This window comes from Chiroxiphia lanceolata, chromosome 3 (assembly GCF_009829145.1).
Source record: "Chiroxiphia lanceolata isolate bChiLan1 chromosome 3, bChiLan1.pri, whole genome shotgun sequence".
Classification (NCBI taxonomy): domain Eukaryota; kingdom Metazoa; phylum Chordata; class Aves; order Passeriformes; family Pipridae; genus Chiroxiphia; species Chiroxiphia lanceolata.
The window spans coordinates 2945696-3017784 of NC_045639.1; the positions used below are offsets into that span (position 1 = coordinate 2945696).

Sequence of the window (72089 nt, forward strand, 5' to 3'; positions counted from 1 at the left end):
GTCCTTCCTCTCCCCCAGCTCTTCCATTACTAAATCAGCAGTTTATCATCCCTTCTCCCAAGGCCACCGCTGAGTGGCCACCTTACAGCACGTTAGCAGTCAGCAAAAAAATTGGGAAGTCAGCCAGTGGCCATCCACGCTGCACGTGGGACTCGGAGCAGGACCAGCCAGACACCCATCCACATCCCAGCCAGGTCATCCAGCAATCAAGCAAATGCTTTTCCTGAGCCTCTTTGTGGGTACATAACCAGATAAATGCAAGAAGAACAAAATCTGCTCTCTCCACAGTGATGACACCCCATGGACATTGGCAGTCCCTTTTATACGTAAAGATCTGCATAACTGCTCCTGAGGTTGGGGGGGGGGGGGGTGAGATGGAAAGCAGAGAACAAACAACTCTACCCAGTGAACTCCCAAAGAGCCTGCCCAACTCCAGTGTCACACACACTTTTATTTTGGCACCTGTGTCTCCCCATCAGCAAGACCTTCGTTTAACAGGAAAAACATGCCTTTTTTTCCCCCCCCTTCTCCTTTGGTTCTGAGTGTGGCCTCTTGACGTTCAAAAGCCAAAGAGATCCCAGAATCCACTTCCTCTGAGCAAGAACACAGACTGAAGTTTAGCCTCAGGTTCTGCCTCTGCCAGCACTGCACTCTGATATTAGGAAATATCAGAGATTACAGAGAAACCGAGAGCAGCACTTCCGTGGGAAGACTGAAAAATATGAATGGCTCTTTGCAGAACGGCCCTTCCTTTCTGCAGACTTGCATTTCTAAGTTGAATTTGTCACATATTTTTCCAGCTTGTCACTGCAAGCAAGGAATTTACTGCAGCAAGAAATTCACTGGGTTTTCCCAAATATTCCCCAAACAGTCATTGCTTCTCTCCCAGAGCATCACTGGTGTGGCACAGGGCACAGCTTCCAGGCTGGCACATGGCACTTTGCGCTGGATTGCGCCAGACGCAGTGGCAGAAAAAAAATCACTGGAAACTTTGGAGTTGGAAATGGAAATTTGCAGTAATATGTGATAATGAGGAAGACAGCTCTTGTCTCTGCTGCAGAAGCCTGACCTTTTAACAGAGCAAATGTCAGGCAGAGATACACAAATGTGTTTAGACCAATATCAGTTGCTTCTCTGTGTGTGGGGGGGGTGCTCACGCAGGCACATGTACAGCAAGGTATTTGCTGCCATCGTACATGGAGAAGGAGCACAGTGCTGCAGGTCACCCTTGGAGGGAGCATCCCTGGAAGTTGTGCCATTAGGTGTGAGGGGGCAGATCCTCACAACAGAACGTGGGTCCTGCATATCCCAGATTCGGTGTATCCGCACCTCACACCGCCAGCTCGCACAGAGCAGGTGCTGATCTGTTTTCCCCACTGTTTTCCTTCTCAGCTTGCTACACCTGAAACAATTCTGGTTCCCAGAGGTGCAAGAAAGGACTGAGATGGCAAATGGGTCCATGAGAGACGAGTCAAGCTGTGGACCAGAGCCAAAAGCCAGAAGGGCATCTGGCTTGGGTAGGGGTATAAATCCATTGTTTGGGATTCAAAGCCTAGCTTGTGGCCATCGCGTGCACACCTGGAACACCCAGGAGTCTGCACACACTCTTCTCAAATGGTACTTTTGTTCCCCTGTCAATTAAGGAAGAGCTACCACTATTCTGGAAAAAAACAAAATAAAGACCTGCCTCTTACTCTTCCCACCCTAAGATGGGGACATCTGACACAGTAACAACACAGAGCAGACCTATGTGATCCCAGGTATCCATCCACCTCTCCCCCTCAGTCCCAGGAAGTTTAATGGGACACATTTCTAAAATCCCACATGCTGCCCCAAAGTGAGCCCTTAAATTAAAATCAAGTTAAATGCATCCACTCCCTTTCCTGAGCTGAGCTGCACCTACAAAAAGGAGACCAACACAGCTGGCCCCTTGGCACGGAGTCACCAGGCCAGTACATTCAACCAGTACAACCAAGAACCTGCTGGCACAGACTGGAGGACACCAGACACCTTCTGGCACTGGGTTTCTCTAATCTCCCGTGTAGGAGGGTGCACACAGAGCCAGAACCCTGCAGTTCCTTTTGAGCAATGCCACAGCAAGGCAAGAAGATTAGTACCTGAATCCAAACACTGGGAAATGTGGGACCCCCAGTGTGCAAAAACCCGCGTGTCTACCCTGGAGTTCCCACTGCTGCATTTCTTGTGCTGTTTAGGAGAGCCAATATAGCACAGGTATACACATATCTGTTCATTAGCTCTGCTTCAGCCTCACAGCAGAGGTGTTATCCTTAGAAAAGCCACACCAGAGATCTGCAGGAGGGACCCCAGTATCCCCAGGTATCAGGGATGGCACGTGGATAACACACCAAGGAGCCCAGGTGGTCCACCAGGGCACACAGGAAGCAGCAGCTCGTGGCTGCGAGGGAAAAGTCCAAGGAGACAGCAAAGTATAGTTACAAATTGTTGTGCTTCTCGAGTTAGTAATGCTGTTGGGGGATAGGAGAAGGTAATAAGCAGAATTTTCTAGGAAGCACGCTGAAAATAAGGTACTAAGAAAAGTCACTGAAAATGTCAGGCAAGCCAACAGGGAAAGGTCCAAGGAGCAAGCAAAAGCACAGCATATACTTTTTCATCTATTCAATCTGACCCTGGGCCCGGTGCCACAATCTTTTTAAGGTTAGTGGTGGGAAAGCTGCCTTTTGAATGTTTGCAGAGGCCTATTAACATCCTGTGCTGAGGAACCTTAAACCCCAGGTAGTATTTCAGAGGAAATGGACAGCACAAAACACAGACTGAAAATTAACCACAGCAGACCTCAGGCCTAAATAAGTTCCACTAGCCCTTTCTGAAATCACTTAAAGGCTTTCCTTCCAGTTGGACTCCTGCCCAACCACTTTAATAGGTGCAGCAGGCAGGGGGGGAAAAAAAAAGGTGGGGGGGAGAAAGAAGAGAAAAATAGAAGGGAAAAAGAAAGCGATTTGGCCCAGTAATTTAAACATTCTTTGCAAAATAATAATAAAGTAAAAAAAAAAAAACAGTTTAACAAAAATTGCAAGTGTAGCAGGATCGGGAGGGTAACTTGGTGAAATTCTCTGTGGATGGCTGCAAACCTCTAATGGAAAGTTGTGTAAGTGGCTGAGGCCAAAGTAGGCATTAATTACAATGAAAAATCAGTTTAGTGCAGGCCACAACTAAATTGGAAGCTGGTCCTCTAGGTAAAACAAAGAAAGTGAACAGAAGCTTTAGATTTGATTACATGGCAATACAAGAAAAATGTGCTGTATGTTGTCTATTATTAAAGCTGCTTTTGGGCCTTCTGTGAGCGCCTAAGGGATTTTAATAAAAAATTAGTAATAACCCTGCTGCCCTGGCTCGCTGCGGCTTTTGGCGTGTTTGTGGGTACAAGGCTAGTTCTGCAGTACAAATTAAGTCACTTTAGACAAGCAACCTTGAAAGCATTATGTGATAGCAAAGTTCAAGCACCACACTTCGACTTTAAGAGGACACAGTCCCTTACTGGAGGCCAGCTCTGGGTTTAGAAGCTGAAGTACAATTTCATCAGGAAAGAAACCCTGCAACTGCTATATTTGTCTTTGATTATTCTTGGCAACAGTAGAAATACATAGCCAGGTTCATAAACACTATATAAGTGTATAAAATACTGCAAAAGAGTGAGTTAATGGGAAAAAGCCACCATTAACAGATTTTTTTTAACAAATGCTAACTCTATAACCTTCTTTACATTGATGTAATGACACTAATAACATTGTCTTTGTTGCCAATATCATGGTCCTTGGCATGGCTGGATACAACTAAGCCAGGAAAGTTTACCTGGATTAATTTAAAAATGCCAAAAAAACCCCACTCTCACACCTTTACAGAGGTGACTTTTCCAATCCCTTTCCTAGAAATATTTATTTTAAGGTGATATTAACCATGTTCTTTATACTCCAGCACATCCATACCTCAGTGGATCCAATTCTGCTGTTAGGTCCCTTGTTACAATTTCCTTCAAACTAAAGGCAAAATTGGTTGTATGCAAAATTTTCTAACATCCAGGGAAATAAGGGCAAAAGGAAAACAATATTGCAGGGCTACAGAGACAAGGAAATATCCAGGAGCACAAGCTGTGTCTCCTTGGTGGTGAGCTGCTGCTGTTGGCTGCTCCAGTGGGTCCCCATCCCTCCAGCACTACCATGCTGGGAATGGGGGGTTATACAGCTCCTGAGTGGGTGAATATTTGGAATTTTTTATGTCACAGACATTGGTTATGTCCTAGAAGCACTGCCCAGCCTGGATAGGAGTGTAGCTGTACTCCTGTATTGCTAATGTTTGCTCTTTTACTGTGAGTTGCATCAGGTTTCTGTGATCTGTACTAAGAAGTCTCCTCCTGGGTTATTTTCTCCCCCTTCAAGCCCGTGTTCACCACTCTTCTTCCCTGCATAGCACAACATGGAGAAAGCATCCAACTATATTCTAAGGTTACCAAGCAAGAAGGAAAAGGGGAACAAAAAAATAAAAAGGACAAAAAAGAAAGTGAGAGGAAGAAACAAAAGATTTGCCACTGGTTTAATTCCACAAATTTAAAAGCCACCTCATTTCCTCATTTTTCAAATCTGATTCACAACCGAGCGTGTCAGGTTGACAATTTGGCAACTCTCATCCTAAACCCAGTGGCTCCATGAGCTGTTCCTGTGGTGAGTGATGTTAACAGGCACGTGCAGACCTGAGCTTCTACTTCCCATCAACGTGACATGGACAAGGATGTCCCTGAGTGCTGTGGCAAGGAAAAGGGGCTCCTCTCTGTGCCATGACCTAGAAGTGACCTAGAAGAGTGCTGGAAAAGAAACAACTTTGGCTTTCAGCATTTTGTCACACAGACGAGTTGGGCTTCAAAATCCCTTGATCCCAGTCACATGTGGCCACATGCAGGGATTCATGTCACCGTGTGCCACGCATTCCCAACTCAGACCGACACCTTCCCTCTTTCCAGCTGCACATTCCGTGTTTTACAGTGTCAGGCAAGGCTGTCACAAGAAAGGACTATCCCAGTTTCAATGACCAGCAGGGCTGTTTTACAGCACACAACCCACACAGAATCCAATCACTTAAAAGAAGCTGTGAGGTGAACACTGAAATTAGGGTTCTTTCTGAAAATAAAACAAAAGCAACACTGTAAACCTCTGAGCTCCTCTGGAGCAAAGGAGTGCTGGGGTTGCGTGGTTCATCCCCACTATGCACAGGGCTGCAAGTGATGTAGCTGGAGGACTAAGAAAAAAAACCCAGAAACAAACAGTCCTCAACATATAACATATATATCTATAGATACACACACATGTTTTGCAGGATATCTGAGTTTGTAACGTGTTAGTGCATCAATGCTTGCAGACATCCCTGGAAGGTACACACAAGTCCCTTCTCTTTCTCTCCAAACTTGTTTACTTTTGCTAATGAAAAGCCGCAGCCTTTCGAGGCCGCCTGGCACCACATCTGCTCAGCGAGTGCAGGAGTGGCCTCCAGAATCAAGTCCCTTTCTCCAGCATCTCTCATGCTAAGATCTGTGAAAAAACAACGTGGAGGAGGGAAAAAAAAAAAAAAAAAGAGAAGAAAGAGGAAAAAGAAGAAAAAAAAAAAAAACCAACCAAAAACTTTTGTCTGTGGATTCAAAAGAGCCCTCTTCGTGCCAGATTCATCTACATTAAATTGGTCGCGACCTTCCAGGTGTCTTTAAGGTTGAAGTGTTTGCTGGACCATTTAAAGCTCCTCTCCCGGGCTCCTGCGACCCTCCTGACATGGAGAGCCGGGCTTTTAAGAGTGTAGCCACCTTGTCAATGCTCAGAGGTCACTAATAGCCTGCCTTGGGCCTTCCAGCGGGTCGCGTTCGGCTTGCTAGCCCAGCACAAAGGAAAAAGGAGAGGAAAGATGGGGAGGGGGGATAATTATCATTCTTCCTCTCCACCCCCCCCACTCTCCAGGCTGAGAGTTATGCTCCATGTCACTGTGTTAATGCGCTTGCATCCAGGGAGACACATAATGCTCCTCTCAGCCCTGTTTATTAGTGAGATCCATTTGCGAAAGGCCCTTCTTTTGTACCACAATATGAATGTGCTTTGATGGCAAATAATTACGCTAGTCCTTTTGACATGAGGATCCACAGGCTGCCCTAGTTAAGCCAGTAATTAGCCTGTCCTCCTTTTTTTTTTTTTTTTTTTTATTATTATTGAGAAACTACAAATTATCCTCATATGAGCACTGGCCATTGCTTTTTCTCTTTTCTATTCTGCCTCTCCCTCTCTCCCTCTCCCTTGTATCTCTCGGCACTTTGGATAAGGGGAATGCAGCTGCACTAGAGCAAGATAAAGCTCCGCCATCAAGATGATGAACAATTTGGATGAAGAGGCTTCGAGATGAACACAAAAGCTGAAGAAGTGCGGCTGATGCAGCCCCGGACAGCTGAAGAATGCTGCAGTCTGCAGATGAATAGCCCTCATTTGTGAATATACAGATTTTCCATGATGAATAAAAACTGAGTGTAGGTCACAATAAATAAACTTTTTTTTTTTATCCCCCCTTCTTCTCAAATAATAATTCAGGTTCCCGGCACCAAACAGCTGTAAATTGAAGGTTGTGCTTAGTTTTCTCAACTCTCAAAGGGGATAATTAAGCTAAGCTCATATTGTTTGATATATTAGCGTAATGATGAGCTACTATATTCTGGCTTGTTTTGAGTTATTTTAGGGTTTTTTTTTTTCCATTATCTTTTTTCTTAAATTACATTTCAAATACATTTTAAATGTAGAAACGGCATTTCCGAAACACAGTTGCCCTGTGTTTGGGTCTATCTGAAATGTATTCATATAACATTTAATTAAAGATGCTACATCCCCTCTTTTTTTTGGTAAAAAAGCGTGGAGGTAAAAAATATCGACGTTATTTGACTAGTCCTGACATAATCTCACTCAACTGCCAAACCTTATCCTTATTGGCACGAGACAGTTAGATGGGGTTGTATTCTTTATCAATACAGACAGCCATTAACCTTCTGGAACTTCAGGACTGGCATTTCTTGACAACCATAAAACCGCCTCAGCTCCCACAATTTTTTCATAATTTCATTTGAAGATCAACAGAGGGCAAATACAAATTCTGATTTTACCTGTAAACCGGGATTTACACTCACAGACTGGCAGATGTCATATTTTTAGGACAGCTGACCAGATTCTGGGGCTCCAAGAACTTTAAAATACCTGTAAGTTGAACACCTGCCTTGGGAATGAGTGTGAAAGCAAAGGAAGCCCATGAAGCTGAGTGCAGGTAGAGAGCAGTGGTCCAAAACATGCTCATAAAGGTAGGATACACATTAGTAGTAGTCAGTAGGACTACTCATTAAAAGCATTGTTTATCTTGTTTTCCAAGCTAGAACCACACATGAAGCCTTTTCCCCATACTCACAATCCACAAGAACTGAATAACCTCCCCTCTAAAGATCCTAAGTTTCAGTTCTGTGCTACAGATTATATTAGAGAAGGAAATCAGGGAGCAGCACAGTGATTTGACTTTGAGCTTCAGTACTGAGTCAAAAGTTCTGCTAACCTAAGTCAGACTCTTCCTTTTACCCACATTTTAAGAATTAAATCCCACAGCACACTCTGCTTATATTCTAAGGCTATGGCCAAGCTTCATAACATGGTGAGAAGAGACAGTTCAAATATCTCAGAAAAAAAAAATAAGATTGTCCTACATCTTGGCCTGTTTCTGGAACCAACATTAGGCTACATTTGTTTTATGGTTCAACAACGCGTGTGAATTGTCCCTTTGGTCTGTGGTTTGGGATCAAAGGGAGAACAGCCCCTGTGATTTTTACAACATGCCTGGAAAGAAACTCCAGAAATCTCCCACCAAAGCCTGTTCCCATGAGGTTTCTGAGTTGCTCAGCACAGCCAAGACCCTGTGGGGTGGGTGAGCATTGGGATGCTGCGTGGCTGGGTGCCACTGCCAAATTTTTGCAGCTTTCCTGGCTCAGTGGTGATGCATCATCCTGATTTCCCAGTGAGGATTGTAAGCCCCACTGTCACTTGCTTGACCTGTTGTCACACTGCAAGGAGGCAGCCCAAACTTTGAGGATTTCAGTGGGTTCAGGATCACATTCCCCATCCTCATGACAAGCCTGGCCTGGTTTGCTCTAAAGCTTTGCCCATAATCCACTGCCCCTGTGTTCATCCCATCAAACAGCAATGAGGTATCACCACAGATGAGGCGGGACCCAACTTCGTCCTCCTGGGCACATCCACCTCCACAATACACTATTCACAAGTGTGTTAGGAAGACCAATTAATCAGAAATTGCAAGAGGGGAAGAAAACAAAAAGAAAATGGTTTTTCCCCCCACACACCTGGGAGAAAATTCCCACTGGCTGTTCACTCCAAGAAAATGCTGCAACAGTCCTGATCCAAAGGCCATTAGAGACTGTGAGTCTTCCCAGTGGCTTCAAGGGAGTTTCAACCAGGTCATCACTAAAGCCAGTGACAAATAAAACTGAGGGCTCTGCAGTGCTGTATATCAGAGGAAAGCAGGGAACCACACACCATCCCCAAGGATCCCAGCTCCCAGGGCCCTGTGGGTTTCCTCACAGTGGCACTGATGGTGGTCAAACAGCCCTGGATTATCATCTAGAGCCCATCCAGTACTTAAACCAATGATGGATTTCCACTCATGCTTGCAGTAATGGCTGAACATTTATTAACTCTTTTCTCACTCATTATCTCCCTCCTTAAAAGGGTGCTCACAGCAAAACCGGGATCAATAGTTAGGAAAACAGATTTTTTCATTTGACAGCTGCGTAAAAAACACACCTTTCATTTGTATATAGCCCTGTATAGACTCTGCTTAGCAATTGAAGGTTTTATTTATTTTTTAACAACAACAAAGTTATTATTCATATTGTTGTTAGGACCCCAAAATCCACATCAGAGGATTATTACTGTGTGTAATAAGAGAGAGGGAGAAGGTAGCTCCTGCTCTAAAGAGCTCGCAGTTTTAACATGTAAGAGACAAAGAAGTGCAGACAAACCATCCAGGAGGCAGGAGGGGTTGAGGACAATGTAAAGGTGAAAAAAAAAAAACACCAAAACCACTCTGTTCTGCTGTAATAAGTTCAGCCTCAGTTTATGCTACTATAGGATTTCAATATTTTTCAGATTATGCAATCTGATTTAATAATCAGACGTTCAATACAACTCTTGTTCTTCCTCGTCTCTGCCCGAAGAGCTGATGGAGGCAAAAGGCACTTGTGCTCTCACATTCAAAAGTTAAGACTGACCCAAGGGATCATCAATCAGTAACTCACTTTAAAATTCTCTTTAAAATGTTTTACTAGCTCACTTTACTTGGCGTTTTTATCACTATTTATATCTCTAAAGCAGTGATATAATTAGTAAAGCCATTAATGTTTCTTATGTTTAGTCTTACAAAAGCTACAAATATCTATAAATCTGGCTTACAGCAAAATAAATAATGACAATAATTCTGTCAAGCATCAATATAATTTGCTGGACAGCATTGTGTAAACCAAGCAAATATCTGAACCATTAATGAGCTTAATCTGTGCCATTTAACCACCCCTTCAGTAAATTGTTCTGCAGCCCAGAGTGTCCAGGTTAGTTACTTTGCAGAATTCCCTCCTTTCCCAGTATTGGCTTCTCCACAAAAGTGACTGTTCTGCCTTTACCCAGTTCTGTCTTACACTCTCCTACAACCTGACTCAAAATCTCTTATCAAATGCGTGGGAAAGGAGGGGTTTTTTCCCATTCTTGTAGAACTTGGAGTTTTCAGAGATGCTGATGTTCTGCATGGATCCACATTCCTTAGGAGAAAAACCAAAATGAAACAAAACAAAAAACCCACCACCAGAAAAAACTCTCCCCTTTTCTTTTTTTCCCCTGACAATAGTCACTTTTTAGTGGTGAGGATGTTCACTCAGGACAAGATAAAGTTAGTTTTAAGTCTCTGCTCTGCGTGGTTCAAACCAGGGACAGGAATCTGGGTCCCAGCATCTTCCCCTTAGGGTTAGGCTCTCTCATTCAAGCCAAAATTTATGCCTCAGGCAGGAGAGACTTTTCATCTCTAAAACATCAAACCAGGATGTTGCAGAGTCCTGCTTTTTGTCATATTTCCTGTTCCTGACACGGGGATTTTTTTGGAAACTCCTGGACAGCTCAAGCCCTCAAGACTTTGAACCATGGCATGGGCCACCCTTTATTCTGCTAACACTTGATTTTCTTTAAAATTTAGTCGTTTTCACGTATGCACAAAAAAGAAAATCCAACAGAAAGCACAGACCAAGCCTTGGCAAAACACTACAAGCTCCTGCTTCCTGCTTCTTCTCATCCAATGGAAATATTTTCCCCTTTTCCACGAGGTACAGACACGACCCAAACTTTTGGAACCCAAGTTGGGCTGATTCAGCAGCCCGGGTAAAACAATAAACACTGATCTAAACACAAAACCAGCACCCATGGTGTTACCATTATCAATAAGAAAATAAATATCTGCTCTCATGAGCCCCAAGTAAAAGCCCTTTTAAGTAAAAGTATTAGAAGAATATATCAGCTATAAGATATAACACAGGCAACTACTACCACAGGATGGGCATTTTTAACTTTCACTCTGAAATGACTGGATGATAAGAGAGTACAATATATATTTTGAATTCAGGGTGAGAAGATCTTTTTAATATAAGTGTTTTATGATGTAGTCATACATCATTTCTAACCAAAATGCTAAACAAAACACAATCCCTTTCTGAAACACAGATAATGATGGATTTTTGTTATTCTGTTTTATTCCATAAGATAATTTTTCAACCCAAACTTTTATTTTATTGATGGTATAAAGAAGGTCCCAGTACATCTTCTTTCATATCTGAGACACTTTCATGAGAATTGTGAGCTAAAACTCAAATGTCATTACACAGAAAGAATTCTTGGATATGTGATCATTTATTGGGATAGTCCCACGTGACGGGATTAAAGGAGATTAAAAGGACCAGGTATGTTTTGTGATTGCTCTGGCACTTGAAAAACCCTCTGATCTCAGAGCAGGAGTTTTGTGGGTATTATTATAATAATAACGGGGATCTTGGAAGACAGGAGGTGGATAAGCAGAAGGAAACTAAATCCAATAATGTTTGTACTGTCACAAAGCCAGGATGGTTTGGGATATGATTTAATCCTATGGAGCAGACCTACCTAACACTCCTAAGCAAGAGACAGACAAATAAATACACACAGTAAAATAGAAGCATATCTGCAAAGTGAAATCCCTCACTCTTCCCCAGGCAAAATATTGTTTTCCCTCAACTCCAAAATTCACCAATAATTGGGCTGTGTGTGCTGAGCAAGAATCCCAACAAATCTCTGCCTCCTCCACTTTATAGCCTCAGCAAAACACGACATCCAAGGAATTGCCTGTGTTTTCTGTCTCTTTCCTTGTTTGTTTTCATGTGTACTACCAAAACAGACTGTGCCAGTACCTATAAGGAACCAAAATATTTTAAGTGCTGACTACTGCAAAAATATGAAACACCTTTTTTAGTACTTGGTTCAAACAGAGGGATAAAGGGGGAAGGAAAGTGGCACTCCCACCACTCCAGTGGGGAGGATGAGTGGCTGCTCACTGCCTCATTGCCTTTGCAAATGCCTTACAGTGTCCACCACAAGATAGTTTCTCCCACAGCCTCTTGTCCCAGAGATGCCAAAGGTTGGTTTCACGTGCTATCAAGACAACCACATCCATTTTCTCAGATCAGTTTAACAGTTTAAAGTCTCTACTCCTTGTTGTCACCAGCAAATTCTGTCCTCGTGTGGGCTAAGCCAACCTCAGAGGCCACAGACCATCACATCACCTGTGTGCTCTGCTCTGCACCCCTCTGACCTCACACTTCCACCTGCTCTACCACTTGTTTGTTGAAGAAGAGAGGTTTTCTCATAAGCATAAGTCCTGCCTAGCATTCGGCATACAATTAAAAAAATAAAAGTTGAAACATTTTTTTTTTAAAAAAGACCTTTCCTGAAACAGCTGATGTTAGAATAGTGGTGTGAAGTTGTACAGATTTTATCACTTCTACGTGTTTCAAGAAAATGTGAATTGAAACCTCAATTTGTAACACATGCTGTAATCCATTCTTCTCATGAAGTCAACAGAGCAACACCGAGTTAGATGAGCTGGCCCATGGCAGACATCTGCAGCAGAGACCCAGGGCCTGCTTTTACAGCAGTTTAATAATAAATTAAAAAAACCCAGGCCTGTAGTTGTTCTTGTTTTGAGTTCTTACACTAACTACTTTGCCTATATACCTCCTGATGATTTTGGCTGTGGTGCCTAATCAGAACAATAGCTCAGAAGAAGCCAGCAGTGCTGGTTACAATTAGTTGGGACTATTTTAACTACCTGTTGGGTTATTACAGATTTAAGAAGGACTGGCTGATGAGAAGAGGGTTCTGGCAAAAAACATGTCTGCTGAGTTAGGGAGGCTTTGGAATTATTTTTTTTTTTAGATTTCCCTTTTAAGTTCAGCATCATGGTTTGCAAAGGCTGTTTTAAAAACCTAAGATACACTCCTTCCCTATTTTTCATGCCCTTTTCTGACCCTCAGCTCTCCAAGGCAGTCCATATTCCTTACTTACACACAGTGGCCAAGACAACAACATCCTGTCCCTGGCTGGCCTCGGAGCTCAGTCAGAACAGAAATAAAAACAATCTGAAGAACAAGTGCATCGCAGAATCAGTGTGATCTTCTCCTAAATCCTGCACGAAAAACCTCACAAAATCCTCAAGGGAAAGTTTGACTGTATTAACAAGAAAAAAAAATTAAAAAGATCTGTGAAAGAAGTTCCACTTAAAATAAAAAGCAGCAGAGACCAAACTCTGAGAGTCCAGGTTTTGAATGAGCTTTCATTATTCATTGACCCAGGTTTCTTCTTTATGTTATGCAGAAAGCAAAAGATTAAACTGATGCCAAAGGGAGTGGGGATGGGAGGGTGGGTGCAGTGGACAGACTGGCCCCACAGAGCTGGGGAGGGGGTGCTTTGACTGTGCTCAGGAAGAGGCTGCAGCACACTCAGAACTTCGCAGCACAAGGGTGCAGCAACTCAGCTAATTGGGGAAGATAAAAGGCAGGTTTTTATGAGACAGACACCATCATTATCAGAAATGAAGGATAAAAACTTGAGCAGCTACATCTTATTTTATCGCTGGGAAGTCTCAGAAGGAAAAAAGAATTATCAAAGTTTTTGATAGTTCCATTTAACCACAAGAAAACTATGTTAATGCAACCTTAAAGGTTTGACTGAAACCTATGAAATCAAGGCAACTCACAGTTCAGGCCTCAGCTTCCTCCCTAACCCACCTGTAGTGCCTGGACTGTGTGAGGCACAAGCACTGACTGATTGGGGACAGCGTTACCTATATGGGCAGATTATACTGCTGACTCCTGCAACCCCAAAACCAACACCCAGCACAGCAAACACAGCCCTTAGAGCTGCACATAAAGTGGTCTTACGTTGTCTATGCTTTTCCTTTGTTTCATGTAATGAAAATACAAAGGCAATAAGCAGTTTCATCATAAACCGACACAAAAATTCCTTCTCCAAAGCATGGCCAGGCAGCAAGAAGCAGGCACCTTAATGGCCAAGTTTAAAAAGCCCTGAAAGTCTGAGTTCCTAATGAAAATACTGACAGACCCTTAACCACACAGCAGCGTGAGCAGGCGCCACCATAATAACCATTTAAGCCCTCTTTTCTGAGAAAGGCTTGGCCCAGCAGAGCAGGAGGAGTAAACAGGGCTGGTAACTTAATGACCTTTGAGCATTAGCAGATGGCCTTTTTACGAGCACAGATTAGCAGAACATGGGAGTTTTTAATGGCCACTAACAGGTGCCAAGGCTGCTTTTCCCCCCTCTCTACCTACCCACAGCCAGTAAAGCACCAATCGGTCCCGCCCCATCCTTTATTTCTCTTTACACCCCAGCATCTTGGATGACACAGCAACATATGTCCTGCACCGTCCCGACAAAGCTGTAGGTTACAAAACCAAACAAGAGCACCTCACCTTTGGGTAATGGTGTTGCTAGATGAGTTGTCACCACGATATCTCACCTGAGGTGTGGCCGGTTCAAGGAGGATGATCAAAATGGTTGCCCCTTTCTTTCTGGTTCGAGGGATCCAGGAGGAAATCCCAGCAGCAGGTTCCAAAGCTGCTTGAAAGCAGGAAGGGGTCGAACAAAGCCAAGGCAGGGGATTCCCCTCTCTTATTTTTAACACCATGATGTTCACCTGTTACAGCCTTCCTGACCCCTTCCCAGCCCACTGCTCCCACCAGGTCCCTGTTTCCCTGGCTCTGCCCCATTAAAGACACCCCAGTATCTTTATCAGCTGGGCCCACAGCAAGCGTCCAGTTCATGATTCAGCAAATAATCCCTCACCCAGACTTACCCCGGCCCAGGAGCAACTCAGAACAGCACCCAGACACATGCAAGCACCAAAATGGCTCCTCTGCCTTTATCTCTGCGGGCGGGCAGAGAAAAGCCCTCACAATTATTTTCAGGTGCTGCCTGATTCGACACAGCTCAGGGGTTACGAGCCTCTCAGAGTCCGAAGTCACAGCAAGAGGCCTGAGGCGACCACGCCCTCGCCTCAGGTGCGGGGGGTCACACACAGGTGTGCGTCAGCAGGCACCGAGTGCGAAATTAAGGAAATTTGGGGAAAAACCAGTGAGAGCACGGCTGAGGAGCAGATCATGGCACCCTTCAGCCTTTGGGCTTCCCACTCTTGGCCTCTCTTCTCTCAGTCTCCCACTATGGGCCTCCAAATCTCTCTTAGCCTCCGCTCTCTTGGCCTCCCGCTCTCAGCCTCCACTCTCCTGAGAGCTGCCATATGTCAGTATCTTATTTTTCAGTAGAAAAAAAGATAACACGGTACAAACTCCAGATTTTGTAACGTGTGGTGGCAGTGCCAATCTTACAACTGTCAGGTTGGAGTCTCTTATTAGAAGGAACATATTATGGCTGGGATTTGAGGCAAAACACCGGGGAAAGAGATTGGAAAACTCAGGAAAAAAAAAAAAATCCTTGATAGAACAATTAAAATTTGCCATGCAGAGGAGTTAATCATGTCCAGAATAGAGTTCCTGGAAAGCAGCACTGTGAGACGCTTCATGCAAAGTACTGCAAGAAAACAGATCCCAGCCAGGACAGCATGAGGCAGGGAATGCTGGAGTCTGCAGAAAATGGTGCATTAAACTGTCCACCGTGTGAAATGACACAGGAGAGGGGACATGGAACACAGGGAAAACAAAATGGCAGCAGCAGTGCCAGCTCTGGGCTCTCCTGGCACCAGCTGCTGCTGGCAAACTCAGCCCAGAGAGGAAAAAGAGGGTTTGTGACTACGAATCCAGCCGTGGTGCATAAGTCAGTGTGGGGTCAACTCCACACATTTTTTATAGAAAAAAACCCCAGGTACAATAAGGAAGTGAAAAAGTTAAAGATGGAAGCTCCCAGCAGAGCAGGGCTGAAGGAGCCAATGCAGCCCTTCATCCTTTTGTACAGGTGTTTACATAGAGGTATAATACGAGAACCTTTCCCATTACCTAACTGAGAGATGCATTTGAAAGCTGGGCTAATGTCCAATGTGTTGGATATGTCCACAGGGTCATTTTCCTTCATGCCCATGATTCCCTTTAGGGACTCTCACCTGTAGCGCTGTTCGGATTGTGCAGCATTTCACAGGAAAATGCAATTTCTTGACAGTGTGGAGGTCCAGGGTCTGCACAGGTGCTGGCTGAACCTGAAGAAAAGAAGGATAAAAAATATAATCAGAGCTTCAAGAAACTTTGAGAAGAGTGTATTGCTGTGCAAAAGTGAAACAAAACATGAATTTGAGGTAAGAGAAAGATGTGCTAAAAGGCCCAATGGTCCAGTGACACAGAGCTTCAAAAGAAAAAGGAGTAACTTACACAGATGCCAGACCTGACTGGAAGGACTGATGTTTACAGACCATCCCAAAGAGAGGATTAAGTCACAGTCAATATAGTCAACTATGTCGTCAATACAGTGACCTGGGCTTTATGTGACAGATGTGGGGACCCACACCCTGCAACCAAGCCGACTACCTCAGTCAGGATGCCCAGGAAGAGGTTTGGGGTAGCATCCTGCTGAGCCCTGACCTCACACAGCCCTGCAGAGGCAGCACCTTGGAAATGCATTACAGGAGAAGACCAAGCGTTTCATCAGCTTCCAGCAGGAAAAGGGAGAAAGCCCTCTGAAGTGGGTGTTCTTCCTAGGAACACCAGGCCAGAGGAGGAGGGTGGTTATGCAGCTGAGCTTGCGGACAAGATACAACCAGAACTCATTAACTCACCTCTGAGGTGCTTGGTGGTGCCTTCAGGGAGACCACACAGCAGCACAGAAAAGCCCGGAGACTAATTGAACACGGTTAATCATTAGGTGGTTTGAGATACATTTGAATTTCTTTAATTGTGCTCATGTTGGTTGTTGTAGTTATTTTTGGCTGGGGAAATGGTAACTTGCAGGAACTTTGAAAAGAGATATTTGGAATGGACTCATGTCACTCAGGGTTGGGGTGACACATGGCTAAGCCACCTCAGTCCCCTGCCAAGCCCTTCTAGTGACTGCCACCATCAGATGGCAACCTGCTCTGGTACATGCTCTTGAAAATGGACATCACAAAACAAATGAGACCTGTGCCTCAAGCTATGGGAGGCGGATTTCTGCTGGAATCCACATCTGAAAAATAATTTGTTTCGTTAATGAAAACTGGCAGCAGGACCACAACCCTCCCAAATACCACAATGTAACTACAGAGCTGGAGGTCTAGGTTTTACCTGGCCTAAGACCTTATGAGCTGGAAATCTGCTCAGAAACTTCACCTCTGTAAACGTGGACGGATTTATGTTTCCACATCAAGACCTGGTTAATGCAGTGGATTTTTGTCCATGAGCTGAAGAGCAAGGCCGATTTAGTGCAATGGTATAACCGGTATAACCACATCAAAGACAGCAGAGAGACACTCATTTCCAGTGGAGGGTTCATTCATGTGACTGGTGTTTGCTGGAGATCCTGAGATTATGTGTACACTGAAATTTAAAGCGAAAGTGGGTGAAATTTAAGAGGACTGAGGCAAAGGGAAAGGCTTGCAGGAGCCTTTGCAAAGCCAACACACAGAGGAGTTTTGTTCCAAACTACCTCGAATCTTAAAACTATTTCTCCCACGTTTCAGCTCTCCTGGCTCAAGCTCTGAACACTGAGACCCAAGGATCTGCTCTGCAGAGAGGTAATTCCTGGTAGACAAATTCGTTTGTGGTGCAAGTCTCCAGACATTAAGGGTGTTATCCGCAGGGACAAATTTGGCCACTGGCATCCGTATTCAGCCCTGGATGAGCAGGAATGGCTTCCTTGACTTGCAGAGCTGATTTGTGCCAGCTCTGAATTTGGCCCTGTGTCTTTCTCTTTGTTCCATGTATAGTTAAATAGACAAGATGAAAAAACCATGACTAATTAGACTGTTAAATTAAACTGCTTTAAATTTATTTTATGTGATGCATAAAGTTCATAAAAAGAGGTATCCAGAGTAGTATCAGTGACCTTTCTCCAAGAGCTGCAGTCCACCCGGATGCTTTTTTGAACCAATTGGCTGAAAACTCCTGGATTTCTTAACACCTTTTATTCCCTCTCTGCCACTTTCAAACCTGAAGGATTTATTTTTATCAGTCCCTCACCCACATAATGACTTTAAAATTCCTTAGGTTCATACCTTAAAATATAGCTGGGAATTAGAAGTAATGCCAATTAACAAGTCAAGGCTCAAAGGCACTGATGGAGTTAGCTTGCACTTCTCCCTGGAAAACTGTCATAAGTATATATAAGAATCTGCACACCTCAGGATTTCTGTTCGGAGCACTGTGTTTCCAAGCACCTTTTCCATGATATTTGCGGCCTCACCACCACCATGGTACCTATGGATCAGACAGCCCTGAGCCAACAGGGAAGCAGCAAACACGTGACACCCCACAAGTGCCTCCCCAGGCAGTTGCCTCCCTCCAGGCTCCGGACTGGCAGCAGGTCCCAGCACCTCTGTTTGGACAGGCTTGGCTGGCAGGGCTGAGTTTGGACCCGCAGGTCTGTCCTCACCACACCAAAAAGGCAGTTTATGTGCTCCAGGTGTTGGTTGATTCCTGGATCTGAAAACCTGGAATTTCGAGACGGACAAAACCCCCTTATTTGATATGCCGACGTTCCTCCCACTCCCATTTACCAGGCACACAGATAAAAAGCAATTTGGTTAGACCTCGTGAGCCTCTGCTCCAGGATCTGGCACATGAAGGAGGCCAGAGTTTAGTTCCCAGGTCTGTCGGTGGCTTCAGGCAAGTTATTTCACTTTCCCCGATTCAGTTTCCTCCTCCAGTGGTGCTTGCAATACCAAATAGTGTATTTTCCCTACGGCCACTGAGCACTCTTCATTTTTCTGGGAAAGCTGCTTTCACCCTTCAGGATCCCCGGCGGGGTAGGGGTGGCTGGAGAGACACGGGGGGCATCCAGGCACCTGGGGAGAGGGGCTCACTTGGGAAATTTGGGAAGAGGACAGTTTTTTTCTTTTGCTACCAAGACCTCCTTGCCTCCTCTTGCTGCCACCAGTTCCACTGTTAAAATGACTATCCCTATTTCACAGTTGTTAGGAGTGATACTGGTCATTCAGCTCCCAATTCCAGGATCAGGCTTTCTTCCTGTATGTTGTCACCATCTGCTAAGCCCAGTGGCCAAGCCAGTCCGAGTCAAATTCTGCCTGCATGCACCTCCTGCAAGAGCTGCTGGTAGCAAAGTTCAGTCCCTTCTGAAAGAAAACCTCCATGAAACGTCCTCATATCCTCCCACATCACTAGCTGGGCAGGACAGGATTGTGTCCTTGTGGCACTGGGATGAGGCGTGTGGTCTTTCCATGCCTTGGGAAGACAACTGGGGAGGGCAGATGGCTTTTCAGAAGCCTAAAATCCTATATTGTGGCTGCGGCATCCCCTGCTCCTGCTGATGCTGCACTTCCCTGCTTTGTGCTCCTTTATTTGGGAAGGATGCGTTCCCAGCAAAGGTGTGAATAGCGCTCCCTTCGCAGCTAATCCTGACACGCCAGCGGCCCAAAGCACAGTGTATTGCTAAGCAACACTTGGCAAAATCCATGCCAGGTTGTGTCGGTCCCTTTTGATGTTTCACAGAAGCATTGTCATTTCCATCTCTGGCATTGTTTCCAGCATTTTGGGTGTCAGTGTTCCTGAAAACCATCACAGAAAGGATGTTTATTGAACTGTCAGAGGGTGAATGATTGACACTAGGCACAAGTACTTTTCATGTTCAGGTTTTGGCATGCCACAATTGGATTATTTCCTGATAAATGCCATCCAATTCTACCAGATGGACCACTGAGAGATATGCCAACCTGTGTGAGAAATGGAGTAGATGCTCAGTGCCACTTATTGGTAGATGTGTGCTTCTCCAGTCTATCCTTTTGTGTAGCTGCAGGGTATTTCACTGAAGTAGTGACTTTTGTGATGCTCATAATTAGAAGAGCAAGGCAATTTTCATTGTTGAGAAGGGTGGATTTCAATGCCCAAATCTGATTTCATTCACCTCAGAGTGGAAGTGCAATACCTGTTCTTCTCCTCTCAGATTTAATGTGTTCTCTGTGATCTGAGCATTAAAGAGCCATGAATTTTGAAAGTCAGGTATTTCTCATATATAAATAATTTCAATAAACCCATCCTCTGCCTTCCCGTTCATCTTTCCTAATGGCTCATTTACAGATCTGAATGCAATACAAGGATTGTGAGGCAGGTAAAACATCTAAGAGTGAATACATTAAATGTACAATCCAAAGTTGATTAAACAGCTGAATTAATTTCATTTAAGCTCAGCTGGAGAGATACCTGTGGTCTCAAGATGACGGGCAGACAAATGACAGCACAAGGGGACAGGGTGCCCCAGGGATGGATACCCACACCGGGGTAGGTGTCTGCCAAATTGCTCCTGGAGCTATTGAGGGTATGTAGGGAAGAGGGATTACATAGGAAGGGCTTTTTCATGGACACAGGGGACTATGCTGAGCAGAGGGGAGAAGGCAGGAACCATCTCCCATACCCTCACACAGGCACTGGGTGAGAAATTGCCACGGGGCACAGGAGCTTTGCTTGTTGGGTTTCAAGGGGGAGAGTTGCCTTTTCCTATTAGTTAGGGGTGATACAGGAGGAAATCCCTAATTCTGCAGGATGGAAAGTTGCAGGTCTGTGAAAACACGATTTTTCTCTCTGAACTGACCCACTAGCGAGACAAAAGAAACATGAAGTTATCTATTCCTGTAGTCCTCGGCACTTTAATATATACATAAAAAGCAGGGCCTTTGTACTACACCTAATGAGCAGAAGTGAATAATGTGGTATAATTAGCTTCCCTTTCTCAGCCTGCTCTCTCCGATATCTCAACACACTTCTGACAACAGCATGGTACAAGTGGTGACTGGTGCCTACATCTCAGATTTACCATCACTTCATTGTTCTGCGCTCACACATTTTTCATCTCTGCCATTATGAGGGCCTCTCTCCGCCGCACTTATTTCTGCATTTTAGCCGTTGGCTTAGTCACTGCCAGCTAAAATGAAGCATAGCTCCACCAGAGGCTTCGGGGAGGAGCGGCTGTTATTGCACTGTCCTCTCTCCAGGGACCTGCGGTCAAACCCTTGGGTGCAACACGTGCACACGACACCCCTGAAAAACGTGGCTGACTGACAGCTCAGCCCTGCCATCACCTAAAAATAACAAGTGGAAAAACGTACAGTCCTTTTTTTTTTTTTCTTTTTTTTTTTTTTGGCTGGCCTTGATTAACTAAGGCCTTGATTTTGCAATGGTTTGTGCATCAGCCGATTTCTGTGTCTCACCGGGGCTCGGGGATCACAGAGTTGTTAATTTCCAAAGTTCACGAAGCTCTGAGAAAAAGAAATGTATACAAAATAATACAGCTCCCTGCAGCCTCCAACTTTTCCATAGGAAAATGCAGAATAATAGCCTTTTTTGTTTTGCTGTCCTTACAAAAGGGAGTTGAGAGGCAAACTGATGATGCAGGACTTGCAAAAACCAGATAGATCAAAAAATCCTGCTCCCAAAACAACCCCCTGTAAAATGATGTTACTGGAGTTAGTTCCAAGAAAGTAACTGTGATTTTATTGCAGGTTTGTTAGTAAGCTTATAAATCAATTCAAAACCAAGCCTGTTTAAAAACCTGTTATGCAGAGATGCAGTAAAATGAAACGCACGTAGATAATACCACTGGTCTTGAGAACTTCAGAATTTCCTTAAAGTAATAACTTTAATTCAGTTCTTTCTGGCATAAACTTTTTCATCCCATTATGTCAAAAACTGTATTATCCATCCATTTGTCTGTCAGAACGATTCCCCCTGGGCCCATATACCACTGGTTCTTCTATTCTAAACCTCCCCATTACATCCTGCTATCAAGAGTCACAATTTTCAGCGAAAGTCTCTTGTGACTTTTGACAATGTTTTACAGTGAACTAGACCAGGAAGCTCAGAGTTAAAGGAAATCTTCCATTCTGGCAATGAATATGTAATAGGCATTACACTGTGCAGTACACCAAAAATGTAAGGTTCATTAAGTCTTTCAAAGGCAAGAACTTCCATGTAGCTTTGAATGAACCTGTCTTCGCGATGGCATTAGCAAATGATATTTTTGGGGCAGGAGATATTAATACTACACATTAAGGAACAAATTTGTTTAAATGCTCTATAGCTATGCATGGATGCAGATGATCCAGGAATAAATAAAAAGTGAATAGTCGTCCAACTTTATATGTAAATTGTCTTTGGCTTATATACATAAGAATGCTCTTTGCTACTAAATTCCTTCATATTAACAAGCAGGAGTGTAACTAATATATAAAATAAAGTCATTCTCTTTAATGAGAATGCTAAATATTTTAAAGAAATGCACAGCTATGAAATATTGTCAAGGGCATTTTTATACTTAAGTTTAAGAACACTTATGACTTAACTGTTGAATAATTTAACACATTCAGCCTTGAAGTACTATTTATGTATGTTTTTTAATGTTCATACTTATGTAGGCTTTTCTTTGCTCAGGATTTAGGACCTTTGATTTCTGTTTATAAAATTTACATCTTTAATCTCCCGGCTCTGCGCGTTTCCCCATTTGACTCCTGCAACAATATAGGCAAAAAAAAACGCTGAGAGGAAAAAACGAGCTAAAAGCTTCGTGCAGCTTGGAACAGGGGCTGTGTGGATTTTAGCAAACATAAGGACAGATTTTAAGGAAATGAGCTCCAAGTAGAAAACCTCGATAAACATGAGCCACCTGTACAGCTCAAACGGAGGATTTGCAAATGAGTTTATGAGCTTTCTCTGAGAGGCAGAGAAAGCCCCAAGAAGCGCCCGGCTCACCGTGGGAAACCTGATTTACACCACACACAGGTCCTTTCGGGAAGCCCCATGCCCAGGCACCCGTGTGCTGGGGGGCAGGGGAGTGGAATTCCCCACGCAGCACCTGCGTGGGTGGTGGGACACAGCTGAGGGTGGGGGGAAATGCCACCCAGAGCTCCCGACCCCTTGCGGGTCCCCGGGGTCTGCCCGAGCACAGACCCACTGCCACGTGAGCGGGGCAGGGACAGTGATCCTGAGAGCGCTTGGCTTTAAGGCTAACCTACCTCCACGACTGATCACCACAGGCATAAGTTTTGCTGAGTGATGGAGCTCTCCCCGCAATCATGATATTGCACGAAATTTGCTCTGGGATAAATAAAAACATCGACCGAAACTGTTTACAGCGTATCTTGTCACCTTCCATTACGGTCTCTCGCAACACGCTGATGTTTCGTGACACAGCAGATGTAACTTGACATGTCATACACCGAGCAGCGACTTTCAGGAATTTCTAAGACACTTTTCTTTCAAAAAGCAGCGTCTCAACCAGACAGTTGGTCCACGAGTGCATTTAAAACCGAGGCTAGAAAAGCTGGGCTGAGATGCGAAGAGCTTTGCACGCAGAATATTTGGTTTGACTTTTCTTCTGTATTTTATGTGCTACAAGCCATAGGCAGGGAGATGGACAGATCATCTAGCACGATGGATGAGCTGCTGCCAAGCTGATGTTACTGTATAACTATGGGCCCCTCAGTACCCATTCTGCCTCTGATAGTCATCACTTGCCAGTGTCCAAATGGATTATATATATCTGGCATGTTTATGGTATAAAGGAAGATGAATCTGAATATCTGCGAACCTTGGGCTCACAGGATGATGCATTTGGAAGGGAAAGCAAGTTTTTCAAGGGCAGAAAAAAAGTTAGTAGGGCTTTATCAAAGGGAATTGACCTTACACTTCCTCGCATCAGGCTGTACTACTACACGTTAAGAGATCACTTACCCAGGGAGACAGAAGGAGAGCGTTAGGATTAAGAGTAAGAACCACCACATATTTTAGCACAGGGACGTCTCTCTAGCTGGAAATTCTACACAGCAGTCACTAGCACACCAAGCTGAGTAATTTCTTTAGTGCTGATGTTTATTCAGACGAGCAAATCAGCAGAAGTAGTCACAGGGACTTGGTAGTGGGGGTTTCGTGAAGTCAGATCATGACTGAGCGGGAGGCACTTGAGGGAGAAGAACTGGGGGTCCTGGCCTGCCCTGCAAGAGACACCCCACTGAATCACAGCACCGAGCAAAAGCAGCTGCTGGGCCACATCAGCTTCCCTGGTGGGTGCTCTGGGACGTGGCTGCTTTCTAGGTCATGGGCACTGTTTTTTCAGGAGAGGTAAAACAGAGAAGCATGGAAGACTAGAAGAACTGCGAGACGCAGAACTATGTAGGATTTAAGACAAGAAAACTACTCCCTTGCTGCTCTGGACCAGATCCTCTGGCAACGGCGATGGGCTCTCAGCACTGAGCCCATTTGCACTGACTCAGCATCACTGAAATGTAAGTATTGCCCCCACTGGGGTCTTTAACTCTGCAGCGCTGTCAGCACGGTCTTTGCATCCCAGGAAGGAGGTACCTAATTTGCTCAGAATCACCGCTTGGACTCACTCTGCCTTCACTTTCCAACAGACCTGAACAAGGAGGCAATTTTGTTCCACAAAAACAGCATTAAATGAAAATATGTAAATAAAGAGAGAACTGGAGAGTGAAAACACTCATCATCTACCCTAAACTAAGCGACTCAGTGCATGTCCTTGGGATATCGGCAAAAGGATCCAGAAATCTCAACAGGAAGTCAAAGTTTACAACAGGAATTCAAGACAAAACGAATACTGCAGCTGTAATACACAAACTCACAGCCTTGCCAGGCCTCACTCCTTTAAAAAACACTGAAACCTCTGGATCTCATAGTTTCAAGGACCTCTTTTCCAAGAGTACCTCCTGTAAAGCTTTATTTCCTTTTGAAGTCTGCTTTCTACTTTACTCTGTTTTTTTGCTAGGAATATATTTAGGTAGGAACTGGCCTTTACATCCACAGGCAGCCGTGGCTATCAGTCAATCTATCAGCAAACCGCTCATGAAGTTCACTACACAAAGGGTTAGTGCAGCTAGTACCACAATAATGTAGAAACAGAAATATTACAAAGTAAAGGCTTATAAAATAATAAAAATTCTACTTAGTTCAGATACCTCCCAGTGCCTTTGGCAAAATACCTTAAGCATTCCACATAAGGCGGGCATTGTCTTTATAAGATGGCACCTCATAAAATGGTATTAAATATCACCAACGGGGCTTCATATTTCATCCAGCAGGGTTTAGGCCAGACATGTTCTATATCACACATTATTAGAATGACATCTGCTTTGCAAGTTGTGTACCCAGGAGCATACCTTGATAACTCATTTCAGCACTCATTCTCGAGGCTTCTGTGGCTTCGTAATACCTAATATGTTTAACTCATTTTGAACAGAAGTCTAAAGCCTGTCGTGGCCCTCTGGCCAAAACTGTAGCTGTCAGGCAACGGAGCCAGCTATCAAACATTACTCATTTATCATTAGTGGTGATGCAGCTGTACAGAGAAATGTACCCACTGAAGTGAAGGGCTGTCAATTGTTCCCTGTATAATACTCCTCTCCTCAACAGGGCATTTCTCCATGGATGTATAGCTAGTGCACTTCGCTACTTCCCCATAGCGCAGAATTTATAGTAGCAAGGAAATGGGGGACATATTTTCATTCAAATGGGTCTGCCACGAGATGAATAAAGCAATCATCAATAGAATCTATAAGCAGAGATAGGTGGTGTGATGTTTATAAACATCACACATAGGCGTGTATCCGTATCAGGGTGGGCGTACATGTGCACATACACACATGCCGTGTTTATAAATAAACTCTCTAGATCTGTATTGGTATTTAAAAACTGGCACATGATCAGTACCAAAGGCCCTGCTTCCTCTTTGCTCACCATTTCCATAAGAAGACTGGAATGTGCAATTTAGGCTTCAAATTTCCATGTCTATTCTGCTTGCAAAACTCAAACACACGCTACCTTGAACTTCACTATCCTCAACTCCGCTCCCCAGGGAGGAAAGCAGCCAGATTAAATCTATATGAGAGATCTCCTGACTGCAGACACTACTGCCTTTATTCACAAAGGCAAAGCACAGCAATGGTCTGGGAAAGCACCACAGTTAAGATACTATCTTCAGGCTCCTTTGAACCACTGCTGCATGCAAATATTTGTACACATGCATTATGAAGAGAGTGTGGCACAAGTCCCTGAATTTTGATTTTCCTCTGTACAAGTGAGATGCAGAGGAGCAAGACAGACTCTGGTGGCGAAGAGCAGAGCTCTGGCTCCCACGTCTGCCTTCCCACTGCCTCAGTGTGGCTTCTCCTCTGGAGCCCATGAAGGCCAAAGGGAATTTGCTCATTCCTTTCAAGGCATTCACACAGCTACAAAAATATCAAACGTGAGTACTTCAAATCAGGAATCCAAATCCACCTCCAGCAAACAACCAGAACAGAACTGTTGCTCACATGTTAAATTCTGCACTTAGTCCACCTATGCCTAAGCTTCTGGCAAACAGAGGTGGTCATGATGCTCTGTGCCTAGAAAATGGTTTTAGCTCTTTAACTGAGGAGCAACCACAACCATCCTGTGAGTTGAGCATTAAGGTTGGCGTGACCTGGAGCAGATGTGTTGCAAAAACCTCAATTTTATACCCGAATTGCCAACCATCCCAGATTCACCCCAAACAAGTTTGCTGAAAAATCACGTGAGCTTTCTCCAAAGAACTTCAAGAAGGCTTTTTATTGAACATGGTGCAACTAAGAGATTGAAAATCCACGGTCAGGAGGATTTTTGTTCCCACTTTAGGCCTTGTGCAAAATATCCATGAATTCTACCATGGATGAAGCCATCTTGTTAACAGAACAGCAGCTAAACAACTTTATATGTGTTATTACATATTTCTGGAACAGTTCCACCATGGGTGTAGAAACCCACTGACCAAAACACAGCTGCACTTCAGTTCTGACCCAAGTTTAAACATAGTTTCTAGCACCAACGTGGTTCTCATCCATAACAAGATGAGTAACAGGAAAAAGGAGGAAAAATGCAGCCCTGAAGGTTACAAACATGGGACTGCTTGTGGGGAAAAGCTCTCCACCGGGACGAGCCAGCATTAAACACAGGAAAACTTGGAGGTGCCCGGGGCAGCTGTCTCTTGAAGGGATGCCACTGAGGAGTGGCCTACTTTGTGTGTGCTGAGGATCTTCTTTTTCCTCCTCTTCCCCACTTCTGAACACTATTTACATGCCATGGCGCAAAGACTGCGCACCATCCATCCCTTCTGCTCTGACCACCGAGCCAGAAGGCTTTGCATTACTTTAGAAACACAAGGACATTCTGTGCCTTGCTGAAAATGAACGCGGCAGAAAGGAAGATGATGAATGACAAAGTTTTCCTGGCAGATGCAGGCTATAAAAAAAGATCATGATGTGGTGAAACAAGTCTAACCAATGGGGCTTGCCAGAAACGCGGTGAAACAGGCTTCCAGTGTAAAAACGACACCATCAAATTCATAAAAGAAAAAAAACAAAGCCAAACAGCCTGAAGCCTAACAGGCAAGCAGCAACTTGGGGCACAGTGGAATACTAAGGAAAGTGGAAATAACCGCTTTTGCTTGTGATTTCCCTCCTCTACAGCCCATGGTCTCCCAGGGAAAGGACCTGGCACCTCACTGGCAGGGTGCAGATCCGAAGAGCAGACAGTGGCACCTGCTGCTGACAAGCTGGGCTGGGACTCATCACGCTCCACAGAGCAGGACCAGGGCTGTCAAGATCCCTCTTTGACCTGATCTGACCTTACCTGCACTTCCAGGTGCCTCTGGAGCCTGATGATTTCTTATTACCATGGGCCTGACCACAATAAACTTGGATGCATTGGTGTTCATTCCTGAGCTTGCTTATTTAATGTTGGAATGGGCAGAGGAGCACTGCAAGGAGGTGGTTAATGGTGGGTCCATTGCCCACATTATATTTCTAAAACAGTAAAACTCAGCCTTTGAACAGGACCCCTCCTTTCTTTTTTTTTTTTAGCCAAACCCTGGACAGAATCCATCTTTCCAAGTCAGAAGGGATATACATGACTGTGTAAAATCCCAGGAGCCTCTCCTCAAAACAGCCACAGAGGTTTGCAAGCAAGTCACAGAAACACCCTCTTCACCCATTCCCCCGGGGCTGATCAAGCTCCCTCTGCAACACTCCCAGCTGCTTTGTGCTCAGAGGGAAACAAGACCTGAGCACAGGCTTTTAAAAATATTACAACTAGAACATGCAGGAAAATTCTTAACTTTTTAAACGCTCTTTTTGTAATATTACATGTTAGGAGAAATGATGGGTTTGGTTATGACTACCAAGTTAAGCAGGGGCTGGAGAAGCAAGCTGTCAGCTCTCATAGGAAACAGCCACAGCTGAGCTCTGTGTGTTAAATATCCCTGAACAGGGAAGAGCTGAATTCAAACTGCTTTGGGTGACTAAAATGAACTTGATCTTATTATTGCACCATGACTTTTGGGGGGTTACTTTATCTCCTGTATGAGACTCATCTTTCTTGTTCCTGTTCTGTGCCCTTGTAACCCCACTGCACCCCAAATCCCCTCTGTTCCCTAATCCAGGTGTCCTTCTCTCTTTAGACTGTGCTCCTATCACCTGCTCCCGTTCCCAGCTGTACCACCACCACTTTACTTCACGAGGTCTCCTCAAAATCCCTGCAACACTGCTGACCTGCTTTGGGCAGAGATGCTGGGAAAACAGTAACAATAATTTGGTAGCTGGCAGCCTCAGGGACCGGCCGGGAAGCGGCCGAGCAGCGGGGCAGCAGGAGGGCTGGGAACCACGCTGTGCTCCTGCTGCCCCATCCCTGCAGAAACCACCTCCTGCCCCGAGTTTCTGTGTGAGCCTCTCTGGCTGCTGAGAGGGGTCAGTGTTCATTTAAAACACGCCTCAGTGCACTGCCGTTTCCCACAGCTCTTCGAGGTTTGCGTTATGATACAGCGGGTGAGTCATGCACAGATTAGTCATGGAGGAGATTTATTCTTGTCTGCAGAAAGTCCGGCATGACTAAAGACAATGTAAGTTTGGCACCAGCTTGTTTCGGTTCTGGCCGGTGCCAGAGCTGAGCTGTGCCTCATCCCCAGGTGTGCAGCTCAGCCTGGTGAGGCCAACAGGGCCACGTCCCGTTTAATGCCTTTCTACCAACACCAAAACTTCAGCAGAGCCCGTGAGGGCAGTACAGAATGAGACCAACCCATCTCACAATCTTCAGGTTAAAATAATTGATTATTAACCTTCACCAGACCAGGCTACTGGTGTGCAAAAGGCTCCAAGTCCTAGTGAATCCTCCACGTCTCCCACCAAAGCTTACCAGTCACTTGGATGAGATCTTGGCTTCATCGAGGCTGGTAGCAAAACACTCATACAAGCCTAAGGTTTTATCCCAAAGCAGTCAAACTGTGCAGGAATCTAACTTCCCTGCACATCTACCAGTCCCAGAGCAGCAACCCTCCAAATTACTCCTGGAAATTTTTTTTTAACTGCAAAAATTGCTTTTTTGCATTTCATGGGCACAATAAGAGATCCAGCAATAACAACACATTTCTGACTGGGAAACTGTCTGGAATCCTGCTGCCACAATGCTAACTTTCAGGTAATTTTTCTTGGATGAGTTTACATAGTTAAGTGTAAAATCCTACCTGCTGACTGTGGTGGTAGTCACAGGTCTGTGGGACACTTCGTCAGAACTCGGGCTTCTGAAACGAGAAAATGTTTTCATTCATATTTTAAAATTCCATTCATTAACAGGTGTATAAGGTTTGACTTCTTCAAAGTATGCTGCAGACACAGCCTAATAAATCTCCATGACACCTCACTGCATCTCCATTTTATAGATGTGGTGATTCGAATATATCCAAGTGAAATGACTTGCCCAAGGCTAATGAAGGAATCAATGTCAGAGACAGGATTAAAAGTAGAAAAATTCCTGGCCCCCAGTCTCATAACCTAACTGTGGTCTGCATTTCACTCATATGAAAACAGGAAAGGGAAACACATCTATTTTGAATATTGTGGAGAGTAGTTCAGAGCAGATGGGCAGCCTGATGTTTTAAAATTGCTTTACTTTGTCATAAAGTATCAATAATACACAGGATGTGGTTCTTGTCCAAGAGAATACCAAGGTGTGAACAGCACAATATGTGTCACTGGTAGCTTTTAGAGCAGCACAGGTAGCACTAAAAGAATAAAATAAGGACAGTCTTTTGAGATGTCTCGCTTGCCCTGCTCCTTAAAACGAATTTTTTCCTGTGTGCTACATAGTCAGTAAAAGCAGCTTTGAAGCTGATGAATACCTGTTGGGTAATGAATCTGTACCGAGACACCTATTGTCACATCTCAGAGGCAGAACAAGAGGCTGTAATGCCCATTGCTCAAATTTTTTGGTGGGTCTACCCACCTCTTTCTTAGATGCTGACACAGAGCGAGGCAGCATCTTCTCTGCCGCCAGAACATAACGGGAAGACAATGCACCTGTCTGGCTGTGCAGAAGAATAATTTAAAGGAAGGGAAAAAAAAAAAGGAAGGTACACTTGTGTCATTAAATATTGATGAGTAAGATTCATTGAGTGAGTTGGAGACAGTAGGATATGGCTTGAAATAAAACCCCATGAGGGCCACACCCCCTAGTATGCCCAGGGCCATCCCTTTAAAGGTAGGACAATTATAATTAATTGAGCAATCTGACAGAAACCATACATCCCTACACTGGAGCAGAAAGTGACACTGTGCATGGAGCCATCATGGACACTTGAAGGGTTAATACTGGTTCACTAGACCAAGGACAGTAAATTCTGCCTGTGGCTACCACCAGTCTATTGTATTATTATTGCAGGCTTTAGAAATAGCTTTTAATTTTAACCCTTTCCAGCCCTCCCTACTATTTTCTCTTTATAAATAATTGGCATTGAATAAAATGGCATGAAATCCTCCCAGTCCTACCCTTCAATGATTTCTTGTCACCTTCAGCATTTAGAATACTGTGCAGAGCAAAAAAAAAAAAAAAAAAATCCAAAGAACCTGGGCCTTCTTTACCTGTAACTTTTAATGTTGCCACAAAACCGGGCCCCTTTCATTTTGTTGTGATCAGTCCCCACTATTTGCTGCAAGGACGAAGAATCCCATCCACCACTTACTGGAAACCATAATGTGAGTATTCAGAGTTGTGACAAACACACAGACTGAATACAGATAGCCGTGTCCCCCCTTCAGTCTTCCCGACACCTGCATCCATTCACCTGACTACATTTTGAAGATGACGCACTGGGAATTGTTCACGCCTGTAGGAGCTGACAAATCAAACACGCAGGAACCATTGGTTACCTGTAATGCAGAAATCTCCTTCTGGATAACGATTTCAGCAATATGCTGAGCACATCCTCAGCCTTAGACAGGCTAAAGAGAAACAACCAGTGGAGAAGGGATTATATAAAGGAGTGCAGGGGACAGCAGAGGACTGACTCAGTGACCCAGGAGGTCCTTTGCAATCCTATATTTCTAGGTTCATCTCTTCATATTGAAGTTGATGGGAGACATTTCCACCGACTTCAAAGGGCTTTTATCCAGCCCCAGTTTCATTTCTTTTCAATATATAGATGCAAGAGTAATGTCACGCATGATTTTTGTGAGACATGCTAATATACAATCAGTTCTGGGAGCAGCAGAATGAACCCAGGTAGATAAATTGTTCATCCCAAAATGCTAAACATGCCAGGATCTGAAAAATATATCTCCTCGTATCTAAAGTGCAGACAAGTCCAGAAATGTCACAACTGGATTTCCAGTCATCATTAGCCATAATCAATTATGCCAAATAAATTGACCCGTTATCTACTTGCACTTTCTGCGAGCTACAGGGACAAGGTGAACAAACATTTTTGACCAGGGGATCAGCTCAGCACAAGGCTGGCCCGTGTTTCCAGTAACAGGAAGGAGTGTCCCAGCATGAAACCTGTAGCTATATCAGGAAGGTTATTTAACGTAAATGGGATGTTGCTTGTTAGAGACACGAGCCACAAAATGCTCTGGAAAGAATTGTGGAAGCCCAATGTTGATGAACACAGAAACAAGGAATGAGAAGGTAGAACTGGACTGGTTTATAATTACACGGTGTTTTCTCTTCCTCTCTTTTTTCTCTGAGCAGGCATTCAGCCTGCTCAGCAGAGTCACTCCAATATGTTATCTAAGGGCTTCATCTTTACTTGTGAGATTCCCCATCTGTGGCCAGACTGTGCCACTGCCTCGTTCAGCTGAGCAAGGGAACATTCACTCGCTCGCTCAGATCTTGGGAGACAGGTCTTGCTCTAGAGCAACAAAAAATGAGCTGCTCCTTAGTCAGGTCTGAACCTTTGCACTTAAGTCAGCCTTTGATGAAACTTTCCTCCGGATTTGAACGCTGCTCTTTATAGCTGGGCAATCTGCTGGCTCTGTCCTTTTTACTCCTTACACTGGCATGATTCTGATCTATGTGGTGGTCTCACATTTTCCTCTAGAGCTTTCTGCATCAGCCTTGTTTCCAAAGCCCAATAACACAAGCAGTGATTTCTAACTTGCAGTTGCTTCAGAAGGATGGATGTTCAGACATAATCAGTCCATTTTGCTATTTTTTCACCTGTTATACAGTAGTTGCTCCTGCTATTTTTTCACCTGTTATACAGTAGTTGCTCCTGCTGTTTGGATGCTGCTTCTTTACTCACTTTCCTTTCCAATCTCTTTTGTCCTCATAATGCACTGTAAAACTTTAAGTGATTTATAAAACATGGAAAACTGTATCACATCCAGTTCAGTTCTCCTTAAAGCAGAGTCATTTCCTCCTGTTGGGTTGAAGGTGCCTCTAATGAGGATGTTCCATGGAAGGATTCAGCCACCCAGGAGCATTTACTTTGACTCCTCAGATGTGGTGGGTCTTTCACATGACCAGGGCAGAGAAATGACACCACACCATGAGATGGCCATGATGCTGAGATAACCCTGACATGCGTTCAGGGGTTCTGAGTGCTTTGGGGCATCCTTGTACTATGTGAAGTAACATACACAGGATCCACAAGCAGCACAGGTCTGATGGAGTCAGATGGAAGCATCATTCCCAGGTAGCCCATGTTTGGGTGCCCATCTTTTCACACAGACCTGCAGAATTGCTCCAGTTGACTTCCTGATTATCTCACCAGCAGCCACACATCACAGAGGAAAACAGTCCTGGTTTGCTGTAATTTGCAAGTGTCATCTCCTACCAATGGAAAGAGGAGCACGGGAACAGCAGAGCTGAGCTGATTTGCTCTGGCACCAGTATTCCAAGATATACCTATGACTGTCACATAAAAATTTAGTAGATAGCATTCTTGCTTTTTATTTGATTTTTAGCAGGTCTCTCCACAATAAATATAAGAGCAGAATGCATAAACAAAGTGCCTGGCACTAACAGTTTATCTTGGTGACGGAAAATTTGATTGATGGTAAGTTCAGAAAGTGGCAAATTTTCAACACAGGGCTAAATAACCTTTAGTTGTTGATTTTAATTATTTTATTTTTTTTTAGCTCAGTTTCTCTCAGCCTTCACATTTCTTGTCTTGAAGCTGCTTTGTTCCAGTGTTCCATCAGCTGCTGGCTGAGGGGAAAAAAACCGCTGCCCTATTTGATCCTTGTGTATTTTCACTGATCAAGTTTCTTATTAGCAGGTTAAGAATTAAATTAAGAACTTTTGCACGTCACATTGCTTCTTGTTGTCTCTTTCTGGGACAGAACCTGTGAGACAGACCTTTCTGCTTGTAAGATGCTAATTTTGAACCTATCACTGTTCCTGCAACACCGAAAGAGTGGAGGGGGGCAGGCACACAAGAAGAATGAGGTAGCTCAGGGGAGATGCCAGTCAAAGAAGCTCCATTCATAAGGCATAGAAGGAAAGATTATTTTACAGAGGGGGAAATTGAGGCACAATCTTACAGTGATTTGCGTCCAGGAGCTTCTAGTAGGAGGATGGCTGAAGGGCAAGCTCAAGTTGGACCCCATGGCTCCTAATCTCGTGCCTTAGCAACAAGACCACTCTCCCTCTGCACGCAGGCTCAGAGAGAAGCTGTGCAACCTTCTAGGAGGGAATCCTTGCTGGATTAAGCACTTTGCTTGCTTTCCTCTTCTCACCTCTTTCCTCCTTCAAAGCATGGAGGATGGGGAGGGGGCCAGACAGTGAAACGGTGCCCACCCCCCCCTCACTCTTCAGCCCACCCCACACCCAGCGGGGTCCTGGGGCTCCCCAGTGGCCCCCGAATGCCCGCACCCCTCGGCCGGGGAGGAGGGATATGATTTGTAATTGCAATATTTTCATTACCGTCTCTTAGTTCTTTGCACACTAATGTCAAGAGCTTTGTCTTTGTAGTGTTATTGGCATTTTTCATCATATTCATGAAGTGTGGGTCAATTTTCTTCAAAAGGCTCACTTCGCCAACTTGCCACAAAGACAGACAGTAATAAATTCTACTAGTGCACAGCGAAGGCTTCGTAGCTGCAAGCAACAATAAAAAGCAATGAGCTGGGTGTCACTAAGTAACTCCAGTTTACACTGCATTTTCTTCTTTTATTGAAAACTCAGAATATGAATTTATTAATGAACACACAGGCCTACTTTGAAGGGGTGGGGTGTGGGGGGGGGGGGGGGGGCCCAAGTCAATTTATTTGGTATTCACACAGTGTGTGCCTACATTGTATTGTTTCATCATTTTATGGCCAGGCACAGCTTGTTAGGCTGTGGCCCTCCAGAAAAAAGCAGGCTCATATAGCAACACCTTGACGTAGATGTACAGCTGCTTTCACTGTGGCTGTCTCACCTTTAGCCCCGTCTGTCTACTGCCGGCTTTCATTTTCCGCATTCATACATCAATAAGCTTTGCATGCTGACACCTAATTTTGCAGGCTACTTTGGTTATGGAGGCCATGTTTTGCATATCACTACCCACCCCCTTCTGACATCTACTGCCTTTAAAGAGGGAGAGAATAGAGAGAGCACGAAAGAGGGATTCTTTTCTTCTCAGCCTAATCAGAGATTTCTTTATATTTGTCAAAAGCAGATCTGCCAAATCAACTTTAATTGATTCTTCCACAGTTCTCATGTATGATTTTTGAAGGACTGGGCTTGTGTTCCAAGACACAGTGTTGTGTTTCAAACAAATATGAGGTTTCTACAGTAAATCAAATTTGGATGCCAATTAGTTAGCATTTTCCATTCCAATTAAATTTGAGACCTTTCTGATTTTGAAAGACTTGTGTGTCTATGCCTCTGTGTGTGTGTGCGTATGGATGTGTGTGTGTGCCTATCTGTATTTTAGAGAGGCAGGAAGATATATACATATAAAATATTTAATGTGCTCTCGGTGGTCTAATAAGCAGGGAGGGGTCAGAGCCACCCATTTAAATATACATTTTGGAGGATTTTTATTTTTTTTTACCTTGTTTATTTCACAAGGGCTTGCCAGCCCATTCTAACCTGTTATGTGACACCGCAAAGGTTTTTACTTCTCAGTCAGGTGGCTAATGTCATTATATCGTTGACAACTCATAAAATGTTATAATCTAATAGGGCTTTCCCTCCCCACACACACATAGTGAAAGCTCATTGTAGCAAAGAAAGGATTAGGGGCAAAAAGCAAGATTAATGGTTAAAAAAATGGAAGCAGGCTGAGTCCAGATAGAACACTGTAGCTTAAAAACAAATATAATTTGTATATTAAAATGTGTCTTGATCTTCTCTAGATTTACTCTAAATAAACCCAGCATACAATACAAGGGATTTCTTACTGGATATTGCATATATTTCAGCAAAGTCTACATATTTGGTTTGAGTCAATTTTTAAATGAATTCCTTTTATGACTAAAAATCAGTTTTCAGGCAGACTCAGAATACAGAGACTAAGACTGAATCTCACACTACAGGGATGGGAAGGAAACAAAAGCTTGGTTAGATTAGGTAGAACTCTCACGTGCAACCACAGCCAACCACAAAACTATCCTATAGCATCAGCGCTGGGAGAAATCTTCCTGGCACCCAGGGGTCTGATTGCCACAGAAGGGGCAAACCTCCTGCCAATAAGTTTTACCCTCTTGGGTCCCCAAAAGGACCTCAGGACAGACAGACAGCCCAGCTCCAGCAGACACCAGGAGCAGGCAGAGGCATTCCCATTCGCTTCCAAGGACTCAAAACCACAGCGGTGAGGAATTCACCCTCAGCAAAATTCAGGTGGCAACAAGCACACGCCCGCACTTCTTTGGGAAGGAGATTAATTAGTTCCTTCCTCTTATAAAACATAAATAAAGGAACAAAGACCTGAGCTTGAAAAGGTGAGAAAATCCAGGCATGCTTGGCCAGCAGGGAAAAGCAATAATCTTCAGGTAGTTTGGCGCTAGAACGCCGAGTGTTTTGTTCCTACTACATACAACTACTGCCCGACACGACCAAAAGCAGGAAAATGAGAAATTATGATGCCTGTTGAACACCACTGACATATCCACAATGTGGCATCCCATGTCAATTAGCATTCCTGCTTCCATAATTGTTATACAAGGGGAAAATCTGCGGTATTAAACTGCCCTCGGATTCACGTCTCTGGACAGGCTTTGTTTTGTGGAGTGTTTAGTGCACATAAAATAAAATCCATGGGAAATCTGGCTGGCATGAGACCCTTGATGGGCTTGTGTTCGGAGAGTTTTTATATTCAGCCAAATATGGGTGGTTTAGGTTAAATTTTTCAAGCCAGCTTCTCTTTATACCTGGGTAAAACCAAGTCTTCTGGGTGGAAAAGCTGCAGATTTGCTGATAGCTGAGATTTTGACTGGACTGAATGGGCAAGTTGAGGAGGAAAACTACAGAGCAGTATGCAAACATTTTGCAACTCTCAAAACAAAAATGTCTCAATTCTTTAGTGTGAAATCTCTTGGACTGTTATACTTTTTAATTGTTGGCTTGCATAAAAACAAAAGGGTTCAGTGTTAAAATGAAACTGCAACTAATGTTGAACGTCAAACTGGCCTTTTAAAGGGTTTTTTTTTACCTTTTTTTTAATAAAAAGTCTAAAATTTAATTTTTCGTTCAGCTGATGATCAATTTTTCTTCTACATTTCAAGATCTGCAATAACCCACCAAATCCTCTACTTATCTCCCATTGTGCTGACTCCTGTAAAAAATGTAGCCCTTCAAGCTACAAAATGATAGAGGAAAATCAGACAACACACAATAAAGCCTATAAAATTATGAACAGTACAGGGAAAGCAAATAGAAAAGAATTAGTCATTATTTCTCGCAGTATAAGAACCAGGGTGCACCCAATTATGAGGCAGCAGGGTTAAAATAGCCCATAAGAAACACTTTTACAAAGAATAACTAAATTATGCAACTTAGTGCACAGCAGGTTGCAGAGACCAGGAATATAAATGGATTGTAAACACGATTAGACAAATTTACAGGAGAGGTCTACGGAGGACTGGCAAGCACGACAATCCAGCACAGCCTATGGTTTGGGAAGTCCCTGACACACTGCCTGGGCAGGGCTGGGGAGGGGAGAGGTCCCTCTCTGTGCAATTCCATCCTGACAACACTGTGGTGATGCAGAGTCTCACCAGGGATGTAAGATCACCTCTGCAAAGGGAGGATGTGCACCACACGGCGTGGGTTGCTCACGGGACCTCCTTCCCTGGCTGGGTCTGGCTGGAGATGCCGAAGGAAGCGGTTGAGGAGGGCTCCTGGTCGGAGCAGTACCTCCAAACCCCTGAGGGAATCACAGCACTGCCAAGTGCACGCCGAGCCCTTGATCCAGACCACACGTGCAGCAAAAAACAATCGCACTGATGAGCGATTATGTGTCTTTGTAAAGCACTCCTACCAAGGTGCACTTGTGTGGCTGGTATGCAACAGGGCTGGGGATTAAGCTCTTTGTGTGTTTGTCACTTTAGGGGTATTTAATTGCAGGGTAAGTAGAAAAAGAGAAAATTAAAAGAGGGCCACGGGCTGGTCTGACAATGGTGGCAAGAACTGCCCTGTTCAGCAAGAGGAACGGGCCTGGGGAATCAAGATGGGCACATAAATGTGGCTCACGTGAGCTGTCTTTAACCACTGGCAAAGACGAGAGCAGAAGTTTTCAACCATTTCTTGATTTATGGACTCTTACACTCTCCACGGAGAGGTGATCACCTGTAACAGTGAATTAAAGCCTCCTGACAATAGGCTTTTTTCAGCTGCCTTTCAGCCACCCTTTAGAGAGGTGGCTCAGAGACCCTCTGGGACCTTCAACTCAGCTGGAAAGCTACTGGCATAGGAATGAGCAAAGGGACAGGGATAGGTAGTGTCCAAGCCTGGGGTATAGATTTGCCACCCCATCTCCATTTCCTGCCTAACTGTGACAAAAGAATAATTTTTAAAAGCCTTCATTTTCCTCCATAGTTTTAAGGCTAAAAAGAACTATTAGATCATTTGTTCTGACCTTTTACATCTACAGGCCATCACACTTCCTCCAGTTTACGAGTACCTCCATAAAATAAGAGCCCATATTAATTTCAATCACCACTGAGGGAAATAAACCTGCTCCAGTCAGGAAAGGATATCTCTGAAGTTCATAATTCGCCACTGTTCACACTCTCTCCACTCACATCCTTTCTAATTTGTACTTTCCTAATTGTACCATTTTCCCTCTGTATATCCACGGACCCATTGGTAAACCAGTGAGAATAGGAGTTTAAAATTACAGTGGCATCCTATGTTGGTCACACAAAAGGAATCCCAATGGGAACACTTGGACAGCCTAACCAGACAAGAAAAAAAAAAAAAAACCAACAACAACAAAACTACTAAAAAAAAAGGGAGAAATCCCTGTTCTCCCCAGCTCACATAAACCCGAAGAGATTAAACGGCTGGTCAAAAGTCACCCCAAAGTTGGTGGCAGAGATGGAGCTGAAACCTACTTTCTCAACTCAAATCCAGACTTTTAATCACCAGAACACCCTTCCTCTCCCTTCATTGCTTTCATTTATCATTTCAGGCTAGGCAGACTACATCGAAATGATGGCTTTGTGAAGCATAGAAACACAGTTTTACGGGCAATAAACAATAAATATGAACCTGAGGGACATCTCCTGGAAACCTCCTTACCAAAAAAAGAGCCCTTTTTATCCATTTCCCCCCCCCCCCCCCAGAAGGTGGCAAAAACACTCCCTTTCCCCTCCTGCCTGCACCCCTGTGCCGGGCTCAGCCTGCTGCCGGTCCCACCACCCTGGCAGTGCCAGCTCCCCTGCACGGCACGTTGGCTGCAGGATGGCAGCGAGTCCTCCCTCTCCCTGCCAAGATGACAAAGTCCTGGCTGGCTCAGCCGCCGCCTCTGCCAGTGTACCAGGGAATTGGTTGTGCGATTTCATTTAAGCCCTGCTCACTAATTATTAACTGTGGGCTCAGCATTCAGGGTGCAGACAATGGGATCAGCCAGGCACCGCTCCACGGGCGGGGGGGCACCACAGTCAGCACGGGTTTCTTTTTAATTATTGTGCAGTGGAATCAGTCCTGGAGAAGAGAATTGAAAAGTAGACAAAATTCTGATTAATAACCATAAGGGCTTGCTTTTTTTTTTTTTTTTTGATAGCGTTTCTCTGGGTTCCTGCCCACAGGAGCCCAACTGTCCTTTCAGCTGTAACACCAAAGCCTGCAAACACTTTAAAAAAAAAAAAAAAACAACAACAAGACAACTTATTTAACTTATTTTGTTTTACAGGACTATTCCACCATAACAATGAACTATGCAGAGTTGAGCCCCAAAACCCATTTCTGGATCCAGACTTCTACGTATTTTGCTTGAGGACCCAGATATAAACTTTAAGGATGATGGATGATCCTGTTTACAGCATCCCTGGGAAAGACATAAACTTCCCCAACAAGGTTGGAAGGGCTCTGTTCTGGACTGATGTCCAGGCTTTAAAGTTTCAGGCCTTTGCTTGGGTACTACATTTTGCTTTGTGTAAAGGCTGAACTCCTGTGGTATCCGTGTTACCTCCTTTCCCAGGGGATTTGTGCAGGGAAGGGTTGTCTTTATCTCATCTGGCATTTGCGTCTCACTTGGCTCTGTTACTTTTGAACTGCAGAACTACACACTGGATCAGGTTCACTCTGAACGTGGCTCCAAGCTCATTCTGAAATTGGGTGCAACACTTGGGGTGATTTTCCAGATATTTCCTCACTTCTAACAGCCTATTAATTAGTATATTTCCATCTCAGAGTGATACCTAGTGATAAATTTGTTCCAAATGGTAGGAGGAGGGGAAAAAGAAAACCAGGGCCTTCTGAAAAGAGTGCTTCATTCTGGAAAAGCTTTGTTTCACGTGAGAGTGCTCATTGGCATGATCTCTGATCACACCTACCAGACACACCTCAGACAGGAGCTTCAGCCTCTCTTCTCAAAGCTTTCCCAGCAGTGGGAACACATGACCTTCATTAGGGACAGGGGACAGTATCCCGCTGGCCCCACCCGAGGGGTTCAGTGTTAAGGAACCAGCAGCCCCGCCGTGGCCTAACTGGCACCCCAGGGAGAGCAGTTCCCCCCTAATACAGAGCATGTGAACAGGGGCTCTCATGGCCAGGGATAAGGGAAAACACATGCTGGAGCAGGTCCCAGGGCAAGGATTACAGAAAACGGGCTGCTGTATCTCACAGAGCAAGCACATGTCAGGGTCTGAGAGCGAACTCCTCAGCCCTTTGGTGTGGGAGCCTCGTGCTGTACCTGCAATGAAGCCTTTCCTGCAAATGGAGACATCAGGAGGAGACAACATTCCCCAGGGGCTGGCAAAATGTTATATGAATCACACCCGACTCTGCTCAGGAAACATCTCTCTCAGGTCTGAGTGGAATTCTATACCAAAGACATACATTTTTACATTAAGATTTCTTTTTCTTTCCACATTCAATACCTTGGAAATGCTTTTTCACTAAGCAGTTATTAAAAAGAAGGAAAATATAGTCTTACACCTGAGTAATATTTCTTCCCCAATATTACTCAATTTACACACGCAATAGTCCCTCCTCTTGTTTCTCAAGCCTTCCAATTCCGAGTTTTGACACATTTTGACCCAGTTCCCAGTGCTTCTACCACTCTGCTTTGATCCCACACAGACCAGCGTGCAGCAGGGACCCCCAGTTTACACAGGCTCCCTTCCCATCTCTCTCCCAAGGCTGTGGTGGGAGGAGAAGAGTCCCCTAAAACAACAGTAGCAAGCGCTGATTCCTCTTCAGGCTGCACCAGGCTCTTACAGCCACAGTTCCTCACATTCATCCATGGCAAGGCATTGTGGGGTATTGTGTTTGACTCTCAACAAACTGTGTTGCTAGGACGACGTTTATTATGATACATAATGTGAATAAAGGATGAAACTGTACACAGCGTGCTGATTTGCTATAACTGTCATCTGTGATGATAGTCTCTAGTTTATACCTCAAATGAATTTTGCATGGATGGTACCGATGCTACCGAGTGCTGCAGAGGTGTATTTTACAAAGTTGCCTGGGCCTGGCATGAAGATCATGCCACTTTAAACAGCGAATCTGTTATTGTGATGTTTGTGAGAGGAGAACAAGTGGGAAAGTCACTTTCAAGTGCAGCTCAGTGCTCTTTTAATGAGGAATGGGGTCTTCTTCAGAGTCAGCCAACTACTGAGGAGGAGCTGACACCCTTAGTAGTCAACATCCTCAAAACAGCTGACAGCTCCAGATAAATCAGTTTGTGTACTTCCTCCCCTTCTCATATCACCTGCGGTGACAGGAAAGCACTAATTTCCTTTGAGAGGGAGAGAGATGGATGCACGCGTTCATCCTGGGCATGTTGATCCTTCAGTGTAAAATTAACAAAAACAGAGGCCAGGCAGAACTGGGAATAGGCACAGCACTTTGTCAAGAGGAAGACTCCGCAGCGGTATGGCCCCATATTCATCACACGGTGATTTACAAATATGCGCTCGGCGGAGTCACATTGCGTTAGCCCCTGCGAGAGGAAGCCGTGACAAACACAGAGCCTTTGGTGAGCCCACTGCCCAGTTCACAGCTGTGATCCCCCTCTGTGCAGCACAACACCCCATGCAAGTGGTGCTCGGGTGTTCTCTTGGTCCTACACCCGGACACAGCCGGGCCCTGGATGTACACCCAGCTAGGAGGAATTCTCTGACACCGCCACCTTTGAATCCCACTGCCCCAGTACGAGCAAAATGCTGCTGCTGCCGACTACAGTCCCAGTCCCACACCTGAACAGCCACGTGCCTGGGGCCTGCAGCACCCTTTCAAGCTGCTCAGGAGGCACTCACTTGTTTATCAGTCACTCACTGCAATCGATAGGGAGTTAAGTACTGCCTGCACCCTCTTGCACAGACAATCCTCGCCGCACACTTCCTGAATTCATTACTCCGACGCTGCCACATGGCTGAGTGATGTTATAAAAATTAGGTACTGCAGGCCGTTAAAAGCACTGCACCCTCCTTGAAAAGCAACACACCCGAAAAACCCCTCAGATAAAATCACAGGGAAATTTCTCCCAGTAGGCAACGCAGCTCACAACTTTCCCCTGAGCCCAGAAACCTCACACAGGGCTGGCTGCCATTTGTTTTGTGCCATTACTTCTGAGAGTCATCTCATCCCACCTTCCTCACTGAACTGCCACGTTTCCAGAGACAGGCTCTGACACGAGGTGAGCTGAAACAAGGCAGAAACAAAAGAAAGACACCCAACCTGTTTAAACAGGGAAGTGAAGGGTTCGCTGTGACCCTGTTTCAGGGAGGATCTGGCCCAAAAAACAGACACACGCTGTCCATGTCTGAAGAGAGGGTGTCTCCCCTCCCTGTGCTCGATGCACATGGTATTTCAGCTGCATTTAAAGAGTCCCTTCTCCTGCACAAGGACCTTTTAATGAAAAGAAGAAAAATAAAAAGAGAACGCAAACAAACCAACCAGATCCTAAAACTACAGACGAGGATCTGAGTTTTTCAGGTCTCAACTTCTCCCTCCCTAAGCTGACAGTAACCTCAGTGTTGCCTTGATGCATCAGGTTACATTAGTTAAATCACTGACAATTCCATCATTTATATAATGGAATACGATTGCTGTGCTCAGATGAGACAAGTCACAGCAAAAATGCCTAAAAAGAGGTATTTGCCTGACAACCATTTTAAAAAACACTTACAGATTTACATTTTAAAATAAACACGTATCACTCTTATATGCAAACACGAAACTATAAACACATCCACACATGCATGCATGTGTGCACACACACATGTATAATCACATACACATGCTCCTGTGGTTTTCCAGCTAAACTACTGCCATGTGTTGTACGTTATCCCAGGGCACCGAGCAGAAAGGCTGAAAACCCACCTCTGGGCTCAGGGGAGTTCGAAACCAATTTCTCCTGGACCAGAAATCCAGAAAGCCACACTCCGTGCATAGGCCCTGGTGCCCACAGCGAGCTTGGCACAGTCCAAGCACAGGCAGGTTCAGCAGCACAGAGCCCCAGAAAACCAGCAAGGACATTTTGTCACCCCTGAGATCGCACAGCGTTCGCAAGATGCTGCCCCCACGAGCCACAGTGCTCTGCGAGTGCCAATACCTGCGTGAGTGATGCAGAATTACACCCCTCTGGGCAGAAGCTCTCCCTTTCATTCCAGTCTCATAGAAGCTGGGTTGTTTCTTTCTTGCACTGTTGAGTAGTTCAGTGAAAAAGCTCTTTTGTGCGTAAATAAATATTAGGTGTTGTTTGGGGTTTTTTTAAGCAAAGAAAATTCGTAAAATAAAGCAGACAGGATTCATTTATATGAAAAATAGAGGGATTAAACATAGCCAATAAATTACAATAAACTGTCCACAGTGAACAATGCTACCAGATGACCATAATGGAGATCCACTGCTCTTGTGCTTTTATTAAAAGAACAAAGCACTGCAATTAAATGTAAAATCCGGTAATATGTCATCGTACCTTAAGCATCCTTTTCTCATTCATTGAACACTGTCCTCTGATTTAATTGAAGCCTCTGGTCCCTTTGAGACAGCAATAGTCCTTACTCTAGGCCAAGTTTAGCATTTCATTATTTAGTAATCTGAGATGGAGTCATGCTATTGACTCTCAAGCAATCCTCTTTGCTTCTATAACAAAAAGGATGCCCACAGAAATAATTGATACCACATTCTACTCTCTAGTAAATCGTCCCTTAGTGGATTGTGAAAAGAGGTTTTTGATTTAGACTTAAGAATAACAAAAGTTGGGTATATTTTTCACTGATGACCCCCATATGACATGTCCATAACCCCTTTCACAGCAGGAATGTTGGCCTAAAGGCATTTTAGCAGCTAAAATGAGTGACTAGAGGCTTTCCAGGTTTTGTTATATATATTCGGTATATAAGTGATGCCTTCGTACAGGAAAGTCATTTTTTTCTATAGAACAACTCACTGTAGACCTGATCCGGCCAAGAGCCCGCACTCTCCTGCCTGGTATCAGGCAGCCATCGGTGCTTAGCACCTCGTAAAGGCAATCAGCAGCTTGCAGATTCATTACAGCTTTGCAGGTTGGAAACGGGCTTGAAGCCGCGTGGGGCGTTTTCTTTGTTAGGTGAAACAACCCAGGTGAGTCAGGCAGCGCATCCGAAATAACGCAGGTGAGTCAGGCACCCCCCACGTCCCCTGAGACTGGGAACAGCATTAACCAGTTTCCCAGCTCCAAAACACCCTTATCTTCCAGAAACCTCTGTTCTGCCCCAGCCTTTGGGATTTTCATGCCCCCCTGCCGAAAGTGGCGCTTTGCTCCCTGCAGATGGCCCGGGAAGGGGCGGTGCCGTGGCTGCAGCCCCAGCTCCTCGGCTGGCTGCCCAAGCCACACCGAAGCTGCCCGTGCAGAAGCTCCCCTGGTGACAGTGATGCTGGATGTGCTGTTGCTCCTCTGTCACCTCCCCATCAGCACAAAAACAGCCCCACAGACACCAGCCCGGGCTGTGAGAGAGCTCCAGCCAGACATATCCCTCACATCCCTGCAGAATGCCACAAAGACGTGTCCTAAGCCACAGCTGCTCCCAGAGAGCTCCCAGTCGGAAGGCTGAACCTACTCTCCTTTTCCATTGGTTACATTACGCTTGAGAAACTGCACAGTGTGACAGCCACCTCCTCCTGCCTTTGGCCAATCTGCAGGGGCACCAAAGCATCCTTCTCTCCCTTCCCTTGCTAACTCCCGCAGCACTTTGTGGTCCTGGAAGGACTTAGCGCAAGGACCCCACTGCTGACCTCCTCTCCACCATCACACAAATGTGCTCCTCATCTTGCACAAAGCATTGTCACACTGGTGCATCAGGACTTGCTGTACCCACAAGAAGGCACCCATCCACCTGTCCTGAAGTCACCAGCACTGTGCTGGGAGCAGCTGCTGGTGGTGGCACCTGCTGTGCCACAGGTACCACCAACGGTGCAGCAAACATACTACCTCTGCAGAACCAGTGAAAAGACTCACTTATTGCAGGAGGGGGAGTTTGACAGGCAGAGACCATGTACCAGTTTGTAGGATGGCTTCAACACCCAAGAGAGTAAACTCTAATTCCTCTCAGTGAACGTCTAAGAACAGTTTACAAGAGGTGACTTGTTGTGGATTCATGGTTGTGCATGTTAAAGGACCAGCACAACACTGAATGTGGGCACATCAAGTCAGTGCTCCCATAGGCTGATGGAAGCCTGCCCTGACCACTCGCTTGGCTTCAACTCACTGGTCCAAACCTGGGGGAAGTTTAAAGCTGTTTTGCACGGAGAAGAGTTGTACAGATGCAGGAGTGCAGCCATGATTTGGACATCAGCCCTCTCACAAGCCAATTCACAGGTCAAACAAAAAAAAGACTACCCTGACACCTCCCTGCTTTGGAGCTCTGGCACCCCTTGCTCCCCAGAGTATCAAGAAAAGTGAGTTTTCACTAACTTTAAAAGACCAACGCCCAATGGTCAAAAGTGGCCATTTCCTCTGGAAATCTGCGCCACTGTTACCAGGCAATGCAAGCACAAAGCTAAGCTGGGGAGACCAAGCTCCCCCAATAAACTTGCATGGTTCCCATTAATATTAATGGCAATTATGCAGGTGTATTGGGAAATAGCCCCCTCGCAGGGCTGCAAATCTCATAGCCCTGACCTACGCCCATAAGCCTGAACTCAAACTCCTCTGTACATAATTCTGTAATCTACTTGGCATGTTAAGCATTTCAAATTAAAAAGTGTCAGGGTCAGAGCCAAAACAATGCATTATATGGGATAAGATTTTAATTCAGCCGGTCCTGGGAGAGACATGGGGAAGGAGGAGAAATTCATGCCAATTATTTTGCATTTTGGGAGAGTTATTTGATTGTAGGACAAGCCCATACCAGGGCACCGTTCAGCGAGTTTTGTTTTGTTTGTTTGCTTCTCTTCTCCCAGTACTCAAATTATCTCCAGGTCCTTAGATCCATTAGACTAATTAATATTAAGAACATATGCATATGCAAATTAGGCCATGGTACCCATATATTTCACTTTACGTGACAGCTTGAAGTGTAGTTGTGTGAGTCAATCAAATGCCATAAATTTGCTATGCACAAAAGATCATTAATATTAATTGGGGCATGGGCACTGTGCAGTAGCCCATGCCACCATTAGAAATGGACCCCTCACTTTAATTGCTCAGCAAATTCCTTTTTTATTTATTTATTATTTAATTTTAAATCAATACCTATGGCCTGATTAAAATATGTATTTTTTTCCCCAGGTAGTCTTCAGAACAGCAAGAGAATTGTATTAAAAAATACAGAGCAGACCTTTTCTAAGACAGATGGCACACAATGAGGTTAAAAAAAGTATCTTGAGATCCAACCAGCAAGAACAAAAAAAAAAATTGCTTGCATTGTTGTTTTCATTATCTTGCTTCTGTCATTTCATGAGCTTTGTATCTTGCAAGGAAAGAAAGAAGGGAGAAAAACTGTGAAATTAATCTTTTGTGCATGGCCTGATAAAGAAGAGACATGCTCAGACAAAAGATAGACTGAGAGAAGGTACCGTGATTGATGACTAAAGTAAAGGTGTCAGAAGAGTATTATGTAAATTACTGGAGGCACAGACCATTTCAGAGAGAATGAGAGGGAGAGGGGAAGCCAGGGAGAGAGAGAAAAAAAGGACTGCAGAGTCGATGTCACCAAGACACTGGTCCCCAAGCGCCAATTTCTTGCCATCTTTCATCTGCTCAGACAAGCTCACCTCACTTTCTATTTGCTTTGCACAATGTAACAAAGGAGGAAAAAACTGTCAACATTAGCATGAATCCAGCCCAAAAGCGGGGTTCGAGCACGCAGTGTCTGAAGTGAGGCAGCGAGACGGCAACTTTAAGGCAGCCTCGGTGCTCATACGTGTGTCTGTGCGAGGCGGCGGCTCAGAGTCGATCCGCTCTTTTATTTTGTGCCAGAGCAGGGATTCAGACAGACAGGGCCAGGTCTTTCTCTGTGTTACTGCACTGGGCAGAAGGAGAGGGAAGGACAGAGCTCGCATCCACCAAACTCTTCCCGGGAAAACCTTTCCTCGCCACTGGCACGGCCTCACGCGGCGGCTTCCCGGCCACGCTCGCGCCGATCCCCCGGCACGCCCCGCTCCGTGTTCCAGGGAGCGTGGACGGGCAGAGCTCAGCCAGTGCCTGCCACAAAATTCCAGAAGGGTTCAACGAAAGCACAGCCCAAACCAACTTACACCGAGCAAAGATATGTTTGGTCTCCCGTTCCTTGTCCTTCCGCCCAGAATTGCGCCGGGTTTTCACATCCCGAAAGGATGACACGGTTAATAGCAGGGGCAGTAAGAAACCATTTTTGTACTTTTACCTTTTTTGGAAAAAAAAAAAAAAAAATCCAAGTTAAAATGCAACAGGCTTTCAGGAATTTTTCCCTTTGTTCCTGACTATATGATTAATCTGGCTCCTGCTTTAAAACCAATTATTACGTATTGTCTTTTGAATTTCACCTCTGACATATCTTTGCCCCTATTTAATTTGATCACTGGCTTTTATTCAAAAACTTCATTTTCCAAGGGAAAAAAACAACTACAAATGGTCACCTATCACCTCCCTGGTAACAAGCGAAAGGAGCATTCAAGGGGAAGGAAACACTGAATTGGCATTTGATGAAATGCACAGTTCCACGCCGCCCATACTCTTGATACACGAGGCTTAAGGTACACGGTGCCCTCTATACATTAACTAATTATCCCAATTCCTGCCCTATAGAGTGAATCCCTGGGTTTATAATGGGAAAGCAGAGAGAAGCAAGAGCAGAGAGCTCACCTCCCCTCTCTCTATCCTCTGACAGCTCGGTAAGAGCATCCCTCAGTCTCATCCTGCCCTCTCCCCTTGCTGCTCTTCCCGCTGTACTGCCCAGCACTGGAATTTCAAGGGCCATAGCTGGATTTGGGGCAAAGATGGCAATCCCAGCATGGCTCCTGGCAGGAATCACTTCAGTGCAGAGCACAAGTGTGCAAATAAAGCTGCTTTCCAACTTCCTTCCTTCAGATTCAATCAGCCATCACATGGCTTTCATTTCGAGTGTTGAGAGACATTAAAATGAGATTTAATAACAAATTGTTTCAATTTTGCATCCCTTCTAAATTCTGTTGGCCAGGCAGGATAGTGCATGGAAAAAGCATTCAGTTTTTCTCATCAAATTTTTCATTTTTCCACTCTATTTTTTTATTTGTGCATGAGTGCAACAGTTGGAAAAAATTTAAAATCCAAAGAGGCAGCTATTCCTATACCATCAATTTGCCCCTTAAATAGTAAAATGATAAAATGAGTGAAAAAAAATAGATGTTCTGGGCACCATGCTCTGTGCAAATCAGTTCTTAAAGTATCAGTGAATTCACATTTTAAAGAATACTTTAGTTTGCAAGATTGAAATTCTTTAAAAGAAGAAACTCTCAAAGGAAGTTGTCATTTTAGGCTGCACAAACCAAAACCCTTCCAAAATCAGGTGCTTAGAAAAAAAATTGAAGCACTTTAATAATTTAAATTGCTCCCCTTTGCACATGCCCAGAACCCAAATCCCTTTTCTAGCTGAAGTGCTTATATAAAAATTTGACAGCTCTTATAATTTTAAATTGCTCTACACTGAGTATGCCCAGAACCTCGATCACTTCCAAATTCAAGGGCTTATAAAAATTTGAAGCACTCCAATAATTTTAAATTGCAATGCACAGTGCAGAGTGATTTAAAATTATTGGACTGCTTCAATTTTTTTAAAAGGTCTTCAATTTGGAAGTGAGTCAAGCAGCATTCTAATACAGTAGTTTAAGACACACTGTATTGATGTGAAATTTAACATCTAAAAATAATGAAAATTAAACCGGATACACTGTTTAAAAAGTGAGGACGGTTTTCCCAAACACACCTGGGAAATCCAGAAAACCACAACTTCCGGGCTGCTCGGTCCTTCTTAGTGAATGAGGCAAGAGTGAAGAGTAAAGGAGGAGATGCTTGAGACAACATCACAGAGGTAAGATCAGCTTCCACCCTCGGACTGGAGAGCAGAAAAGTCCTCTCAGAAGTGCTTGGAGTCATCTCAGAGGGGTGGGAGCTCACGCTGACACATCAGAGTCATGGAAAAGGCTAGACCGGGCCCTTCGGATCCCTCTGGCAGGAAAATGGGTTTAGACTGTTTACAGATCTGCTGGTTTATAGACCAGCACTTTTTTGGATGGTGTCCCTGTTTCCTCTCAATCCATATGCTTTCTACTGGGAACTCACAGCAAGTGTCCCATGCAGGGTTCAAAGCGCTGGCTCCCCACTGCTTGGCTTCATGAAGAATGGAACTACATGATTTCCACTAGGTTTAGTGCTAGGCACTAAAGTCTTTTTGGCAGCTATTTGCTTCCCTTTAAAATCTTTCCCTTTTTTGGAGGTGATTTATATTAATAAACTGTTTTGGATCAGAATTGGCATGATATGTCAAACCCATGCCTGTTTGGTATTTCTGTTGTGTATGCTGAATTTGAGTGGGGGGAGGGAAGAAGACAACGCTGTTCAGCTGGCTGGGAGTCTTTTTCTGTTCCAGACATTCAAGTTCTTCTCAGGAGTCAACTGCAACTGTTAGAGAGTTTCTTTTAAAAAAATCAGTTTTGACATCCTGAAGATAGGGAACGAAAAGAGACTTGAAGTCACCACATTTTCCACGCATTCATGAACATCTGCAATGTAAAATCGTTTCACAACAGGGGCTGGGCTCTATTTCACCTTACAACAAGTTGGAGATCTTGTCTATTTGCAGCTTATTCAGTCTGTTTGATAATAGGAACTTTGGCTGTGAGTTTCATTTTGAAGTTGGGGTCTTGTGGTGTTCTCTGTTGTCTTTTCTTTCTCACTAAGTTAAACGTCACTGGAAATGACAGAGAGAACCCTTATGTCTCACTCCTGGCTAATAAAGGAGGCTCGTTAAGTTTTGGTTATTATCTATTCCAAAGGAGCATACTTGGACAAAGAGAGAGATGGCACCTAGGGCAGGGCAGGTTATAATGTGAATTCCTGGAAGAGAGAAACTGTTCAAGAATGTATTAGCTGGAGGGAGTCAAACAAGCACAGGAAGTTTGGGCAGGAAAGCCAAGCAGAGATGTTTTCAGAATACAGGGGTCCCTTTTAAAACTAGGACTAGCTAAGGAAGAAGGAAGATGACTCTGCAGGAGAGATGAAAGGACCCAGGACTGGGAGGTGAAAGTAGTATAGGAGAACTCCTTAAATATCTGGGATGCTCCCAGTTCCTTGGGAATTTGGGAGGACAGCACGAGCCCCAAAGGGTGGTTTCTCAGACTGCCAGTAGCTTACAGCTCATAGACATGCATGGCAGGACATGACCTCCCTTATAATTTAAGACAGACCGGTAAAAATTTGTTGCAACTTTTCCTTTTATGTTCATGAAGCTTTTTTCTCCCCCCCTTTTTTTTTTATCTGCATCTCTCTGATCAGAATAATTCATTGCATGGGACAGGGTCAGACCAACTTCCCACTGCAGCAGGTTACAGATAAATGGTGTCCTCCTACAGTCCTGCACAACGAACTCGTACTTTTATGCGATAGAGTCACAATTTATCACATAAAAAGTACCCGCTTTGAAAAAAAAAATGGTGCAAAGAGGTTTTATTCAATAGGCTGTAATGGTGAGCTGTTATGGTCTATCAGGTGGATAATGTGCATCTTAAAATACTGTGTAAATACATATTTCTATAATAGCCTGTTACATTTCCAAAGGAGCCATTGCAGCCTGCATTTGAAGTGAGAAGGAGCTCATAGGAGATGGGCTCTGGTACTTTTTTTCTCTCAGCAGGAGGTGGGCAATGACAATTTTTCCTGAATTAAAGAGGAAAAATATTATTTTCTGATTCAAATGAATAATAAAAAACAATGGAAAGCAGCAGCTCAGAGAACTTTGACTGGAAGGAAGGAAGGAAGGAAGGTAAGTGTTAATGTGATGAGAGCGCCAAGAGAGCTTTACTCTCTCCTACAGTCGCCGTTATTTCCTTGCTCCCCAACTGAGATGGCAGCATTACATGAATGTTCTCCGTATTTTCTTCCCAAGAGCTGGTAGAATTATTTGTTGTGAGTAACGTTCATAGGAGCTTTGATCCTGAAAATGCCTACGTATGAGAGCAGCCAGACACCTGAGAGCAGCGGCTTCTTATATGGCACAAGCATATCCCAAAGTCCTACATATACTGTTGTTAGTGAAAAATAATTATTAATATGATGCCTAACTAAACAGTTTTGCAATAGCTGGGACGGATTATTGGCTGCTTGTGATGTGTGACTGTGATACAAGGCAGGAATAAACTCTTCAGCTCCATGACTGGACAACTGGGAGTTTCAGAGCAACTGATAAAGATCCAAAACTGAGGAAAACTGGAGTGGAATTCCTGGAATTGGCACTGAACAGAAACAAGCCATGGCTACTGTGGTCACGTAAATAAAAACAAGATAGATCAGATGTTTCTGTTTAAAAAAATACAAGTGAATGAATTTGATTCCCCAAGCCTGCTTCTACCACAGAAGACTAAAAGACTCTGCCCCAGTTTTCCCAAACAATCTGCAGGGACTGGCATGAGCTGATCTGCAACATCAGCCCCTGCTTTTCCCTTTCTCTCCTCCACAAACCACCACACATGACCTTTTGCCATAGGTTGTGCCTCTAAACACAAAGACTCCCAAGCCAGACAGCAATTCACAGCAAGAGCCAACCAACATACTTCCCTTCTCTGCCTATTTCCCAAATTTTGGTATTTACACTCTGTGCCATCCCTCACACACAGCACATATATAATCCTTTATTGTAGTGCTGGAAAAGGATTCTCTATTATTTGCAATTATTTCCTAATTTGGCCAATATGAGAGGTTATTGCTGCTGAAAAGAATGAATAAAAGCATATCTGAGGCAAAAAAAGTGCTAGTAGTAAAGTTTAAAAAGAGCACAGATGAAGATTAATAACCTCAGCAGTCAGGGCCTGGAGTACTTAAAACAAGTAAAAAGACATTACAGAGCAGGAGAACGGAGCCAGCAGGAACTTTTGTTATGACACCCAACGCCACATGCAACTCCTCAGGTCACTCAGTGCTAACTCTGTGAGCACTCCCAGCAAACCCGCCCCGACGTCAAGGAAACAGGGTTGATTTATAACTTTTTTTTTTTTTTTTGCCCCTCACAAAGCTTTAGATGAACGTGTCTGCTGACTTATCTGAGGGCCAAAGGGAAATTTAGGGAGTATGAGCTCACAGATATTGGAAGCCTGCAGGGGAAAAAAAAAAATCAGGGCTTACCATTTAAGGTGGGGAAAAAAAAGCAGCCTGGGTGCAGACAGGAGTTCAACATGCTTTGGCTTGTGCCTCAAGCAGGTAAACAGTAGCTACATCACTAAAAAAACAAACAAAGACCACCTATCTGGACACGTGTGGAGAGGGGAGGCCACCCTCATGGACACCAGAGGACTGCATGTAAGTGCTGATAACTGTAACCAACAAATTTTGGCCTGTTCCCTAAAAATGCAGTAGGAGGTTCTGCAGGTGCTCATCAGACAGATGCAGAACTACTGTTCCTGTTCATGTCAGTGCTAGAAAGGGCACCAACCTCTTAATTCCAGGTAAAAAAAGAGTGGGCACAAACATTTGCACCCCTGGAACAGCTCCGATACCGCACAATAAAGCAATTAGGACTCCGAAGAACCGAGATAATAAAGGCAATGGAGAGATGATTAAAAATACTTTGCTAAGGAGAAAACAGTTTTAGTCACATGCATACTGAGATGTCACCATTTAATAAAATGACAAAAACTATCTATCACATATGCATGAACACAGAACAATATAAAGAGGTTAACAGAAATTGATGGCATCCCGGCTTTAATTTTACACTGAATCGGAGTCTTTGGTGATTGAAAAAGACAAAGATGTATAGGGTTATCTTGGTGAAGAGGCTTTGCTAATTACTGGCACTTGTCATTTCTCCATAGCTTTATCTAAGTCAGGAAGGCTAACTAGCTCCTTTTCCCCAGTGTGCATTGTTTGTTCAGTAGGCTTTGTGCTGAGAAAGCCTTTTTCATAACTGCACCTCATTATTAACGGGTTCATAAATAAATGAGTCCTAATATTTTCCTCGGTTAGCATTTATGATAGGGACATTTGGACTACAAAAGATTACACTTGTCTTTAATAAAAATAGGCACTTATACATGAAGCCTATTAGGGTCCTTGTTACGTTGAAGAGGAGGAGGAGGCGGCAGAAAAGGGGAGGAGCAGGATTATAAAAACACACTTTATAGCACTATCATATTTTCCATGTGATTTTAGTAGCTATTTATTATCTTACATTAGGTAATTATGGCTCTAACCTGAAGTGGATCTCTGGATTCCACACCCTATCCTATGTCCTGACACACTGCACGCTCCCGATCGGGCAAACGCCATAAACTAGGCAAACATTTGGAAAACTGAAAAATTCTGGAAAAATAGGCAAGGCAGGAGACAAAAAGGAGCTCTAATGTACAGCTGATACTCAGGTGTGGATGCGTCCGCTCCCAGACGTGACAGACTTTGTTCCAGGAGATGTGGCTCAACTCGCTACAGGGATCAGTCAACAAATGCTGGAAATCGGCTGCAAGGGTGGGGAGGGCCACGTTTGAGGAAGGTCATGAGAGCTCTAAGGTCGCACAGGACACCAGAAAGATCTCAAAGAGCATGGGGGTCTCTTCCTCCACATCCTCTACTCCTTCCTTTCCAGGAGGCTCATCCCCAAAAGGCCCATCTGTCTGTGCCAGGACAAGCGACAGGAGAGAAGGAGCTTGCTCTCCCAGCTCCACTTTTTTGCACGGGGGACGCGCTGGCACAACACCAGAGCTGGACCCAAACCTCCCACAGCCCAGAGTAGTGTTTTAGCCATAATACCATTCCTTTCTTGTGCTTTCAGCTCTGGGAATGGTTCCTCCTGCACAGCCCACCTGCGCCTGCTGCAAGTCCACACTGCACATCACAACACACATGGATGAAGCCAGAAGAGCAAACAAATATTTGCTAAGAGACTATATTGTGGAATTGGTTTTGCAACACCTCACAGACAAATCTGACTCTTCCTTTCTGAGATAAACACCAAAATACTGTCATTTCCCCATATTTTTTCCAAAGGGTTAGGATCAGGCCCGCTGTTAAGTTTCAGAGGGTTTTTTATTAGTGTTACCAAAAAAGCCTTAAAATAGTTACATCAATTCTTTTCAGAAGACATCCACAGCATTGTCAGACAGCTTTAGAGTGTTTCAGGTCTCAAACAATGCTCTCTTTTATAGTTACTGTAACGCACCTTTTGTCAGCTATTTATAAAATGCTCTGAAGTCTTCTTTAAACTTCATCTTTTCAAAAATAACTTCAGACCAAACAAGCTGTAATGGACAATTCAAGACGTCAGAAATGCATCTGCCTGAGACCACAAAACTTTTCAGCTTTCTCTTAGGAAGTAATAATCTGAAAGCAAATGCATCAGAAAGCTTGTGCCACAGTATACTAAAGTCTCAGCTAATTTGGCTTTGTGAGACAAGTTTAAAGACCCCAAAGCATTTATAATATTTGGGTTTTGTTTTTCTAATTAGATGTGCCTCTCATATTTTTTTGTTTCACTTACTGCTGAAGTAATTTAAATCAAGAAATCATTTAAGTATATCTGGCATAAGGGGTTTTTTTTTGTAAATCAAAGTGAAACACACAAAACCATTTTAATCACAAAAGTACCACTTCCTTCAGGATGTCAGTAATTCTCAAAATTGCTTTAGATATTTGCTAGATATCAGAAATGGGTAATGCAGCATTTTAAGTGGCAGAAATGCATTAGTACTATGTAAGTACATGATCCTTAATGTACTAATCTCAGCAATATGTGTAATGAGAACTTTCAGTAACACTTTATTTTAAGTGTCCTCTGAGAAATGCTAATTTACAATGAAACACCTATGGAAGTACATGTGACATTTACATGAATACCAAATGAATTCATTTTGATCAATGCTATTACAATGAATATGATATGAATTCACAATGATAGGGCGTTTAAAGAATTACCGCATTTTCCTTTAATATTGCATGTTTTGCAGACTAGCACATGTTAAAAAACCATGCTATATGTTCACTGAGAGATCTATATGTTAAGATGTGCAAAAGATACATAATAGGACTGTTTAAAACAAGTTTGCATGGTTTAAAACACTAACAAAGAACACAGGTCCCCACTTCAGTCCCAGTAACGAGATCCGCTGAGCTCAATGGATTCCTTGACTTGCATTTGAGGACAGTGTATGGAACAATGGGCTGAACTTTGCACCCACTGCTCACCCAGGCAAATAACTACTCACCCACCCAAAAAACAGCAGCACAACCTAGTGCAGAGCATTTTCATACTCGAGAATAATGTGCCTTGTGCATTAAAGAAAACTTCACTGAGGAGCCCCTCTACAATCTGACCATTGGTGTCAGGAAAGGAATGGCTGGGATTTGCAGCCTTTGTAAAGACAACATTCAGCTGAAGTGCCAGAACAGGGGCTGAAGTTTCAAAAATCTGAGCCCCATTGTTGTCCTCTCTAACTGAGAAGCCTTGGAACAACCCCAAGATGTAGAGAAAATGTTTTGAAAGCCCTTAACAAGCTAACTGGAGGAGAAAAACACACAGTCAAAAGCTACTAAGAAACTAAAACAGCTGACTGAGCCCCTGTAGGTTTGCTGCTACCTCTCCCAAACCTGTGAATGCTCATTGCTCTGGCTGCCATTCCTTTCAAATCTGTGAAATTGCAGAGCATGTTCTGGTGACAGTATAGAAACATTCCTCGTGGGTCACAGCTCTCCATGACCAAGTCCAGAAACTGCTGCGAGTCCATCTGCAAACTCTCTCCTTTCTGTGGCAGAGGCCACAGCCAGTTACAGCTGCATTAAAACAGTCAGTGTTTGAGGAAGGAATAAATGGAAGAGAAACAGATAGGAAGGCAATAACAGAGCTGGTCCAAAGCTGTAACAGAGCTTTACATTCCCTGGAAACAGCCACAAGCAGTGATGGCCCAGACCTCAGGAACAAATGCTAATAAAAAACCAATGACCCTGACTAGTTTTATCTAGCTTGAAAACCTTCATACAAACTTTTTCTATAAATATTATGATTAAATATGGCAAGAGTGGTGTTCTTTAAATGTGACTGCATTTTCCTCGAAGCATTAGACCATCTCCTATCGTCGCGTACCAACCTTGGCTGGGTTTATTTAGGATTGTTTCCTTCTCCATCTAGTAGGAACCACGTTTAGTGGCTGATGCCAATAAGCAATTGCACTAATCAAGGTGTGACACCTGCCAGAGCAAAGGCTGAAGCAGCAGTAAGTGTTGGCTGAGCGCTGAAAGATCACAGCAATTGCCAGCGCCCGGCCTTTGGCTGGACTATCAGGCGTCGGGAGTTCTCGGCAGCGATTCGCGAGGCTTGGAAAGGATACAGGAATCCTCTTACAGCTCTGAAGGTCCCTCCTCACACAGTGCCAAATACCTCCTGTGAGACACTACCCACACTTCCCACCCACATCCTCAACACCAACCGGTGCTCAGCATCTCACGATGGACCCGTTTCACGAGCTACAACGAACCTCAACACTACGGAGCAGAAATTCCCATCTGCCGTAAAGAAATCCAGTCTATGCATGACCATGCTGCCAAAATTACCCAAAAACTTACAGTTTAAAGTGAATGTGCCTATACAGATAGGTGTCTATACGCTTCTACAAGCGTACACACGCACATATAACTCCTCAGGGACAAAGCAGGCTTGTAAACTTCCTCTGTTTAGGCATCAAAGAAGGGACCGTTGATTTGACTGAAAATTAGAAGAGCATTTAATAGAAGCACAAGAGAGATCCTGAACTGTTGTGCCTGTGATGGTATGAGCTGCAGAAGTGCTGCAAAGACTTCACTTTGTCATCAAAAAAAAAAAGAAAAAATGAAAATTAGTTGCTTGATATTTACATTTAATTCATTCTTATAATTTAGCCAAGAAAACAGAAGAGTGGTAAAAGAAAATATGGCATTTGGTTTGTTTGTTGCTGGGATAAGTAACCTAAATAAGCAATGAACTTCAAAAAACAAGTGTAAAATACGATTTCAAATAGTAAGAATACCGTCAATATAATTTCTCACTCTACTTTTGCTCATCTGGGACACATGGTTTTTGGGATGAAGTTGGTGCTATGAGATACACGTTAAAATTCACATTTTGTTTAATCACTAGAAGCCTGGAATTCAGATACGGAAAAAGAGGGGGGAAAGAGAGAGGTGAAAAATTGCAAAATTTTCTCAGAAAATTGCCTCAGAATGAAATTCTGCCCTTTTCTTCTACTCCAAAAAGTCATTACCATCTGACAGCTGTTTAGTGGCATATGTGTGTTGGTGGTACCAGTCCAATTCCTAGTGGGCAGGTGTCTGCATCACAAAAGCCACCATCACAATTGGCACTAATTGGCACCCTTGCTGGCAGCCTCCGTAAAGAAAATAAGGATTAGATGGCACAGAGATCAAATTATCCTGTCACCATAAAGGTGATCCCCCCTTTAGGTCAGAAAGGCCTGTTGGCAGGACAGTTTGGGGAAGTTTGCACTTCCCGGGCTCTTGTTCCAACGAAATGTCGGGTGTCTGATGATGGCATTGAGACGCGTTTCACAGGCACTTTCACTTCTCATTTTTAGCTGAATTTCAAGACAAAAAAACCAAACCAACACCCAAACTCAAAACTCAAACAACAAACCAGAAAATTCCCTCTTAATCTGGACCGTTGGACAGTTTCCGATCAATACAAACTTGCTATTTTATGCAGATAGTCACCACATTGCTCTGCTGGGGTATCAGTACATCCAATACCTTTCTTTGTATGGGCTTTTTTTCCTTTTTTTTTTTTTTTTTTTTTTTGAACAGCATGCAAATTCTGTGATTTTTCTAAGTATAGGGTGCAAAATACCCTGGAAAGTGGGGGGAGGGGGGAAGGGGGAATGTCTTACAGCTCAGCAAGCTTTATGAGGATATTCTCTTAGTTATTGAGATGAGTTGAATAATTCTCCACTAATTTATACACCAGTGAAACTGGCCTGTTGGCAAGTCCACAATTAATGCGAATGCCAAGTGGGATTGCAGCTTTGTTTCATCTAGGAAAACACTTAGCTGAACAGCAGCTTTCCCAGCTGAAAATGTGTGTCTGTCTTTAAACTTGCAACAGAAGCTGGCATTTCTTCGTTTCCATTCACTCTATCATTATGATGCATTATACAAAGTAATGATGTAATACGCTGGAAAGCTGAAACGCCAGCTCTTTGCCAAAAATAATAATACAAAAAGTGTACAATTATTTTCATCTATGAAAGCCACTCTCACCACCATCTCCAGCTCCCCAGTCAAAGAGAAATCTTTCCTAATAGTAGATCATTTCTTTCTGTTTGTGAATCAAACATGAATGTGAAAGGGTGGGGGGACTCAGCTCATCCGTGCTGAGTTACAACTTTTAAAAGATGTAAACATATTTATCACTCTGGCACAGTAACTCGTCACCACACATCCCTCACACTTGCATTTTAATAGTGTTTTTCCCCTTACCTGTGGAACGTGTCATCTCCTTCTGCAACTAGGGCTAAGTATGAAGGGACTACGGGAGGCAAAAAAAGGCACCAGGATTTGGACCTTGGGCAGAGGATCAAAATGCCAGGAATTTTTAAGGCCTGGTCTTACCACTCCTTAATCACCAAAGCCATTAAAAAACAGGCTTATGTATGCACGATGACACCACTTCGGCAGGGATGTAACCTGCTCCAGAGCATGGAAAAAGGCTGGGAGGGAGAAGAAAATGTCCATTGCTTTGGGTTAAGCATCTGCTCTACTACTTTATCCCCCATTTCTACAGCCCCAATGCTGTGCACGCCTCCATACGCCAAGCCATGAAATCAATACCGGGTGGTGTCGGCACAAAACGCATCGATACAGAAGCTCCAGCCACAGATGCCCAGAGAAACAGTGGCTCCTACCTACCAGTCCCACGACAAACAGTTGTGATGGGCAGATGCTGAAGCTACAAAAAGAAGCCTCATGACAAACTCGAGTGGTTTGTATTTTGATCACTGGAGTGGTAGATCCCAGCACAGGGTTTGGTGCCGTCGGTGGCCCGAGGGCAGAGCCGAGGTCTGGTTGAGCAGAGAGGAGAGGAAAGACCTGGTGTGTGTGAGTGTGTGTCAGTGCAGAGCTCAAGATGGTCCTTTAGGAGGACAGTTAAAAACCAGAATAAAAGGAAAGCGGTGGGGAGTGGCAGAGTACGGAGCGGAGGGTTCGGGCGCAGGAGGCAGGCGCTGTGCATCAACCAGGCTCAGGTTTGCCAGGCAGAGAAAACTCTGCTCCTACAATGATATACAATCACACTGTAAGTGTATCTTAATAATACAATAAAGTGTTAGCTCTGATTAGAAAAGAAAGATGAATTCTTCTGCTAAACCAGGGTAACCCTAAAAGCGTGTTAACATGAAATACTAAATAAAATGCTACTCATCTATAATAAATCTTATTACACATTTTGGCAATTTTACTACTAACATACCGAAGGTTTCAAGCAATGTTTGAAAATAGAAATCTTAAATTGAATCATTGTTGCATGAATATATGCAAAATATTCATTTCTAGCACTGTGAGGGTTGAGTGCTTTTAAATTGGAGAAATCACTCATGACTTCACCTTTTCATGCAAGATAAAGTTGTATGTGGTAACATCATTACAATGTCATGAAAGGAGTGGAAATCATACAACAGTTCTGCCTAAAGCTAATATACAAAAAAGTACTTCTATATTTTTCAATATTGTTCAATATTTAAAGGTGCAGTGCGAGGCTTTAAATATATTAAAAAAATCATTAGACTTCAGATGTCAGTGTGGCCTTCACTGAGTACTGAGACTAATAAAATCATTGATGAGATCTCTTTAATATTTAACAGAATTCATGTCTTAGGTACCAGCCTATTTTCAACTCCAGTATCTGTAGAGGGAACTAAATATAGAAATAAAAACAGCAAAGGATTTATGCGGTGGTCATTATGGATTTTTTTTAACTAGGGCACTAAAATTAAACTATTTACTCAATAATACTGTCATAACAACAGAGAAAACGGTGTGACATTAAAATAGTCTTTCCTATAAATCCTTTAGCAGGAGATTACTTCAAAAGTACATAACAATTTTATACACATTAACAATCAGTAAATTCAATCAGCGAAAACGAACGAGCGGATTTTGCAGTGAGTTGCCACACCATGAATTGCCAATATAGAGCTCAGAAGACTTCTGCAATCTTAGAGGTGTTTTAAAAAGTGGGAAAGGAATAATTTGAGTTTATATAGTTCTTTGCCTTTTCTTCACTCTGATTAAAAAAAAAAAATTAGACCTGAAAGTTCAGCCTCAGAGGTAGAAGTTACATAAAAAAGAGCCCACCTTGCAATTTAACTGTGTAATTTTTTATGGCGTGAATGTCAGGGGGAAAAAAAAAATAGAAAAATCAGGGTGAGGCAATCGCAGAGCGTTCAGGTTCAAGTTTAAATCCTGGCACACGTGAAGTGCACGGATCCACTTCGTCACGGCAGCCACCGCCCCAGCGCTTGGAGTCACGGGGATGCAAAGTGAAAACATCTCTGTCTTCGAAATCCAGCCCTGCCACCCAAACATGCGCACTTGTTAAAAATAAAAAAATGCAAATTCCTAAATTATTGCCTTATTTTTATGTTTCAAAAAATATATATATACATGAAGTCCCGCCTGCCGTGGCCGGGCTGTTGCTAGGTGACGATGCCGCGGCACGGACCGTCGCCGGTGATGAATGGCACGCGGAGCCCTGCTGATGGCAATCCCTGCGCCGGCACCACAGCCCTCGTGCCCTCCCATGGCTCTGCCACCAACCAGCACAAAGGGCTGCAAAGGCCAGGATGAGATTTCGACAGAGGATGGGTCTGCCCCCAACATTGACCCAAGCCAGAAAAATGCCAGCGTGGCACCGGTGGCTTCGCTGTCCTTCTGTGCTGAGGTGCAAAACTTCACTGAGGAGTGGTCAGAGCGTACCTAAAAAGCTACTGAGGGTGGTGTTCCGGTTCAGGTGAACTGGATTTTGTGCACAGATGCACAAAACTGATGCTCACACACCATCCCCATAGTCTGCTGTGCCCATCATCAGGCCCTGAGCAGCACTGGGGTCCCTGCAGTCACCAAGTTCGCCCTTATCTCAGATGCTCACAAATCAGATTGCCTGTTCTTCTTGCACAGGTGTCACAAGTGCTGCACCTGTCTTGCAACCCCTCTGCTCATCCACCACATCTCCACTTTCATGCATCCCACTGGGATGCAGAAAGTGAGGAAAGAGCCTCCCAGCAAGAGGCTGGCAGACAATAAAAACCCCAAGCGCAAGAAGGGCTGTTCCATTCTAGATAACACTGACATACTGACCTGGCCCCCTGCCTAGGCACAAGAGGCACTGACTGCCCCAGGATTCCTTTCTCCTATACTGACCTCTAACAGAAACCAACACCCAAATGGTAACCATCATGAGATCCTCAGGAGCAGGGCACAAATGAGAAGTTCCCTGTTTCCCTTCTGACACCAGTATAAACCCAACCTTCATTAGACTTCACCTCACTGGGGCTTCCACATGCTCATTTTGTTTAAAAACATACAGCAAGGATATGCCAACGAAACAAACAATTTGGTGGTGTTAATCCACAGATTATTGACAAGACGAATGAGATTCCTCGGGTCTAATGCTCTCTGCTACTCAAGGGCCAGCTAAGCTCTCTTTTTTCAAATATGTGGATTTCGAAATGATGGATCATAATAACAGAGCTGGTGCCTATGAATGGGGATTGCAAACACTTAATATTTCAATAGAAGTGTGTGCAACATGATCCAATCACTCTGAAAAATGTACAAAATGGAAATATATAAAGAAAGCAGCTGGCATGAAAGAGAATAAACAAAGAAATATTGATAAAACTCTGTATGGATTAGGCAAAATATATTCAAGCTGCATTTGAATAATCTCATCTATATTTATATGTGTGTACATATATATATATTCAAAACACAGAAAGATTTCTTACCTCATCATTTCCTCGCTTTGAAGGACAGATCTCTGAATTAACACCCCCCCCCCTTCCTGCAAATCACAGGGCTGTGCTGGTGCACGAGAACCCGGTTCCCCAGACGCTGCTCATGCCTTGAGAGCGCGCTCACGGCGGGGGGGGTGACTTCGCGGGGAGCTCAGCACCCTTGCCCCAATTCAGGGGAAGCACGTTTCATGTTAAACCCACGAGGGACCCCCCCTTGAAAGATCCATCTTGTCGTTCATTAGACTAATTTTTCGCATGTTTTTATACGGCACACCCCAGTGATTTCAGGATCAGGCCAGGAGAAATCATTTGCATTGCACTCGCGCTGGAGTATTTACTTCTCCGCGTCTCTGCGGTAAAACCAACCTGACCACTGAGAGCTGGTGTTATATAAGAACCCAGTGAGCTGAAAGGCTGAAAATGCACCATCCTAACATGCAGCTCCCTGACCCACAGCACGTCCCTGCAGCCCGCTGGGATATCTGCTGGGGACCGTGCACACCCCCCAAACCCACGGCAAAGTCCCGCAAGGTAGTTTAAGCCTCAAATTAAAAAAAAAAAAATTAAGCTAAACAATGTTACTTTACAACTGTTGTAGGCTAAGAAGATGCACATGGGTGGTGACAGGCATGATGGGCAAGAGCTTTTTATGCGGCAAGGACTTCTATTGAATCTGAGCCCTAAGCTGTGCTGCAGCCTGAGGGAGGAAGTGGTGGTAACAACCTTCTCTCGTTCTTCATGATTTTCTGCTTGCTTGCTTGCTTTCCCTGCACTCCTACCACCAGATCATTACCAATTTTCACAGGGCCACCTTGAGTGATGAGGGGAACAAGTGCACCATCCCCCAGCTCTCCACTATTAGTCAGTACCAACTTAACCATGTTGGGGTTGTGTTGTGGGGTTTTCCCCTCTTTTAATCACCGTTGCCCTAAAAGCCACTTTCCTTCCCCCCACCACAGCAGCCCACCCACCCTCTGCAGAGATGGGCATTACAGTCAGCCTTGCAAGGGTGTTTTTGCCATGGGAGTATTCCCTGCACCATCACAACTTCAGCCATGTCTGCCCACGAACAAGAACTACTAGGGCTTCCCTGGAGCACCACACACTGCCACACAGCCATGTCCCAGGTTGTTGTCTCTTCTGCTGGCACAGTACACATTAGCTGATGCTTCTCCAGCACTGCTCACACCTCTCCCTAGTTTCACCAAAGTATCAGCTGTCTTTGGAGGGGAAAACAAAGCAGGAACTGAGCCCCTTTAGGTTCCTGAGTCTTTGTGAACGCCCGTGATGCCTGGGAATAATTCTGCCGGCAAAACCCTTGGACACAGCGAGACTATCAGAAACACACCACCTAAAATAGAATAGAATAGAAAATAGTCTCAATCACTTAAAGTGGCAGCCCCATGACCAGGAAGGGAGTGTGGGGCAGCAGTCCAGACTCCGTTGGTCTCCTCTCTCAGCTCAATATTGTCATTTATTACTGTAAACCCTAAACCCAATGTCAATCCCAGCAGGTTAAGAGGCAGCATTTCCCAACACATGTAGGTCTTGGCCACCCAGTACAATTTAGCTGACTCCAGAGAGCAAACCCAATATCTCTGCATGCCACAGCACAGGTTTGCCTGTACTCTCCAAGCATAGGCTCTCTAGTCCCAACTTCAATGAGCAGAATCTTGAACACTTCATCCTAAACTATCTGCAGTGGGTTTACTGGTAGCTCAGCAGCTCTGTTTGCACGTTCCCCTGGCAGAATAACAGCTGCCTGATTGTATGACCCAGCAGACCTTTAGTGGAATGTATCAGGATCACCTTGGCTGGAAAGCAATGTCCCCATCGCAGCATTTAAATCTAGAAAAGTGGAGGAGATTCAGACACCTTCTGGCAATGTGCTGCCATTTCCAGCTGAGCCCTGAGGGACAGGAAGGAGGTTTTTTGGACCAGGTGTGAATTTCCAAGGACATCACAAATCAGGAGAGGATATCTGAAAGCCAACCCAGCTACAAAAAAAAGTTTAATTCTGGCTTTTTACACACGCCTGGTTTGCTCTTCTCTTGCTTCGCCAGCCTGTATCTGAGCACTTACAAATTCCAAACAGGCTGTATTTCCCCCAGATTTACACGCAACTATGATCAAAATCTGTTGCTTAATACCAGACTTCTGTAATGAGCCGGAGATATTCTATCGCGTTTCTGACTCACATGACATGAAACAACACAGACACACAAACACACACACTCACACAACCAGAGCAGAGGTTTGAAACAGCAGCAGCTTTTCTCCTGGCACAGGGCAGGGGCACTTTGGTTTCCTGAACAGGTGGACTACCTGACAAGCAGCAGGTACCCTCGCTTTTGACTACTACGTTTTAAATCAGGGCTGTTTGGCAATTCATTAGTGTCTGCTAACTGTTAAACACAGGAAAGTTCAAAAACATGCATATGTTTGCCTCCCTGCCTCCCAGGTGGTATCTGTTTCAAGCAGCAACCTTTTCACTTCGTGCATCAAGACTTGTAAACTTCCCGTGGCTGCACCAGCGGTTCCTAACCAGGTGCCTGCGCCAGAGCCGCAGTCTCTGAAGAGCAAGAAACTCCATATGCTGATCTCCGGCTACGGAGATGCCATTCGTTTCTCCTTGAAAGTTTATTGTCAGAATTACTGAAATGTACACAAATGTCTGCGTTTGAAGGTGAAATCTGGTGGAAAAATAAAGATATAATAGGATCCTTTCTTATATAATTTCCCGGTGTGATGTCTGTCTGAAAAATGAAGTGAAATTATATGATGTCAAAAAATCATGTTTCAAAATGATTGACAACATGCGAGTGTTTTGCATTGTGAAATGAGGTGGAAAATTTTAATTGCATGATGGAAGGACATAATATTTATTAGAACCTTGTAACCACACTGGATTTCAGTCGAAAGGACACAATTTTAAATTTTATATTAATACTTCAGGCTAAATCTTAAACGAACACACAGAAGCAAAATTCCGCCTTGGAATCTGTGGTTAAGTTTTTAATTTCTACTAGTAAAATAGCATCCATGGGGTTGGCATGTCACCATAGTGACAAAAAGATTCCCTCATTCATGCACTGCCATTCTGATCCAAACAATGTAACGTGCCTGGCTCCCAGGTCACTGGAGAAATGGCTGCCCTGGACACGCAGTGTTTTGATAAAGGTCTGCTAAAGAACAGGATGAGAAATTCTAGGAAAATCAAAACCAGCTAAAATGTCTAAGCCCACTTTTATTCTTCCCAGTCATTATAAAGGTGGGCTCACATCCACACCCGAATGCTAACAAACCTGTGTCCTTACAGACAGGAGCACGGAATAAATCCCAGAATTGAAGCCATAACAGAAAAAATTCCAAGTAAACAGCAAAAAATTCAGGGATAGTCCTGGACAAGTGCATAATAGTTCAATTGTCAGGCTGGCCAGTGTGACACCAGACAGTAGTTGCTCTCAAAGAAAGTGGTCTAGGGAAGGAAAAAAGTGAGGTGACATTAAAAGAGGGAAAACAGAGATATGCACTTGGAGGAAACTCAGAGCAATCAATCTTGGTTTTAAGATATGCCTTAAATAAGTCTTATGTCAGTGAGGAATCTGGATGGGGCAATCTATTTAGAGTTCAGAAACACTAGTTAAATTTCCTCTTTCCTGGTGTGAAATGAGCTTGAGGAACTGAGCAATGGGAAGCAAAATTACTCCTTCCCTTTCTCAAAGCCTGGCGCCTTTCTGAGCCTGTTGGTAACACCAAAGGCTGAGAGGAAAGGCAAAGGAAATAGGAAATCCTGATTTTGAACCAAGCCTTTGTGAAGCAGCAGCAGCAGCCTGTGACCAGCCCAGCCCAGAGAGGTGCAGCAGCGTGGCTGCTTCACCACCAGTGCCTTCAGCAACTGGCTGGATCAGCCGGGAGCTTTTTTCCACTGATATCTTTCCACAAGAACTTTCCTGACCGGGAAAGGACAAGAGCACAGGTGAACTCCTGGTGTTTTACTACATCCCCTCCCATTCATTTGTGCAGTGTCAGGTTTGTCTCTGGAGATCTGGGTTTAATCTGGAGATATAAGATGGAGCAGTCAAAGTCCATACTCAGCTGGAGACGGAGTCTGCTCTCCCCAGCCTGGCCAGGACCCTGAACCACCCGTGGCAAGGGAAAAACAAGCCATCCTCAAGTACCAAAGTGAAGAACAAAGACAAGAAAAACACAATTCTCTGTGTAGGCAGAGTAAGTCAGGATGATTGTGGAATGACAACTTTTAAATACTCTGTAATGGTTCCCACTTTAAAAAAGAAACAACTATGTAACCAAAATAAAAGGCATGGACAATGCAGAAGTCCAGAAGAAATTCTGAGAGAAATGAAACAAACTCAACCAAGCTGAGTCCCATTCTGTTCACATAAAACACAGGGGTCTGTATTATAAATATCCATGTGGAGTTGAAGAGAATGGTTAAAATTACATCCATCGAGCCTAAATGAAGAACTAGGAAGGGAGAAGTGTGGAAAGCTGCATGGGGGAAACAGAAAGGCCAGCTCCAAATTCTGTCAGAGGCTCAGTTTAACAGTAATTCACAGAAATTTGGGCTAGGACATAAATCTCAGTGTTGGAATCCTAAAGGGTCATGGAATGGTCTGCAGCTAGTCAAGCAGAAGAGGTCAGAAATTAAAATGGCTAGCAATGGGTAATAAGAAACCTTAGGTCCTTAAAGGATTGTTAGAAATGGATATTTATGCTCCTTGCTGAGGAAGGAAGAGATTTTTCTCTTCTCCATCAAATTAGCTTTGACTGAGTAGTGGGAACAAAATACACTCCTGAATATTTTCACCAGCTTTTGAAAGGCTTTTCTTTTATCTGTGCACCTCCACTGAGCAAACCATCTTGCAGAAAAGTTTTGCCCAAACCCCAAAGATGTTCCCAGGGAGAGGGATTTGCTCATCTTTGCATGAGAAGCTCTTATACCTTTCTCCAGACTAGGGCAGAAAACAGCAAGGAAGGGTTTATCCCACTGAGTAACGGATTTCCCAGAACTCCAGTCCAGGGAAAGTCTGCAAAACCCCGTAGCTAATCTGTGACAGATTAACCTGATTTACCTGACACATGTGTAGAAGGTCCTGTCCCACCCTCAGCAGCCCTGCTGGTGTCCCAGGGAGGAAGGGACCATCCTGCATGTTGCCAAGCAGAGTAACAACCCCAACCTCTAACATTCAACTTGTGCCCATTCCCTGATGTGCTGCCCAGAGCCCAGACTCTCTGAGCCAAACCCAGATGCCTGGGAAATCTGATCAATGGGGGAAAATAATTGTAGAAATGTATTCGATATTTCTGAATAACCAATAAATCTGAGGAAATCACAATCTGCTCACCATTATTCCACGAGAAGGAGAAAGAAAGCCAGATCAATTATTAATTTCCAGTCACTCAGTCAGCACTGCATCAGGCTGCTTTGTTATAGGTCAGAAATATTACAGGATAAACACGGCTCTGAAACAAATTCCTGCCCTATCCTCGAATGAGGATGTACCTGGGAAGCCCCACACTCAGGAAGCCTCCATGGCACAACCCCCTTGTACTGCTCGGTCTTCCCTCGGTATCTGCCGAGGTTTGGAGTTCCCCAAATTCGTGGATGAGCTCCTTTCTTCCTCCCCTTCACATACTTATACATTTTTCTGCCATCTGGGATCCTCATTAAAGCAGTGAGTCCACCACTAATTCAGACAGAGATTTTTGGAGGGAACCTGGAGCAATTCGACAATAAAGACTCCGCTTCCCGAGGACTACTACTCCCCAAATTGCTCTTTGCTCCACTCATTATAAAGTGCATATAAAATGTTTGCATCCCATACCTGAATATTAATGAAACATTTTTTTAATAATACTACATAAAACACCTGTGTCCCTGCATACACCAGAGAAAATCATTGCAATAGGATGAAATAAAAATGTTGGGGTCCTTCAAATCTTAAACCACCAAAGACCGATATCCTTCCTTCCACCTGTTTGTATTGTTCAGTTTTTCTGTTCAGAAAATAAATAACCATCTCTGCACAGGCAACTATGGAGTACATAAGAGCATCACAAAGTAATTATGAGTTTATGACATCATCTTAATATTACAAGGGAGAGACTGAAAGACCCAGGAGAAACTCCAGATTTCCCTTTTGGGAAAATGTTAATGGATGCTTACAATCTGTTTTCCTTTGTTTGGATGTTACAACCAATAATACACTTTTATGTCTATAAATAAAGACTAAAGTTGAATAAATCCAACAAGCTCCTGAGCCCGCGGCTCTGCAACTTGATTCACATTCACGGCAAAGATTTATGAGTCACTCACAGAGAATAAGTTGAAGCTGCAATATTTGGAGTGAAATTATTCAAAAGGGTGATTATTTTGGGAATGATTATGCATGCACACCTGATCAGGGTGTCACCTGGGCCCCCTTGTCCTACATGATGAAATGTGGCAATTTTTCTGCATTTCTCTTTGCTTGCAAAAAAGGGGAGCGTGTAAGAGCAATCAAGATGTTTATTTTCACACACACTGGATCATCTTGTGGATATATTTTCCCTTTTACTTAGATCACAGGACACGTTCTTTAAACTATTCACATGAATATACTAAATTTACTGATGACTGCAAAGCGAAGGAATAAAACTGATTGCTGTTCTTCGTGTGTGGGTGTGTATATATATATTTTTATATATATGCATGTCTGTATGTATATGTGAACCAAAATACTTTTGTATTTGGGATGTAAAGTTAAGCACTCAAACTTTGGAGAAGCAGGCAGCAGTAGCTGTCCCTGCTGTGTACACAGTGGGAAAAGGGATTTGTTTCTTTCCTCTTTCTTACAAGAATTTATCCTTCACCCAGTGGGTTTGCAACCAACAACTGTGGAGGACCACAAGTACAACCAAATGAGGCCACGGACTGTGAGGGAGACAGAAGGCATCCCTGCCTGAGGCCTTTGGCTTGAATCCCTCTCTTGAGATACAAGCTTTGACATCTAGATAATTGAGGGGTTTTAAACTATTTTGTCCAAATGAAATAAGCTTTGTAAAGTATAAATGGGGGGAAAAAAGTTGGAAAATATACCCTCACTTATAATCTTTCTCTGCCTGGAGAATGAGATCACTCTACAACCATCTGAAAGATTTTCAGGAGCTCCTTTTATAAAATTTTTGTGGCAAAGTCTCAGAAACCTCATCGTTAGTCACTTCACTCTCTCCATATTCCTCCTGATAAGATGTTTTTCTCATGTGTAACATATGTTTCTCCCTTTTTAGTCCTAAAACTTTTTGCTTTGTTCAGGCAATTCAAAACTGATATAAACTTTCTCCTTGATCTCATACTGATTTGGCCTGAAACAAAAACTCCCCTAAGGCCTCCAAAACATGAACAGGTTCAGGTCAAGCTCCAGATTTGGTACTGGGTGCTTTTCCCTGGAACTGGCTGAGCACACACTGAGGTGGTTTCTCTCTTCTCTGCCCAGACTCCCAAACCAAAAGGGATATCTCTCCTCCCAGCTCTTGTCTCCTTTCCAGAGAGGCACTATACGAGATCAAATTTAGAAACTTTATAACTGCACTCACAAAACCTTGGTGATGAGGGAGCGAGGCAGGTAATTGCCTTTTTCCAGATGCCTGCTATTTCAAAAAGGCAGGCTGTGCTCTGCAGGTACGTGGGTAGCCCTGCTGAGCACCTCTGGAAGTTCAGCCCACTCCTTCTTTTGCATGAAGGATCCTCCCACTCTTTCCAATACATTCTCACCCATTCCTTTGTTACTACTAATCCAGTGTGAACTTATTCTCACAAGAAACAAAATCAGATACAAGAATGAATCCAAATCCAATTGCAACTGCTTACAGCCCAGAGTCTGTCTGCAATAAGAACACAAGTGGAGGTGTAAATTTTGCAGAAGACACCTGCCTTAATTACTCTCCTAGATCAGAACGTGTCCCAGCCCCACGATGGGTCATGGCCAAGTCCTTTCTGCTCAGCAGTGACCACAGAGCTCCAAGTCAAAAGCTCTGACCTTGCCCACCTATGACATGCAGATGTTTGCAGCTGAGAACACCTTCAAGTCATTATTCTTTCCTTGATCAAAATAAAAAGAAATTTCAGGGATTCCAAAAATATTTGGAATTTCAGGTAAAGTTCATCAAATAAATTTGAAAAAAAAGAATTTAAAACATTCAGAAAACTCGAAGTGGTTTTTTTGAAAACACTTTCAAAAAGCAGTGGTTTAACTTTGCATTTTGAAATATCCTTTGTGCTTAGAAATTTGATGATATTAAATAACGGAGGAAGATTTACAAATGAAACCAAAACTTTTCACTCAGATGAATATAAATCTCTCTTCCTGTTTCTCTCAGCAAACAGAGGTTTGGACATGGGTTTTGCCACCATGATTATCCTAAGCCTGAGTTTTTTTCCCCTCGTTTGCTGAGCGAACAAAATCATCAGCTCTTTGACCTTTGGTGAGTACAGTGGCATTTCCCTTTCCTCTGAAAGCACTTCCAGAGAGAGAAAAGATGCTCTACTGGTCTTTTCTCCCACTGCTTCATCCTAATTTAGTGTCAAGTCCTTACAGGAAATTAAAACCGAGTACAGAATCAAACCAAAATCTTCTCTCCTGGTCCCTACATTGCCCTTGTACCCCTACACCCTGATCCTAACTGATCCTTCAGCTCTCCCTCGGGCTTTGGGATGGCTCCTGTTGCTTCTGCACAGCTTGTCTTGAGGTGCAGAGGAAAGCAGGCTCCTTGGGTCCTGTCTTCTTTCTTGGTGCAGGAATGAGTGGACAGTGATAATTTAGCTCCAGGGTGGCATCGTGCAGTAAAGCACACTACAGTAATTATCAGCTTCTGCAGCGTTATTTAGAGGATTACCATCCTAGGGTTATTTTATAACATCATTACAGATTAATAGTGATACTCCTGCCTTCAGTGGGCAGAGTTTGCTATGGGTTAAGACCCACGGCAGCCCGCACCATTCAGGGGACCTGCGCAATAAAAATAAAAGAATCATTTCTAGTAAGTTCTGACTCTGATTAAAAAACAATCTTTATGAAATAGATGCTAATAAAATTGCCTTCCTAATTACCCAGAGCTAGTTCATTTCCCAGCAAATATAATAAAACAGAGTTACTTGGCTCTGATTCACAAAACCTGAACCCAAGCTCATTATTAAGGCATTTAGCAGTGAAAAAGCATGTGTGCATAAGATGCTGTCCCGTCAACCAGAATGCAAGAAATCTTTTGAAGTTAGACCTTTGAAGTCTCAAGTTATTGCTGCTTTTTTTTTTTTCTCCACACAGGTATTTCAACAAGAGAAAAATCTCTCTGTGTTATTTACACAGATGGAGCAGGGCACCCTATTATACCACTGTATTCAGCAGAGATTTCAGTTAGAAGCAGAAAGTCTTAATTTGAAGAAATATTTAGAGCTGGTACACAGCACTTCTTAATCTGTGGAACCATTACAAGGCTGTGAGACTTTTACATAATAGAATAGACCAGCCAATGTCCCAGGGCTATTATTGCTATGACTTGTAACACTCTGAAAACTCTTTCATCTACCTAACCTGGGATTTTGATGATTGTAAATGCATGAGTATGTTTCAGTTTAGGGGGTTATGTTTATGTTTTATTTATTTTTGTTTATGTTTCTGCTCTCTTCAAAACTTCCTGCGATTTCGAGATGCACAAAGGT

The 72089-nt window shown here is 43.8% G+C and overlaps 1 long non-coding RNA gene across 1 annotated transcript; it reads right to left on the reverse strand.

Moving 5' to 3' along the window:
• Nucleotides 1–11376: 11376 nt before the first annotated feature.
• On the reverse strand, nt 11377–47505 carry LOC116783787. The gene is made up of 5 exons (XR_004355835.1): nt 47414–47505; nt 29322–29378; nt 15644–15840; nt 14108–14252; nt 11377–11530 (listed from the first exon to the last, which is right to left on the reverse strand). It is a non-coding gene; the product is annotated as an uncharacterized LOC116783787 (long non-coding RNA).
• Between the last annotated feature and the right edge of the window lie 24584 nt (nt 47506–72089).